Source organism: Pongo pygmaeus, chromosome 7 (assembly GCF_028885625.2).
Source record: "Pongo pygmaeus isolate AG05252 chromosome 7, NHGRI_mPonPyg2-v2.0_pri, whole genome shotgun sequence".
Lineage (NCBI taxonomy): Eukaryota > Metazoa > Chordata > Mammalia > Primates > Hominidae > Pongo > Pongo pygmaeus.
Genome location: NC_072380.2, coordinates 155,974,838 through 156,044,785, shown reverse-complemented (window position 1 = coordinate 156,044,785; position 69,948 = coordinate 155,974,838). Strand labels below are relative to the sequence as shown.

The 69,948-nt window shown below is 53.2% G+C and overlaps 2 protein-coding genes, 1 long non-coding RNA gene and 1 pseudogene across 4 annotated transcripts; 1 reads left to right on the top strand and 3 right to left on the bottom strand.

Moving 5' to 3' along the window:
• Window positions 1-3,198: 3,198 nt before the first annotated feature.
• LOC129042623 (uncharacterized) lies at window positions 3,199-7,151 on the bottom strand. The gene is made up of 4 exons (XR_008504163.2): window positions 6,593-7,151; window positions 5,316-5,453; window positions 3,822-3,911; window positions 3,199-3,389 (listed from the first exon to the last, which is right to left on the bottom strand). It is a non-coding gene; the product is annotated as an uncharacterized LOC129042623 (long non-coding RNA).
• Window positions 7,152-7,602: 451 nt separating this feature from the next.
• On the top strand, window positions 7,603-10,021 carry LOC129042144 (lymphocyte antigen 6S-like). Its single transcript, XM_063668488.1, has 4 exons — window positions 7,603-7,627; window positions 7,810-7,881; window positions 8,370-8,486; window positions 9,807-10,021. Exons 1-4 carry the CDS (start codon window positions 7,603-7,605, stop codon window positions 10,019-10,021), a joined length of 429 nt encoding a protein of 142 aa, XP_063524558.1.
• A 20,452-nt stretch (window positions 10,022-30,473) lies between these two features.
• On the bottom strand, window positions 30,474-34,480 carry LY6E (lymphocyte antigen 6 family member E). 2 transcript variants are annotated; one of them, XM_054498833.2, is made up of 4 exons: window positions 34,335-34,480; window positions 31,889-31,996; window positions 31,447-31,566; window positions 30,474-31,315 (listed from the first exon to the last, which is right to left on the bottom strand). In XM_054498833.2, exons 2-4 carry the CDS (start codon window positions 31,938-31,940, stop codon window positions 31,092-31,094), a joined length of 396 nt encoding a protein of 131 aa, XP_054354808.1. In that variant the 5' UTR covers window positions 31,941-31,996; window positions 34,335-34,480; the 3' UTR covers window positions 30,474-31,091. The 2 variants fall into 2 exon arrangements, with proteins under 2 accessions (XP_054354808.1, XP_054354809.1); XM_054498834.2 differs by having other exon boundaries at window positions 31,889-31,991; window positions 34,335-34,467.
• Window positions 34,481-57,578: 23,098 nt separating this feature from the next.
• Window positions 57,579-58,192, bottom strand: LOC129042616 (cell division control protein 42 homolog; annotated as a pseudogene).
• Window positions 58,193-69,948: the final 11,756 nt, after the last annotated feature.

The window sequence follows — 69,948 nt, the reverse complement described above, 5'->3', positions numbered from 1 at the left end:
TTGGTAAGGTCCCTTCCATTTAGAAAGAAGTTGATCCGCTGGGGAGCCTTCCTTCTAGGTTTTTAATAGGACCCAGTCTCCAGGCAGCATTTTGCGGTTGTGTTTTACTTGCCCAGGCGAGGGCAGCACTATGTTGCCATATTCCTGGGTGGCCAGCCGTACCTGGCCTAGATTTTGAATATATTTTATAATACACTGAGTTTCAGGTTTGATTAACAGGTCTAAGGTGAGGAAGGGTCTCCCATAAGTCATTTCAAAAAGACTAAGTTTCCTCTTCGCTTCGGGGACCGTTTGTATTCTCATGAACACGATAGACGACAGAGTATACCAAGATCCAGAAGTTTCCTGGCATAATTTTGCCAGTGTTTGCTTTAAAGTGTGACTGGTCCTTTCAACTTTGCTGGAAGATTGCAGCCTCCATGAGGAGTGGAGATGATACTTAATTCCGAAAGCTTGAGCTCCCTGCTGGGTTCTAGCTGCAAGGAGCGGGGGAGGCCAAAACATGCCTTGGCCACTTCTGTAGCATTCTCTGTTCTTGGGGGAGAGCTTCCACCCAACCGGTAAAGGTGTCTACAAAACCCAAAAGGTATTTAAAGCCTCGAAAGGAGGGCGTGTGGGTGCGGTCAACCTGCCAGTCCTCAACAGGAGGGGTTCCTGGGTTCCTCGCTGCTGGACTGGGGTTAGTGAGAGGCCTTTGTCTTTGTTTGCCCCCAGGGTTATTTTGGGAGCAAAGTTCACAGGCCTGAGTGACTCTATTGTGGTTGCCAGGCCCTTGCCCATAAAGAGATGGTCCACCCAGGTGGTCATGGTGTCCTGCCCCATATGGAGATAATCATGTAAATTTTTTTTTTTTTTTTGAGACGGAGTCTTGCTCTGTCCCCCAGGCTGGAGTGGAGTGGCGCAATCTTGGCTCACTGCAAGCTCCGCCTCCCGGGTTCACGCCATTCTGCTGCCTCAGCCTCCCAAGTAGCTGGAACTACAGGCACCCGCCAGCACGCCCGGCTAATTTTTTGTATTTTTAGTAGAGACGGGGTTTCACCGTGTTAACCAGGATGGTCTCCATCTCCTGATCTCGTGATCCGCCCGCCTCGGCCTCCCAAAGTGCTGGGATTACAGGCTTGAGCCACTGCGCCCGGCTTTTTTTTTTTTTTTTTTGAGACAGAGTCTCACTCTGTCACCCAGGCTGGAGTGCAGTGGCATGATCTCAGCTCACTGCAACCTCTGCCTCCTGGGTTCAAGTGATTCTCCTGCCTCAGCCTCCTGAGTAGGTGGGTGCCACCATGCCCGGCTAATTTTTGTATTTTTAGTAGAGATGGGGTTTCTCCATGTAGGCCAGGGTGGTCTAGAACTCCTGACCTCAAGTGATCCACGTGCTTCGGCCTCCCAAAGTGCCGGGATTACAGGTGTGAGCCACTGTGCCTAGCTGGGAATCATGTAAACTTTTAACTATTTTCTACTGGTCTGGCTGAGGAAGCAAGAGCTTTTGACCTATGAGTCACTAACCCTCAGGTATTAGAGTCCCCTGACTTTCTTTAGCTTATGCTTGTTTTGATGTTTTAATTATTATTATTTTTGAGTCAGAGTCTCCCTCTGTCGCCCAGGCTGGAGTGCAGTGGTGTGCTCTTGGGTCGCTGCAACCTCTGCTTCCCGGATTCAAGTGAATCTCCTGCCTCAGCCTCCTGAGTAGCTGGGATTACAGGTGCGTGCCATCACGCCCGGCTAATTTTTGTATTTTTAGTAGAGACAGGGTTTCACCACGTTGGCCTCGAACTCCTGACCATGTTGGTCTCGAACTCCTGACCTCAGGTGATCCGCTCGCCTTGGCCTCCTAAAGTGCTGGGATTACAGGTGTGAGCCACCACGCTCAGCTGCTAGTTCTTTTGTAGTTAAGATGGATTTACATCAAGAGAATGGGCACAGGGGAACAAGGCCAGCTGGGCCACTGCTCCCGGAGTTCCCTCTTAGCTTTCCTGTCAGCCCTTGCATTTCCCAATGTCACTGAGGAGTTTCCTCTTTGATGTCCCAGGCAGTGAAGGACTGCCACTTGCTCAGGCTCCTGCACAGCCTCTAAAAGCTGCAGTATTTCTTTTGCATATGTAACGGGGGATTTCCTTGCATTTAGAAGACCCGTTCTTTCCTAACAGTTGTGTGTGCACGAGGGACAAGGAAAGCGCCCTTGGAGTCGGCGCACCTGTGAAGCGCCTTTCCCTGACCCTGAGCCGGGCCCTGGTCAGGGGACTTGATCTGTTTTCTGCACTGAGGTATTAGGTGGCAGTGTGGGCATCTGTTGTTTGGTGTAGACTAACCACAGCATGTCCTGCCCCTCTTTTTTTATTTTCCATGCAACTACTTCCATCCGTGAGCCATTCAGCACCAGGATTCTAGAGGGTGCACCCCTGAGGTCTATTCTACTGCGGAAGGCCTGGCCCATGTTTCAACCCTGGAACGAGTTAGGTTCTCCCAGGAACAGGCTGGCATGAGAGAAGCTGGATTAAGGGTACCACAGGTTTTTATAGTAACCTTGAGGGAGTCCAGGAGGGCACCTGATCATGGCAAGTCTTCCTCCCAAGAGCCAACATGGCCCTTTATTTCTATAACTCCCTGCACCTGGTAGGGAGTGAGGACCTTGAAGGTGTGACTGAAAGTCAGGTTTTGGGGCCGGGCAAGGTGGCTTACTCCTGTAATCCCAGCACTTTAGGTGGCCGAGACGGGTGGATCACTTGAGGTCAGGGGTTCGTGACCAGCTTGGCCAACATGGTGAAACCCCGCGTCTACTAAAAATACAAAAATTAGCCAGACGTGGTGGTGCACGCCTGTAATTCCAGCTACTCGGGAGGCTGAGGCAGGAGAATCGCTTGAACCCGGGAGGCGAAGTTTGCAATGAGCCGAGATCACACCACTGCACTCCAGCCTGGCGACACAGCAAGACTCCGTCTCAAAAAAAAAGTCAGGTTTTGGGCTTCTTCTACTAGAATGGCGATGGCTGTGACTGCCCTAAGGCAGCCAGGCCACCTGCAGGGCGCAGAGTCCAGCTGCTTTGGAAAGGAGCCAACCAGACGAGACGTTTCTCCCACAACTGGACGAGGCGTTTCTCCCACAACTGGACGAGGTGTTTCTCCCACAACCAGACCGGGTGTTTCTCCCAGTTTCGGGAGGACTCCTAGGGCTACTCTCCATTTCTCTGCTACAGAAGGTGAGTTTTTGATTTTTGCTTCCATTGGATTAGATCATTTATTGATGTGAGTCTATAAATTAGATCATTTATGGGACATGTGCCATAATGGTCCCCTCTCCATTTGGGATCTCCCATAAGGGGAGCAGTTTCTCTGGCCCTGGGTGGTGTGAAGTCCCAGTGCGAGCAGCTCCAGCTGGGCGAGTCCCTATTGTACCTGCAAAGGAGGAGGAGCATAAGGAGGGGGTGAAACGGGATTAGATTCCACAGGAGACTCTGATAGTGCGGGGGATGCTGGGGAGTCGGAAGGAGGTGTGGAGGCCTGAGAACCCCTATCTGGACTTGGAGTTGGGCCATGGGGCCTGGAGTCCCTTCCCTTTAATAAAAGAGGGTCTTCGCATGGGTCTGGGGGGCTTTCTGGCTTACTGGATTTTAGCCTGCAGGTGCTGCATAAAGCCAGGTTCTGTTGTAAGGCCATAAATGCCTACTCATGGGTACTTCTGACCATTGTCCCTGATTCCTACGGAAAGACGGAGCTGCAGGATGGCGATAAGCTCACAGTTTCACTCTCTGGCCACTTTTCATTGTCAGCTAACTTGTACCCAGGCCAAACAGTGTAACAAAAGATGTCTTTTCCTTTTTAGCTCACCTAGCCAAAAGGTGTTCCAATTTTTAAAGATACATCCCAGGGGTGTTCAGTGAGAGTAGAGGAGGTGGTTCCCAAGGTGCCGAGAGAATCCTGCAATGACAAAAACAGACACCAAAGTCCAGGAGGTCACAGGTGTCCCCGAGCCAAGCTGGATCATGACAGGGTCTGGGACATCCCCTTGAACCCCCATGAAACCAGGGAGCTAGGAGGTCACGGGCATTTGGCATGCACCGTCCTGGGTCTCACGGGTGCTGGAAGTCTCCAGGCCCGACTGAGGTGGCCCCCCCTGCTGGCTGGGGGGCCCAACGTCTCGCCAGCAAGCCTTTCCCTGCCTCACTGGTTGGCCATTGGTGATGCCCGATTACAGTGCCTGGAATGCCCGATGCAGTCCCCACGGCCTGGCAGCTACATGACTGAGCATCTTTTGTTCAGCAAAGAACACCAGTTGAAGGACCATCTGAAGGAGCTGGAAAGTGCATGAGGTCTGGAGGGACAGGGCACTCTTAATGTGTCCCTCAAAACAGATTTTGGCCAGGCACGGTGGCTCACGCCTGTAATCCCAACACTTTGGGAGGCCAAGGTGGATGGATCACTGAGGTCAGCAGTTCGAGACCAGCCTGGCCAACATGGGGAAATCCCCATCTCTACTAAAAGTACAAAAAATTAGTCGGGCGTGGTGGCAGACCCCTGTAGTCCCAGCAACCCGGGAGGCTGAGGCGGGAGAATCGCTTGAACCAGGAGGCGGAGGTTGCAGTGAGCTGAAATGGTGTCATGGCACTCCAGCCTGGGCAAAAGAGACTCCATCTCAAACAAAAAAAAAAAAGAAAAAAAACAAGAAAATTTTGTAAAACAGAAAACTCGATCAGACAATAAATCACAATGGCCACAAGGTGGCGGCCAAGTGCTACCAGAGGGACAGCAAACGAGCTGCGTCTGAAACGAGGCCAGAAAGGTTTTGTGAAACGAAGCAGCCAAACAGCCCGAATACTGAATGTTGAGAGCAACCGGTGTGGTTGGATAATGATGACTGGTGCAGAGGCAGCAGCCAGAGGAGAGCAGCACATATATCCACAGAAACGGTCCAGGCAACTTAGAAACCTTCCCCGGAGCTTGACTGAAACAGCCCTGGGAAAACCAGCGACAGCCAACCACGCAGCCTGGCACTGCCACGGTACCCGCTGCGGGGAAGGGAAACTGGAGTCAATGATGCAGACAAACCTCCATCCGAGTCACGGCACCAGAAACATTGGCGGCTGCTGTGAGGCCTCCATTCTTGTCTTCTTAGTTTAAAAGAATTTAAACAAGAGACACACAGCCAAGGAGATGCAGCACAGAGCAATGTATTGCAAAGGAGAAAGAATATTTTGAAAGTTCGATGCAGAAGAGATAGGACCTCCTGAGAGAGAGGATTCAGGGCCGGCTGCTCGTAAGGGCGAGACAGCAGAGACCGGCACCAGGGAGGCTCCTCCATGGGAGTCTTCCATGATTACTCACAGCGGGTGGGCAGAGGCGTTGCTAGGAAGCATGTTGGGGGGGGGGGTCCTCTGGGTACACACACGCAGTAGCTGCACCTGCTTGCTCATACGTCGCATGTGTCATTAGCGTCTTAAATCTCCACCAGGGGTGTGTTTTCTATTATAATGAGCAAAGGGTCAGTCTGAGGACAGGGAAAATCAAATATGCCTGCTCTCTAGTTGGGGAGGGGTGATTTCTCTCCTTGAGCTAGCATTGCCTGGATGAGCTGGACCACGGCGCAAATGCAAAGGCTTACTGTGTTGACTGTACAGTGGCCACGGTGGCTGCGTCCCAAGGATATGGTCACTTCCTTGACTACCTCTCCTGGCTCATGAGCAGAAGTCAAGCCCCTGGGTCAGGCGCTGTGCCTCTCACGCCTGTAATCCCAGCACTTTGGGAGGCCGAGGCAGGCAGATCACCTGAGCTCAGGAGTTTGAGACTGGCCAACATGGTGAAACCCCGTCTCTACTAAATATACAAAAAAAAAAAAAGCCGGGCACGGTGGCAGGCGCCTGTAATCCCAGCTACTCCAGAGGCTGAGGCAGGAGAATCACTTGAACCCTGGAGGCAGAGGTTGCAGTGAGCTGAGATGGCACCATTGCACTCCAGCCTGGGTAACAAAGCAAGACTCCATCTCAAAAAAAAAAAAAAAAAAAAAAAAATCAAGCCCCTTTCCATAATGCTAACCTTGTGGTCTTTCATTAGTTTTACAAAGGTGGCTTTGGTCTCAAGGAGTGGAGTAGTTTTGGGAAAAGACTATTGTCATCCTTACTTTATTTTTTATTTGTATTCATTTATTTTTGTTTTGAGATGGAGTTTCGCTCTTGTCACCCAGGCTGGGGTACAATGGCACAATAACGGCTCACTGCAACCTCCGCATCTCGGGTTCAAGTGATTCTCCTGCCTCAGCGTCCTGAGTAGCTGGGATTACAGGTGCCCGCCACCACGCCAGCTAATTTTCATTTTTATTTTTTTAGCAGAGACAGGGTTTCATCATGTTGGCCAGGCTGGTCTCGAACTCCTGACCTCAGGTGATTCCACCTGCCTCGGTCTCCCAAAGGTATTAGAGGTGTGAGCCACCATGCCTTGCCCATCGTTACTCTAAACGATGAACTAAATTCCTCCCATAGTTAGCTTGGCCTATGCCACCTGAGCAAAGGCAGGTTAGCTTTTGAGATTAGAAGCAAGATGGAGTCAGTTATGTTAGATTCCTCTCACTTTTTTTTTTTTTTTTTTTTTTTGAGCTGGAGCCTCACTCTGTCACCCAAGCTGGAGTGTAGTGGCGCAATCTCATCTCACTGCAAGCTCCGCCTCCCGGGTTCACGCCATTCTCCTGCCTTAGCCTCCCAAGTAGCTGGGACTACAGGCACCCGCCACCATGCCCGGCTAATTTGTTTGTAGTTTTAGCAAAGACAGAGTCTCACTATGTTAGCCAGGATGGTCTCGATCTCCTGACCTTGTGATCTGCCCAGCTCGGCCTCCCAAAGTGCTGGGATTACAGGCATGAGCCACCACACCTGGCCTCCTCTCATTGTTATAATCTTGCAAAAGTGGTTTCACTCCTGGCCTCAAGCTATCTTCCTGCCTTGGCCTCCCAAAGTGATGAGATTACAGATGTGAGCCACCAGCCCCATCTACTGCCAATTCTAGTATAAAGAGTAAATTGGGCTGGGCATGGTGGCTCACACATGTAATCCTAGCACTTTGGGAGGCCATGGTGAGCGGATCACTTGAGGTCAGGAGTTCGAGACCAGCCTGGCCAACATGGTGAAACCCCATCTCTACTAATATACAAAAATTAGCTGGGCCTGGTGGTGGGCACCTGTAGTCCCAGCTACTCAGGAGGCTGAGGCAGGAGAATTGCTTGAACTTGGGAAGCAGAGGTTGCAGTGAGCCAAGACTGTGCCGCTGTACTCCAGCTTGGGTGACAGAGTGAGACTCCAGCTCAAAAGAAAAAAAAAAAAGAGTAAATTGGCCTGGAGTCACCTATTGCTCCAGTAGCAAGTTCCTGTGAAATGGAAATTCAGGCACCCATCCTTGTTCTGGGCCAATCAGGAAGAGCCTGACGGGAGGAGATGCTAAGGGCAGGGCCTCTCCCTGCCCCACCTTCTTTTCTCTGGCAAGCCTGCAGGGCAAGTGGCTGAGAATCAGCCAGAGGAAGGAAGGTGAGGAGGGTGGACCAGGCCTGGGAGGGTCCTGGGTGGGGGCGCTAAGGAGAGGCGGTGCGGTACAGCCTTGGGGCTCTGGGGGAGAATTGCAGGCAAGGATGGGAGGGAGGAATGGGGACTGGGGTGTGGGTGTGAGGCAGACAGTTCTCCTTTGGGTGACCTGCTGAGGACAGGGTGGGAGATGGAGAGCCGGATGTTCTGGCTTTGCTGCAGTGCAGGACTCATTGGAACCCCAGGAGGGTGAGGTGGCCGAGGGCTGCTCCGATTCGCAGAAGTTTGTGTGTGCACCAGCACCCTGGAATGAGCAATCTCCACGCCATGGGCCATGAAGACCTTGTCCCTGGTCCTGCTGGTGGCCCTGCTGAGCGTGGAGAGAGGTGAGAAGCAGAGGGGCCTTTAGGGGACTTCGTTCCAGCGCGCTCCTGCTGCCCCGCGTGCACTGGAACTAGTTGCGGGTGGGTGTGCTCGGAAGGCGTGCCTGCTGGGGGTGGCGGGCTTCGGTGTTCTGGTAGTGGAGGTGACTGGTGTGTTTGGTGCCTGCTCTGCGCTTGTTACCGCGCGTGCCGGCTGTGCTCACTTCCAAGGACTCACTGGGTCCTGGGCATGTGTATGCCTTTGGCACTGGGTAGCCGCTGCTGTTGCCTCTGGACAAGGAGGTCGTGTTGGAGGGTTGCAGGCCGCTGGTTGCAGGCTGCCAGTTGCAGGCAGGTGTGTGGGGCTATTGCACAGGCCACGGGTCCAGGTGGCAGGTGTGGGACAAGGGTGGTGGTGAGAGTGGGTGCCCTTGTGGGCATGGGACGCTCACCAGGGCATTGGTGTATGTCCTGGCATGTGCTGTGGTCACCCACCTTGCCCTTTCTCCCAGCTGAGGGTCTGCACTGCTACGGATGCTTGGCGGTCTCAGAAGAGGCCTCCTGCAGCATGGTCTCATGCCCCTTCCCAGATGGGGTCTGTGTCTCCCAGAAAGTGAGCATCTTTGGCAGTGAGTCCCTGGGGTGCCAGGGCAGAGGGCAGGCTCTGGGGAGGGAGGGGCACTTCTTAGATAGCTGCATGATGGACCAAGGTCCCCCTATAAGCCCTCAGCACTTTGGGGGCTGGTCTGTGGCCTCTGAGGTAGGGAGTGGGGGTGGGGTGGGCATAGGGGGCAGGGCCTGTGCAGGGAAGGGTGGAAGAGTGGTAGGGCTGAGGAGCCTGGGCCACCAAACTCAGCCTAAGGGTTGTGGGTCTGCAGGGACAGGGGATGCTCCGGATTCTAGAGCAGGGGGCGCTCACAGGATCCTCATCACTGTGGAAACCATCCCAGCCCCTCCCAGTGCCCAGCAGCAGGGCCCACACCAACTTCCCAGTAGCCTCCCATCGCCGGCTGCTGTAGCTACTCTGGGGACCCCCGTGGCCTCTGCCCCTTGTCCCCACTTAATACCATGGGTCTCACCAGCTCCATGCAGGAGAGGGGCAGGCTGTGAGCATTCAGTGAGTTACCTGCCCGGAAGAACTTGGAGACAGTTAGCTTCAAGCTAAAGGAATGACTCCGGAATGGTGGGATATCAGCCAGGCCATGGGAGGACTGAGAAGGGGCTGCCACCTGCCCAGGCCCACAGCACCCTCAGCACCCTTAGCTCTCGGAGCTGCATCTGTCCCCAGGCCACACCCTTCAGTGAGGTGAGGCAGGAAAAGGCCTGCCCTGGCTGGGCGTGGTGGCTCACAGCTGTGGTCCCAGCACTTTGGGAGGCCAAGACGGGGGGATCACCTGAGGTCGGGAGTTGGAGACCAGCCTGACCAACATGGAGAAACCCTGTCTCTACTAAAAATACAAAATTAGCCAGGCATGGTGGTGCATGCCTGTAATCCCAGCTATTGGGGAGGCTGAGGCAGGAGAATCGCTTGAACCCAGGAGGTGGAGGTTGTGGTGAGCAGAGATCGCCCCATTGCACTCCAGCCTGCACCACAAGAGCAAAACTCCATCTCATCAAGATTACAAAAAAAAAAAAAAAAAGCCAGCCTGGAGCCCACAGCTGTTTCCCAAAAGCAGCACCCAGCTCCCAGTTTGGGGGGCCCAATGCCGGGGCAAGGGTGAGGGCTGCCTGGGGAAAGAACTCAAACCCTGCTGCCCTTTCTGCCACAACCCTGGTTCCCTGGGTGGCCTCAGCGTCCCCTAAGTGAAAGGGCTCCAATGGCCTTGGTCCTCATGGCTTTGATGTTCAGGCTCCCAGCCAGCAGATGTTGGGGTACGGAGCCTCCCCGCAGAAAGCCCTTGAGGCCCCGGGGCAGGGCCCTGCTCATCCCCCACCCCGCTCTCTCGCGGGTAAAGTGAGAGGGGAGAACAAGCTCTGCCTCTCTTCCTGCCAGAAGGACTTCGGATTCCCCCTGCTGAAACTTACAAGTGCCATCGTGGACTCGCAGATCTGCTGCAAGGGAGACCTCTGCAATGCGGCGGTCCTGGCAGCCGGCAGCCCCTGGGCCCTGTGCGTGCAGCTCCTGCTCAGCCTGGGGTCAGTCTTCCTCTGGGCCCTGCTGTGAGGGCCTTTCCCGCCCCCTCCCCCGCAGCCCTCCCCTCTGTCCCTGTGCGTCACCAGCTGCTTCACTGAATTGCGGGAATTCTGGTGTGGCTTTTCAGCCATGAGATCAAAGGATGTGGCCAGGGCAGAGGTGGGGACTTCCTTGTCAGGGGACATATCCCTGCTTAAACTCATTGTCCTCCGGGCCCAGGCCCTCCAGCCCATGCTCCCTGCAACACCACTTTTTTCAGAGCTGGGCCTCAGAGACCAGGCCCCACCGCTGGCTGCTTGGGACCCAGGGTCATAGAGAAACTGTGGCCCAGGATGGGAGTCCCCAGCTCCATCCAGCTTGTCACTAACTTGCCGAGGAGCCAGGGCCAACCCCTCAGCTCTCTGGGCCATCTGAATCCAAGCAAGGAGGGAACGTGGGTCCCAGGGGGCCCTGCTGGCCTCCCGCACAGGGTGAGGGCATCCCTCTCAAGGACAATAAACAGACTTCTGCTGACCCACTCAGCGTCAGCACTCAGCTTCTTCCTCGCCGTTCCTGAGACCACCCACCTGCCACTCTGACCTCAGGCCTCTGCAACATCCTGCTGGCACCATGGCCTTGGGGAGGTGCTCCTGGGGCATGGGTGCCCCCCCAGGGACCGGAGCCTCTGCCTCGTCCCCAAGGGGATCACTCCGGCCCTTCCCCTCTCCAGTGATCCTCTCCACACCCCCTGGCTTCCCCCTCCCTCTGAGCACCCCGGATGCCAAAGGAAGAGGCGAGGGAGCCTTTGGAGAAATGTTGCCTGACGTCACTGGTCCCCCACGCTCGGGGGACCCACGCGGCCCGCCCTGCAGGCCGCCCCCTCCCCGCAGGCAGCCCCCTCCCCGCAGGCCGCCCCCTCCCCGCAGGCCGCCCCCTCCCCGCAGGCAGCCCCCTCCCCGCAGGCCGCCCCCTCCCCGCTGGCAGCTCCCTCCCCGCAGGCCGCCCCCTCCCCACCTCACCTCACAGCTGCAGGGGTCGGGGCTCGGAAGTGCTGGGGGCAGTTCAGGTTGAAGGCCGGGCAGCGTGCACTTCTCCTCCAGCCTCCTGGGGCCCGGGCATCACCGGAAGCGGAGTTTGTTCCCACTTTGTATCAGTCGCAAAGAAAGAGCACCCAGTTGGACAAAAAAGGCAAGCAGGCTGCGTTCCTGGCCCGGAGTGGGGAAGAGTGAGCCCCTGCCCTGTCGGGGAGGCTGAGGCCGGGGGTTGTGAGGAGTCCCGTGCGGGGAGGAGGCTGCAGGAGCGCCTCAATGCGCCTCTTGATACCACGCATGCTTAGCAAGCCCTGGGGACTGTCCTCTCGGGCGGGGACTTCCGCCTTGTAATGACATGTCGCTGATTTAAAGGGAACTGGGGGTCACCAGCTCTGGTTTGTGCCCGTCTGGTGGGTTCTTATCTCCCTGGTATTTGGCAGGGGATCCTAAACCTCTCCTGGTATGCTGAGACATCTGGAGCTCTTTAAGCCTCGGCGCCTGTAGATAAAGAGATTAAAGGAAAAAAGAAAAGAAATCCCGCCCTGGGGGAGTTGGGGCAGGATTAGCCTGGAGGCCACGCCTCTGCAGGGTCTCCCATAGGCTGGGCCAGCCTCTGCCCTCCCTGCTTCCAGAACCCCGGAGGCTGATGGCCTGTGGCGGCCACTCTCCGCGCACCCCGGAGCCCAGCCTAGCGGGGAGAAGGCCGCCGGCCCCGTTCGAATGTCCCTCTTCTTCCAGGATCAGCCTGCACGCCACTCACAGAGGCCCGGCGGGCGGTGGGGCGGGGACTCAGTTCATCCTCTGCCTGAGGAGGGGGTCTCGGGTGCGACTGAACCTTTCACCCTTTGAGAGGAGTCAGGGACATGCAGCATCTCCAGCAAGCTGGTGGCAGAAACTGATGGAGCGTCCTAATCACAAAATAGGAAGGGAGTTTACAAAATAGGAGCGGTTACCAAGAGCTTCCCTCCTTCCCTCCCTCCCTCCGTCTCTCTCTCTCTCTGTGTCTCTCAAGTAGAAGTGGGGTCTCTATGTTGCCCAGGCTGCTCTCGAACTCCGGGGCTCAAGTGATCCTCCTGCCTCAGCCTCCCAAAGTGCTGAGATCACAGGTGTGAGCTACTGGGCCCAGCCCCAGGCCGTCTTACAGGGGTGGGCTGCCCAGAAACATTCCAGTGCCCTATCCCGCTCCGGCTGCAGGGACAGGACCCCTGCCACCCCCAACCCAGGCCCAAAAGGAAGGGCCAGGAGGAGAGGGGCCACCAAGTCAGGTGAGCTGCTTAAGAGGAGCGAGGGCTGTGGACAGTCCTGTGTACTGCAGGAGGGGCCAGCAGGATCAATACCCAGCTTCTCTCTCCTGCTGGACTCCTGCTGGGGCTCCCTGTTGGTCACCCCAAAACCTACTGTCTCTCATCGCCGCCGGGGCTGGCCAGGCTCAGCTGCTGGTTCTGCCCTGGGGCACCTCCTAGGTGGAGTCAGGGCGGCTGAAGTCTTCTCCACTCATGCGTCCACTATCTGGACATCCTGCCCCTGCCCGACCTCCAGGAGTTGCAGTGTGCCAAGGCCACACCACAGCCCCTCCTCTGCTGCCTCCCTCATGTCTCCCCCAGAATGATGCTCTTAACCCCCTCATTAGAGGCCCCCATCCTTCCCGACTGTACCCCTTGACACCCTGCCCCTGCCCGACCTCCAGGAGTTGCAGTGTGCCAAGGCCACACCACAGCCCCTCCTCTGCTGCCTCCCTCATGTCTCCCCCAGAATGATGCTCTTAACCCCCTCATTAGAGGCCCCCATCCTTCCCGACTGTACCTCTTGACACCCTGAGTACAGTTCAAGAGACCCTGAAGAAACTCACAAAAGTGCCAATTGGAGGCTCTGGGAGAGAAGAGTGAAGTCACTTGCATTTATTTTTATTTACTTATTTTTTTTTTTTTTTCATAGTTTATAGTTTATTTATTTATTTATTTATTTATTTTTTAATTTCTGAAGTATTTATTGATCATTCTTGGGTGTTTCTCGGAGAGGGGGATATGGCAGGGTCATAGGATAATAGTGGAGAGAAGGTCAGGAGATAAACACATGAACAAAGGTCTCTGGTTTTCCTAGGCAGAGGACCCTGCGGCCTTCTGCAGTGTTTGTGCCCCTGAGTACTTGAGATTAGGGAGTGGTGATGACTCTTAAAGAGCACGCTGCCTTCAAGCATCTGTTTAACAAAGCACATCTTGCACCACCCTTAATCCATTTAACCCTGAGTTGACACAGCACATGTTTCAGAGAGCAGGGGGCTGGGGGAAAGGCCATAGATCAACAGCATCCCAAGGCAGAAGAATTTCTCCTAGTCAGAACAAAATGGAGTCTCCTATGCCCACCCCTTTCTACACAGACACAGCAACAATCTGATCTCTCCTTCCTTTCCCCACACTTCCTCCCCTTCTCTTCAACAAAACCGCCATCGTCCTCATGGCCCGCTCCCGATGGTCGCTGTCTCTTCGGAGCTGTTGGGTACACCTCCCAGACAGGGCAGCCGGGCAGAGGCGCTCCTCACCTCCCAGACAGGGCGGCTGGGCAGAGGCGCCCCTCGCTTCCCAGACGGGGCCGCCCGGGCAGAGGCGCTCCTCTCCTCCCAGACGGGGCGGCCGGGCAGAGGCGCTCCTCACTTCCCCGACGGGGCCGCCCGGGCAGAGGCGCTCCTCAGTTCCTCCCAGACCGGGTGGCAGCCGGGCAGAGGCGCTCCTCACCTCCCAGACGGGGCGGCCGGGCAGAGGCGCTCCTCACTTCCCCGACGGGGCGGCCGAGCAGAGGCGCTCCTCACTTCCCAGAGGGGGCGGCCGGGCAGAGGCGCTCCTCACTTCCCAGACGGGGCGGCCGGGCAGAGACGCTCCTCACTTCCTCCCAGATGGGGTGGCGGCCAGGCAGAGGCGCTCCTCACCTCCCAGACAGGGCGGCCGGGCAGAGGCGCTCCTCACTTCCCAGACTGGGCGGCCGGGCAGAGGCGCTCCTCACCTCCTAGACGGGGCGACCAGGCAGAGGCGCTCCTCACTTCCCAGACGGTGTGGCGGCCGGGCAGAGGTGCTCCTCCCTTCCCAGATGGGGCAGCCAGGCAGAGGCGCTCCTCACTTCCCAGACGGTGTGGCGGCCGGGCAGAGGTGCTCCTCCCTTCCCAGATGGGGCAGCCAGGCAGAGGCGCTCCTCACTTCCCAGACGGTGTGGCGGCCGGGCAGAGGTGCTCCTCCCTTCCCAGATGGGGCAGCCAGGCAGAGGCGCTCCTCACTTCCTCCCAGACGGGGTGGCGGCCAGGCAGAGGCGCTCCTCACTTCCCAGAGGGGGCGGCCGGGCAGAGGTGCTCCTCACTTCCTCCCAGACGGGGTGGCAGCCGGGCAGAGGCACTCCTCACCTCCCAGACGGGGCGGCTGGGCAGAGGTGCTCCTCATCTCCCAGACGGGGCGGCCGGGCAGAGGTGCTCCTCATCTCCCAGACGGGGCAGCCGGGCAGAGGTGCTCCTCACTTCCTCCCAGACGGGGTGACGGCCGGGCAGAGGCACTCCTCACCTCCAGACGGGGCGGCCGGGCAGAGGCGCTCCTCACCTCCCAGACGGAGTGGTCAGGCAGAGGCGCTCCTCACTTCCCATATGGGGTGGCGGCCGGGCAGAGGCGCTCCTCACTTCCCAGATGGGGCAGCTGGGCAGAGGTGCTCCTCACTTCCTCCCAGACGGGGTGGCAGCCGGGCAGAGGCGCTCCTCACCTCCCAGACGGGGTGGCCGGGCAGAGGCGCTCCTCCCTTCCCAGACGGAGTGGCCAGGCAGAGGCGCTCCTCACCTCCCAGAGTGGGCGGCCGGGCAGAGGTGCTCCTCACTTCCTCCCAGACGGGGTGGCGGCCAGGCAGAGGCGCTCCTCACCTCCCAGACGGGGCGGCCGGGCAGAGGCACTCCTCACCTCCCAGAGTGGGCGGCCGGGCAGAGGCGCTCCTCACTTCCCAGAGTGGGCGGCCGGGCAGAGGCGCTCCTCACTTCCCAGAGTGGGCGGCCGGGCAGAGGCGCTCCTCACTTCCCATAGGGGGTGGCAGCCGGGCAGAGGCGCTCCTCACTTCCCAGATGGGGCAGCCGGGCAGAGGTGCTCCTCACTTCCTCCCAGACGGGGTGGCGGCCAGGCAGAGGCGCTCCTCACCTCCCAGACGGGGCGGCCGGGCAGAAGCACTCCTCACCTCCCAGACGGGGCGGCTGGGCAGAGGCGCTCCTCACCTCCCAGAAGGGGCGGCTGGGCAGAGGCGCTCCTCACTTCCCATATGGGGTGGCAGCCGGGCAGAGGCGCTCCTCACTTCCCAGACGGGGTGGCGGCCAGGCAGAGGCGCTCCTCACTTCCCAGATAGGGCAACAGGGCAGAGGCGCTCCTCACTTCCTCCCAGACGGGGCGGCCGGGCAGAGGTGCTCCTCATCTCCCAGACGGGGCAGCCGGGCAGAGGCGCTCCTCACTTCCTCCCAGACGGGGGGGCAGCCGGGCAGAGGCGCTCCTCACTTCCTCCCAGACGGGGTGGCAGCCGGGCAGAGGCGCTCCTCACATCCCAGATGATGGGCGGCCGGGCAGAGGCGCTCCTCACTTCCCAGATAGGGCGGCCGGGCAGAGGGGCTCCTCACATCCCAGACGATGGGCGGCCAGGCAGAGACGCTCCTCACTTCCTAGACGGGGTGGCGGTGGGGCAGAGGCTGTAATCTTAGCACTTTAAGAGGCCAAGGCAGGAGGCTGGTAGGTGGAGGTTGCAGAGAGCCGAGATCACACCACTGCACTCCAGCCTGAGCACCATTGAGCATTGAGTTAGCGAGACTCCGTCTGCAATCCCAGCACCTCGGGAGGCCGAGGCAGGCAGATCACTCGAGGCCAGGAGCTGGAGACCAGCCCGGTCAACACGGCGAAACCCCGTCTCCACCAAAAATACAAAAACCATTCAGGCGTGGCGGCGCGCGCCTGCAATCCCAGGCACTCGGCAGGCCAAGGCAGGAGAGTCACAGGAGCCCGAGGCAGGGAGGTTGCAGCAAGCCGAGATCCCGGCAGTACAGTCCAGCTTCGGCAACAGAGGGAGACCGAAAAAAGAAGGAGAGGGAGACCGAAAAAAGAGGGGAGAGGGAGAGGGAGAGGGAGAGGGAGAGGGAGAGGGAGAGGGAGAGGGAGAGGGAGAGGGAGAGGGAGAGGGAGAGGGAGAGGGAGAGGGAGAGGGAGAGGGAGAGGGAGAGGGAGAGGGAGAGGGAGAGGGAGAGGGAGAGGGAGAGGGAGAGGGAGAGGGAGAGGGAGAGGGAGAGGGAGAGGGAGAGGGAGAGGGAGAGGGAGAGGGAGAGGGAGAGGGAGAGGGAGAGGGAGAGGGAGAGGGAGAGGGAGAGGGAGAGGGAGAGGGAGAGGGAGAGGGACTTATTTACTTATTTTTTTTTTAGAGATGAGGTCTTTCTTTGTTGGCCAGGCTGGCCTCTTGAACTCCTGGCCTCAAATGATCCTCCCACCTTGGTCCCCCAAAGTGTTGAGATGACAGGTGTGAGCCCTTCTCTCCACCTTACTCTGCGTTTTACAGGACGGGATGTGTTGATGAAAGAAAGCCAAACTCTAAAATATTTGAAGAGGTTTATTCTGAGCCAAATGTGAGGACCATGACCTGTGACAGAGACTCAGGAGGTCCGGGGAACATGTGCCCAAGGTGGCCGGGGTACAGCTCGATTTTATACCCTTTAGGGAGAAAGAAGTTACAGGCTGAGATGGTTTGGATTTGTGTCCCTGCCCAGATCTCATGGTGAATTGGCAGAGGGGCCTGGTGGGAGGTGACTGGATCGTGGGGTCAGATCTTCCTCTTGCTGTTCTGGTGATAGTGAGTGAGTTCTCCGGAGATCTGATGGTTTGAAAGTGTGACGCGTCCCCCTTTGCTCTTTCTCCCTTGGGCTCAAGGGATCCACCTGCCTCGGCTTCCCAAAGTCTTGGGAGTACAGGTGTGAGCCACTGCGCCCGGCTGAAGCCTCTGTTGATCCTGATTTTTTCCCCATTGCTATTATGGCTGTTTTTCTCCTCTTCTTTTCTTGACTGGTCTCTCACAAGTATTATCCACATTTTTAAGGCTGGGCACGGTGGCTCACACCTGTAATTCCAGCACTTTGGGAGGTTGAGGCAGGTGGATCATTTTAGGTCAGGAGTTTGAGACCAGCCTGGCCAACATGGTGAAACCTCATCTCTACAAAAAATAACAAATATTAGCCGGGCATGGTTGCACAAGCCCGTAATCCCAGCTACTTGGGAGGCTGAAACACAAGAATTGCTTGAACCTGGGAGGCGAAGGTTGCAGTCAGCTGAGATTGCACCACTGCACTCTAGCCCTGGCAACAGAGTGAGACCCTGTCTCAAAAAAAAAAAAAAAAAAAAAAAAGCAAGAGTTATCCAAGTTTTTAGTTTATCCAAAGAAATAACTAACTTGTGTATCCTATCTAATGTGTACATAATTTCTATATTATTAATTTCTGAAGTCACTTTTATTCGTTTCTTCTGTTTTTTTGGATTCCATTTGCTGTTCTTTCTGTAACTTCTTGTGATGAATGCTTCATTCATTAATGTTGAATCTTTTTTTTTTTGAGATGGAGTCTTACTCTGTCACCCAGGCTGGAGTGCAGTGGCGCGATCTCAGCTCACTGCAACCTCCGCCTCCCGGGTTCCAGCGATTCTCCTGTCTCAGCCTCCCAAGCAGCTGGGATTGCAGGTGTGTGCCACTAGGCCCGGCTAATTTTTGTATTTTTAGTAGAGACAGGGTTTCACCATGTTGGCCAGGCTGGTCTCCAACTCCTGACCTCTGGCCTTGGCCTCCCAAAGTGCTGGCATTACAGGCATGAGCCACTGTGCCTAGCCTGAATGTGTTTTTAATGTATGACGGTAAGGGCCAGTGGGAAATCTTCCCTTTTAATCCCTGACATTTCCATGAAAACTCGACTCAGAAAAGGCAGATTAACTGGAGAAAAGGCGCAGAGGTGTATTAATGTGTCCACAGGGGAAAACACAGAGCGATATCCCGCTCCCCGCAGCGGGGTTCAGATGCTTAGGGACCATCCTGGCCACACAGGCCATCGGAGGAGAAGAGGATTCTCAGGGCAATGGAGCAGGGAGTGGATATTAACTTGTAGATAGTTCTCTTTGGAATGTGAATGGGCCTGAGGGACAGACATCATTATCTTGTGAAAGGGTTTGTTCAGGTATGGTGACATTCTTTGTCTGGGGGTAGGGGGAAGAAAACACAATTGTTCTTGGTGAGTCCAGACTTTAGGCAGACAAAGGAACTTCAGAGAACTCCATCCTGACTTTGGGAGAGTCTGTGGGTTGTGGGGGAGGACAGAAAGTTCTTGAAGTTTCTTCAGCATGTCAAAGTGCTGTATTTTGGGGTATTGGTTTCTGAGACCTAACAGTGGATACAGTTCTCTCAAAGCATGCAGTTATGGCCGGGCGTGGTGGCTCATGCCTGCAATCCCAGCACTTTGGGAGGCTGAGGAGTGCGGATCACCTGAGGTCAGGAGTTCGAGACCAACCACGGCCAACATGGTGAAACCCCATCTCTACTAAAAATACAAAATTAGCCAGGTGTGGTAGTGCATGCCTGTTGTCCCAGCTACTCGGGAGGCTGAGACACGAGAATCGCTTGAACCTGGAGGTAGAGGTTGCAGAGCCGAGATCGTGCCACTGCACTCTAGCCTGGACAACAAGAGCAAAACTCCATCTCAAAAAAAAAAAAAAAAAATTAAAAACTAGCAAGATGTGGTGGTGCGTGCCTGTGGTCTCAGCTACTTAGCAGGTTGAGGCGGGAGGATCACTTGAGCCCAGGAGTTCAGGGCTGCAGTGAGCTTTGATTGTACCCACTGCATTCCTGTTGCATTCGGCAACAGAGCGAAATCCTATTTTCATTTTGATTTCTTCTGTGACACACGGGTTATTTATAAATATACTTGTTCATTTCCAAACAGAGGAGCATTTTCTTGTTTTGGGTAATAATTTCTAGTCTAACTTAACTGTAATTAGAGAAGCCACTCTGTATGATTTCAATTAATTTGTGGAAACTTTTTCATGGCTCATTATATGATCAATAGTTGTAAATGTTTGTGTGTACTTCAAAAGGATGTGTGTTCTGGAATTGCTGTGTCCAGTTTTCTATGTTGGTTACCTTTCTTTTTTTAATTTTAAAATTTGTTTTATTTTTTAAATTTTTAAATTGAATTTTTTTTTTTTTTTTTTTGGTTTTGAGACGGGGTCTTGCTCTGTTGCCCAGGCTGGAGTGCAGTGGTGCGATCTTGGCTCACTGCAGCCTCTGCCTCCCGGGTTCAAGCAATTCTCCCACCTCAGCCTCCCGAGTAGCTGGGATTACAGGTGCCTGCCACCACACCCAGCTAATTTTTGTATTTTTAGTAGAGATGGGGTTTCACCATGTCGGCCAGGCTGGTCTCAAACTCCTGACCTCACATGATCCATCCACGTTGGCCTCCCAAAGTGCTGGGATTACAGGGGTGAGCCACTGCGCCCAGCTTTAAAATTTGCTTTAAAGAGACAGGGTCGCTGGGCGCAGTGGCTCATGCCTTTAATCCCAGCACTTTGGGAGGCCGAGGTGGGTGGATCACGAGGTCAAGAGATTGAGACCAGCCTGGCCAATATGGTGAAATCCCCATCTCTACTAAAAATGTAAAAATTAGCTTGGCATGGTGGCGCGTGCCTATAATCCCAGCTACTCGGGAGGCTGAGGTAGAAGAATCCCTTAAACCTGCAAGGCGGAGGTTGCAGTGAGCCGAGATCATGCTACTGCACTCCAGCCTGGTGACAGAGCAAGACTCTGTCTCAAAAAAAAAAAAAAAAAAAAAAAAAAAAAAAAAAAAAAGCCTGGGCAACAGAGTGAGAAAGAGACCCTGTCTCCCAAATAAATAAATAAATAATATTTGGAGGTATCTTGACTATGTTGGCCAGGCTGGTCTCGAACTCCTGACCTCGAGTTATCTGCCCACCTCCGCCTCCCAAAGTGCTGGGATTACAGGTGTGAGCCACCATACCTGACTCCTATACCATTATTTTTAAAGCAAATCTTATTCTCCAACTTAGAATGCTTTTTGTTCTTAAAATGTTGGGACATTCCCGTAAGTTCTGCATCTGATTAATTAGCATTATTAACTCATTCCCTCAACCATAAGCATCTTTTGACCAACACTGCCCAACCCCTGGGAATGTCACCCAGCAGGTCTGGCTTTGTTCAGCTTTTATTCATGATGGGGTCACTCCAGTCTGGACGCCTCTTACAGTCTTCTACAGTTACTGAACCGAGCTGGGCTCCTCTCACCCAGGCAAGTAAAGTCAAACACTGATGTTGCAATTTGCAGCAGGGGAAAAATGATATTTATCGCATGGTATCAAGCAAGGAGAACGGACATGCTTAAGACCCAAACTCCCCAGTGGCTTACAAGCTGGGGCTTTTAGGGGTATGGGTACATTTCAGGAAAGCAGAAGTTGCAGGCAAAATCATTAACCAATACATGGGGTGTCATGAGCAGTGCAAAGTTAGAGATAATCACATCCAAGCATGCCTGTGTCTTTCACAATGTCAGAATTTTATTGAGGCTATTTCAGTCCCTAAAGCCACGAGCCACATGGTGTTCCCAAGGAGGCATGCTGCTTAGTGCTCCCTTTTCCCTCGGTAGTGAGAGCTGCAGTCACACGGGCTCAAGCCACTCCACACGTCAGCCAATATTGCACACGACAACGTAATAGTGTACTTAACCAGTATATACATGTTATAGGTTAACGTTCCGCAACAAAGAAAGTAGCATTTAACATCCAGAGGAAACAGAGATAGGAGAAAGGCTTCACGAACCAGTCCAGGGGAGTGAAGAAGACACAAGAAGAAGACAGAAACCTCCTGGTCTGGGCCAGTCTGTGGATCTTGCAAGGATGTCTTTGAGGTGGTGGAGCCTCGGGTGGCAGATGGTGAGTTCTGCCGGGGCCTTTCCTTCTACAATCACGGAGGCCTCCCATGAGAAGTGACATCGGAAGAGTGCGCTTGCTTGAGTCCTCATCTGTTTGGATGCAGGCTCTATTTTTAACTTGTTTATTAAGCAAAACATCTTACCCTTGTTGGCCAAGTGCCCTGTAAGACATACAATGGAGTCTCTTTCTAAGATGGAGTTAGTTATGCCTAGGGTGCTGTGTGCATGGGGGCACACATTAGTGGCCCACAGGTGTGACTCCCTCCAAGCCCCTCAAGAAGAAATTCAGGACAGAGAACATGGCCAGAGTTCAGTCCTCAGTTCCCCCTTATCTGGGTCTCTGTGATAGCAGTCAGCATTTTCCACTGGGTAGGGGTTTCTGAAAGACTTGAGGATGTATGTTATGCTTTAGTTTCTATAGGGAAGCAAACCACCTGTGGTTGTGGCCTGCTTGGGAGACCCGTGCTCCCATCGCCTTGCCTGGCAGGCTGCTCACTTACCTTTCAAGGCTGGCAAGGTGCCTGGAATTTCCCTTGAAGAGATTCAAGAGTGTTCCTTGATTTCCAAGCTTGGGAGAGCCTGGCAGGCACCTATGAGGGGTCCCTGCTCCATCTCACTATGTTACCCATGTGGGTCTTGAACTCCTGGGCTCCAGCTGTCCTCCTGCCTCAGCCTTCTGAGTAGCGGGGACTACAGCCATGGGCCACTGTGTAACCGCCCAGTGGGTTCGCCTCATTGTATTCACTCCTTTCCAGGTTTGTATTTATAGTATGAATTTTAATTTCACCACAAAAACTTACATCTCCCACAGGACAGAACTTTTTTTTTTTTTTTTTTTTTTTTTTTGAGACAGAGTCTTGCTCTGTCTCCCAGGCTGGAATGCAATGGCGTGAGAGGCCTTCTGGGTTCAAGTGATTCTCCCATCTCAGCCTCCCTAGTAGTTGGGATTACAGGCATGTGCCACCACACCTGGCTAATTTTTTTGTATTTTTAGTAGAGATGGAGTTTCACCATGTTGGTCAGGCTGGTCTTGAACTCCTGACCTCAGGTGATCCGCCCGCCTCAGCCTCCCAAAGTGCTGGGACTACAGGTGTGAGCCACCGCGCCCGGCCGCTATTTATCTTTTTAAGTAGAATTGATGTTCATTCAGATTTACCACATTTTTACGAATTTGTGCTTCATTACTTGTGGTATCTCTGATTCTGAATGGGACCATTTTCCTTCTGGCTAAAGATCACTGTTTTTTTTTTTTTTTTTGAGATGTAGTCTCGCTCTGTTGCCCAGGCTGGCGTGCAGTGGCGAGATCTTGGCTCGCTGCAACCTCTGCCTCCTGGGTTCAAGTGATTCTCCTGCCTCAGCCTCCCGAGTAGCTGGGATCACAGGTGCGCGCCACCATGCCCAGCTAATTTTTGTATTTTTGGCAAAGATGAGGTTTCACCATGTTGGCCAGGCTGGTCTTCAACTCCTGACCTCAAGTGATTCACCCACCTCGGCCACCCAAAGTGCTGGGATTACAGGTACGAGCCACTGTGCCCGGCCTAAAGATCACTTTTTTTTTTTTTTGAGATGGAGTTTCGCTCTTGTTGCCCAGGCTGGAGTGCAATGGCACAATCTTGGCTCACCGCAACCTCTGCCTCCTGGGTTCAAGCGATTCTCCTGCCTCAGTGTCCTGAGTAGCTGGGGCTACCGGCATGCACCACCACGCCCGGCTAATTTTTTTGTATTTTTAGTAGAGACGGGTTTCTCCATGTTGGCCAGGCTGGTCTCGAACTCCTGGGCTCAAGCGATCCTCCTGCCTAGGCCTCCCAAAGTGCCAGGATTACAGGTGAGAGCCACCGTGTCCAGCCTAAAGATCACTTTTCTTTTCTTTTTTTTTGAGACAGAGTCTCTCTCTGTCGCCAGGCTGGAGTGCAGTGGCGTGATCTTGGCTCACTGCAACTTCTGCATCCCGGGTTCAAGCAGTTCCCTACCTCAGCCTCCCGAATAGCTGGGATTACAGGCGCCCACCACCACACTCAGCTAATTTTAGTAGAGACGGGGTTTCACCATCTTGGCAAGGCTGGTCTTGAACTCCTGACCTTGTGATCCACCCGCCTCGGCCTCCCAAAGTGCTGGAATTACAGGCATGAGCCACGGTGCCCGGCAAGCTCACTTTTTGAAAGACGTTCTTGGCCGGTGCTGTGGCTCACACCTGTAGTCCCAGCATTCCTTGAGCAAGGGAGTTCGAGACTAGCTGGGGCAACATGGCGAAACCCCGCCTCTACGAAAATACAAAAATTAGCTGGGCGTGGTGGTGCACACCTGTCATCCCAGCTACTTCGGGGACAGAGGTGGGAGGATCGCTTGAGCCTGGGTCAAGGCTACAATAAGCTGTGTTCCCACCACTGCACTCCAAAGTGACATCCTGTCTAAAAAATAAAAATAATAAAAAAAAGATTTTCTTTTAGTGCAAGTATATTGGCGACAACCTTTCTGACAGTCTTTCTTCCATTGCCTGTGGAACTCGGGGCTGTCATCTCTCCCGGCTTCCACAGTTGTCCTTCTCACTACCGACCCCTGGTGGCTGATCTTTTTCTCTGGCTGTTGACAGGACTTTTTTCTTTGGTCTTCTGCATTTTCACGGGTGCATGTGGGGCTATTTATTTGTTGACGCTGCCTGGAATTTTCTGGGCTGCTTGATCTGTGGCTGGATGCACTTTATCAGTTCTGGAAATGTCTCAGCTATTAGGTCTTCAATATTGCCTCTGTGCTATTCGCTCAGCTATTTGGGGAACCGTCTCAGTGTATCTGCTATCTTTGTATATTTCTTACTTTTTCTACTATTGAGTATGGATCAGGCACTGAGGGGAAGCCCGTCAGAAGGATTTTTCACAGATCCCTCTCCTCCCCAGGTAGGAAGGCAGATCCCAAGCTTTCCTCCATGGAGGAGGCTGGTTCTCCCAAAGGGATCTGGGTGCTTTCTAGAGGGGGAATGGTGGCTGTGTGTTTTTAAATTGCAGACCAGGCCGGGTGCAGAGGCTCACGCTTACAATTCCAGCGTTTTGGGAGGCTGAGGCAGGGGGATCACTTGAGCCCAAGAGTTCAAGATCAGCCTGGGCAACATAGTGAGATCCCATCTCTATAAAATTAAAAAAAAAAAAAAAAGCTGGGGGTAGTGGCGGGTGCCTGTGGTCCCAGCTACTTGGAAGATGAGGCAGGAGGATCACTTGAGCCTGGAAAGACTGCAGACTCAGCGCAGCTCGTTCTCTTCTGCTTGTCTCCTGGTTGTCTCTGTGTCCCCACTGGCTTCAAGGTTCCCTGAAGGGGGCGGTCCTGGGGCGGGTTCAAGGGGGTCAGGTGGGGCTTCCTGTGCCAGACACCCTCCTCTTTCGCCCACAGGGCAGAAGTTCAGCTACACTAGCAAGGGCTGTGGCCCTCCCTGTGTGTCCAGATTATAAACCTCACCCATCCTGTGGTCCCTGGAGGGTCTTACCCCATAGAAACTGAAGATGGACTGATAGATTTGAAGACTGAGAAGCTGGACATGACCTGCTGTGAAAAGAGCCTCTGTAACAAGGGCGTCAAGGGGGCAGAGGCTGTGGATGGGGGAGGCGGCACAGGGTCCTGCCTGGGCCTTACCTCCTGAGGTCCCAACAGGGGCTGAGTGGTGGGGGACAGGTGAGGGGCAGTGCTAGGACCTGCTGCCCATCCTCCGGAGGCTCATCCGCGGGCAGATGCTGGGAAGTGGGGGCTGGATGGGGCTGCAGAGAGGAGGGCGCCCAGTTCCGGGCCAGTGTGGAGACTGGGAAATCCCTGGTGGGAGGCTCATGTTCAGAGCCCTGAGATGAGCCTCCCTTCCTCTCCTTCCCCTCCCCTGCGGGTTGAGGTTGGGAGGGAGGTTGAGGCTGCAATGTGCTGTGATTGTACCACTGCACTCTAGCCTGGATGACAGAGGGAGACCCTCCCTCAAAAACAATATAAGCCGGGTGTGGTGGCTCATACCTGTAATCCCAGCACTTTGGGAAGCTGAGGCAGGCAAATCACTTGAGGTCAGGAGTTCAAGACCAGCCTAACGTGATGAAACCCCATCTCTACTAAAAATACAAAAACGAGCTGGGCATGGTGGCGGGCGTCTGTAGTCCCAGCTACTCGGGAGGCTGAGGCAGGAGAATCGCTGGAACCCGGGAGGTGGAGGTTGCAGTGAGCCGAGATCGCGCCACTGCACCCCAGCCTGGGCGACAGAGCAAGACTCCGTCTCAAAAACAAAAACAAAACACAGAATAACCCCCGGGACTATGTACATAGGGGTGTAAAATCAATCGAGTGGGACACAATCAATACTCTTTCAAATAAAGTAGAAGATATCAGAGTTGATCACATGAGGTGAGGATAACTTGCTGTGTGAAAGCCGTGCTTTCATTATCCGTAGATACACAGAGTGCACACCTCTCGGGGATGCTCGTGCTCTGACTGGCATGTAACATGCACTGCTTATGGACGGTCAGATTAAAACATATATTTTAAGATTCAAAAATACAAGTCAGTATCCCTAGCAATATTCTAACTTCTCCATTGCTTGGTGTTACGATGTCTGGCTCAGCCATTATCAGGCCCTGGGACCTGAGCAGTGTGGCTGCAGGGCCGGCAGAGTGACCCGTGGACCATGGGCCCTGCTGGCGCTGCCCCTTCAGGTCTGACCTGTGCTCTGGTGCGCTGCTAGGCGGGGCAGTCAGGTGTCTTGGGCCCAAGCCTTGCCCACACCTGCCCTGAGTCACTGGGGGGTCTTCTGTGCCTGACGCCTCCAGCTCCGCCCTTGTCCTCCCTGCTCTCAGGAGCCGCCCCCACCTCACCTGGCCCATCCTCTCAGATGCTATGGAGTTTCCAAGCAGAGACCCCTGAGGGCACAGAGTGGATTCTGCTTTTCGGAGGGGACCACCCACCGGAGAGGCGACCCATCCTTATGCAGGTCTGCTGCCTTTATCTGTCTTCATCAAGGGCTCTGTCCCCGCAGCCCAGGCAGCCCTCTCTTCCTTCTGCCCAGCACCTGGTTGGGGAGAGGAGGTGGAGTCTACAGTCACCCCTGGCCCATTTCCTGTGTCTTCTGATTCTCCCTGAAGAACAAATTCGGGTGTGGGTGTGATGGGGGTGGGCAGGGGGCACTGACAGGGAGAGACAGGGGTGGTTCCAGGAGTGGCCAGGACAGAGTTCTGGACCCCCCCCTCCCCGAGGGAGCCCCCACATCGTCCCACCCCATTACAGGGGCCTCTGCTCCCTGCACAGAAAACAAGGGGTGCCTGGCCTGGGGTCTCAGTGTCAGAGCTTCTTGCCCTGCTGGCCCCTCCCAGGCTCTGTCTGCACGGGGTCCCGCCAGTGGTGGGCTCAGCCAGAGATCCTCATCCTGAGCAGGAAGGGCCTGGCCCTGGGCGTGACCTGAGTCTCACGGCTGCTTTTCTCTCCTGCTTCCGGACACAAACACCGTGATGCACCAGGAAACTGAAACTGAAACTCAGGGCCCTAGTCCAGGACCCTCCTCTCGAGTCAGAACTTCTTCTTCTAGGGCGTCCTCCCACCCCAGGGGACAACCTCTCCCTCCTCTCCTCGCCGCAGCCCCTCCTCTCCTCACCGCAGCCCCTCCTCCTTCCGCGTGTGTTCTGCTCACACCCTGAGCTCTGGGAGGCCCCAGGCAGAGAAGGGGTGGGGTGAGGGGGGGTTTTGCTCAAGGTCATGTCTGCCTTCCAGAGCAGCCAGGTCAGGAAGGGTTTTTACACCTCAGTTCCCATACTGTGAGATGATGGGATGAGGTCATCAGCTGTGTGCATACTACACAAGCAATCCGGGTTCCTCATCACAAACCAGAAGTGGGGCTGAGGTTCCCAGGCTCGGGGGTGCAAGGCCTCCCCTAGCTCTTTCCAGGCTCGGAGCCTCTGTGCCACACGTGCCCTCAATGCCCCCATACCCAAGACCATGAAGGTCACTGGCCCCATGCTGCTGCTGGCTGAGGGTGGAGGAAGGAAAGGAGGCCTGAAGGTGGGAGTAAGACCCTCTCGATGCTGGGGGCTCCAGATGCCAGCAGGACCCTGCCCACAATTCTCAGTAGCCAAGAGCACCTGAGCCTACCTGTGTGCTGCCCAGGCCTGCTGCCTGTGCTGGTGAGAGGGACTGGAACCCACCCTTCAGCCTGTGACCCTGACCTGCACCCTCCCCGCTCCATCCCAGGCCAGGGCCTTGAGTGCTTCCAGTGCTACGGTGTCCTGGAGCCCAGCCTGTGCCACCCCGTCTCCTATCCCATGCAAGCTCAAAGCTGCCCCTCCTCTGTGGTCACTGGCACTGTCGATGGTGAGCCCTGGGTGGGACCCAGCGCCTGTAGGCAGGCGAGGGGTGGGCAGGGTGCTCTACGGCAGCATCCCAGGGGCTCTGCCTTGAGCCCCCTGGCCTGGTGGAAGCTTAGATCTGGGGACAGAGCTCAGGGACCTCCATCTAATGGACCGCAAACTTGGTGTGGGGCCTGGGGCCGCCGCCCGTTCTCTTCTGCTTGTCTCCGTGTCCCCACCGGTTTCAAGGTTCCCTGAAGGGGGCGGTCCTGGGGCGGGTCCGAGGGGGTCGGGTGGGGCCTCCTGTGCCAGACACCCTCCTCTCTTGCCCACAGGGCAGAAGTTCAGCTACACTAGCAAGGGCTGTGGCCCCACTCTGTGCCCAGATTATGAAGCTCACCCATCCTGTGGTCCCTGGAGGGTCTTACCCCATAGAAACTGAGGATGGACTGATTGACTTGAAGATTGAGAAGCCGGACATAACCTGCTGTGAAAATAGCCTCTGTAACAAGGCGGCCACAGCGCGGCGTGGCTCTGGGGCCAGGCTGTCGGGAAGCTCCTGCTCAGCCTGGGCCCCTTCCTCTGGGCCCTGCTGTGAGCCCAGCCCACCCTGGCACTGCCCCTGGTGGGTAAACAGGAGCTCAGGGTAGTTGCCCAGTGCAGCCCTCAGCTCCTGCCCTGATGCCCCCGCCTGGCCGCCCAGCAGCCCAGAGACCCCCTCACCCAGCAGCCTAGCTGCCTGCTGGCTCAGCTAGTAAATGCACGTGTTCGCCCAAGGACTTTGTTCCCTTATTAACCCCTGGGGTCTGGCCTGTGGCCTTCAAGGGGTCCCAGCAAATTCCCCAGGGTGGGGCTCAGAGACCAGAGGACCTTCCCCCAGGCGGCCCGGCCCTGTGCTCATTTCCAGCCAGGATCGGGCTCAGCCCCAGCCCCAGGTCCAGAAGCAGCCTGGAGGGTCTCGCACTCAGTGCTGGGGCCCCCCAGGAAGACTTGCTGGGGGCTGACGGAGGGGTGGAGGCACCGCGGGCACAGGCCTGCTGTGGCTGCTGGGTTTCCACAACCGTGGACAGTGTGTGAAACGGTCCCCGGCCCACAGGCTGACGACTCCTGCAAGGCACCGCAGAGGGCGGGGGTGTCAAGGGGGCAGAGGCTGTGGATGGGGGAGGCGGCGCAGCGTACTGCCTGGGCCTCCCTGCAGGAAGTCCCCACAGGGGCTGAGCGGTGGGGGGCGGGTGAGGGGCAGCGCCGGGATGAGCCGCCCATCCTCCAGAGGCTCATCCGCGGGCAGATGCTGGGAAGTGGGGAAGTGGGGCTGGATGGGCTGCGGAGAGGAGGGGGCCCAGTTCCAGGCCGGTGTGGAGACTGGGAAATCCCAGCTCCTAGCAGGGTGTGGTGGGCCCTGGGTAGGAGGCTCAGGTCCACAGCCCTGAGATGAGGCTCCCTTCCTCTCCCTCCCCCAGGCTTCAGGAAATTGAAACTCAGGCGCTGGGCTCCTCCCCTCTCTGCTCCAGGCCTAGGACACAACAACGGCTCCCTCCCTCTGCTCCCGGAAACCACCTGTTCTTGGGGGGGGCCTCCCGCCTCCCGAGGGCGGGGCAGCAGGAACCCGGCGGGACCACTCTACCCACCACCAGCAGGAGGTCAGGGCTGCCTCTGACCTCAGCTCTAAACCCAGAGCAGAGGGAGAGCTGGGCTCCGAGTCCCAGATCCTAGGGGGGCAAGCGGCTTGCACTCTGAGCCTGTCTCCCCTGGGGAAACGAGGGGATGACTGCGCCCCCACCTCAGTGTGGCTGCGAGGCTCAGTAACCAGTCAGCTCACCTGGGAAGTGGAGGAGATGCCAGAGATGGAAGCACAAGTTAGCTTTAGCAGAAACAAAGCATTTGTTAGAAATTCTATCATCGCCCAGCGCCCACCATGCTTCTGTGTCCCTGCACTCAGATCCAGGTTCCTGGCCATGGCTTTTGGGTGCAGCTTCCTCTCACCAGCTCCACTATGATCAACCGTCTGTCCCTCCAGCAAAGCCACCTGCGATTCCGAGTGAACAATGCCGTGAATGCACTACACACTGGGGCCCAAACACCGGGATCTCTGACCTCCTGGCTACAGTGCCCAGGCTCCTGGACCATCTGGTTTCCACCCTCTGTTCTCTGCTTGCATTTCTCAATGCTAGAGCGACCCACTCAGCGAATCCAAACTCCCCACAGAATCTCAAGCTCAGTCTCTGCAGGCTGCTCTGATGGGCTCCAGGTCCTTGCACAGGGAGAGCTGATTGGCGGCAGGCCCCTCCTCCCGCTGACCTCTTCCAGGCTCTCTCGCTCGGTTACAGTGGGCCCCTCATGGGTGGCAGTAATGATTCATGTGTTTCAGACAGGAATCACTACCTCAGGGACCCAGAAGGAGGACACAGATCCTTGACCTGCCTTGACGTCAGGGACCTGGGAGGACCCGGCTATTCACATCAGCTTCCGGGGGTGGGAATCTTGACCACCAGCCCCTCCTGCTGGACGGTGCCCCTGGGATCCTGACACACACACCACAGTTTCTGGCCAGCCGGGGAAATTCAGGGTCGGGCGCTGAGTGGCTGAGACCCTGGCCGGCTCCCTCCCACTGTCCCAGAGAAATGAACAAACACACCTCCACTGGGTGTCTGTTTTTGTTTTCTCTCTCCAGCCCAAAGAGCCCTCAGGGCAGCGCACCGCACCCAACTGCAGACGGTGGCCTGGGCCAGCTTCCTCTGTCAGAAGGCTGCCACCTGTTCCCCAGGGGGAAGCAGGCAGCGCTGCAGTCCCAGGCACGGATGGGTCAGGGCTGCTGCCCAGAGCTTCTGCGTGGGAGCCCCCTGCCCCCCCCACTGGCCACTCACTAAACTCTGGCCCGTCTGTCCTGCCCCAGCCCAGCTTTTGTGCCCTCTGCACCAGCAGGTCCAGACAGACACCCTCCATTCCCAAGTCCTACAGCCCTGGGTGCTGCCCCAGCCCCACCTCCTTCCGCTGTGGGAGGTGGAACTCACTTGACCTGCTGAGCCTGGGGCAGGAGAAAGGGCAGAGCGCTGGGGAGGGGATCCCTCTGAGGTCAGGCAAGCAGCTGGCTGTGGCTCAGGGGACGACTCCTCCTCCCCTACCACCTCCCTGGGCCACACCACAGAAGACCCCAGGATCCTCCAAACCTGGGGTGCTCTGCCTCTCCCCCCCAAGGGGCAGCCACACTCAGAACAGGAAGCTGGGGGACATCTGTATTTATTTGAGGCACCAAAGCAGCAGGAGAGCTCCAGTGTGGGGGTGGGCTGGGGCAGGACTGGCTGGATTTGGGGCAGGGCCTAGACCTGGAAGCGGCAGAAACCCCAACCCCCAAAGGCTGCCCTTGAAGTGCATGCAGCTGTGCCAGGGCAGGGGGCTACAGGGACTGAGGCTCTCCAGGCTGCTGGCACATCTCCCTCCCCAAACACGGCCCCCAGAAGCCGCCACGTGCTCTCACGTGCACTGCACACCCACGTACACAGCCAGGCACACATCCCTACTGACAGTCTCCCTGGGGACCCTGTCAGCGTGTCCATGGGACTTAGTCCTGGCGCTGGACCATAAGACTCCAGGGAACCCTCGTCCCTTCCGCAGTCCCCCAAGGAAGGTCACATCATCCACCCCAGAAGTGAGGGCAGCTGGCCCCACTTGGGGCAGAGGCAGGGGCTGGGGCAGGTGGAGGTGCAGGGGGTGGGCCTGACCTGGGACCAAGGGCACAGATCAGGCACGTGACGAGTCAGGGGCTCCCATACACTGTGGGATCCAGAAAGGGCTGGGCTTTCCTTCCTGAGCTGGGGGATCGAGGGACAGGGTCTGGGCGGTCAGGGGCCGAACCGCAGCAGGGCCGGCAGCAGGCTCAGCAGCAGCCCGGCGCCCAGCAGGGTGGCACTTGCCCGCAGCCCGCCGTCGGCCGCGCTGAAATTGCACAGAAAGCTCTGGCAGCAGCTGATGCCCATGGAAGCCACACCAACATTGACGCCTTCTGGGATGGGGCAGGCCGGGGAACAGGTCTTGCTCAGGCTGTGGCCAAATGTCACGAGATTCCCTGCATGGGAAATGAGGCTGTCAGGGGACAGACGGACGGCTGCAGGCAGACAGCAATGGCCTCTGCTGAGCCCCGGCCCGGGCTAGGAAGATGGCCGGGGAGGAAGGCACGGTCTGAGGCCTGGCACTCACCAATGCCGGCACTAGCAGACACGGTCACACAGTAGTTGTCCTGGTCGGAGCAGATGGTCGGCTTCAGGCAGTACAGATTGCTCTTCTGGTTCAGGCAGGAGAAGCACATCAGCGAGCTGGCTGCGGAAGGAGAACACACCTGTCTCAAGGAAGCCTCCAGTGTCCCTCCCAGGCCTGACCCCAGTGGACATTTACTGAGAAATTACTGTATACCAGGCCCTGGGCTGGAGGCAGAGCAAAGACACTGACACCCCACCCTGGCCGTCGAGCAGCTCAAGTGACACTCAAACACACAGTGAGACAGTGTGGCCAGGCCAGGTGAGCCCTCTGCTGGGAGCCGCCTGGAAGGACCCCTGGGGCGTCTGCTCAGGGGAGAGGGGTGGAGAGGGAGTTGAGCAGGGCACAGCTGGACAAAGGTCTGGGGTCCCCGAGGGCACCTCACCTCGCTCCACACCCAGAAGGGCAGCCAGCAGCACTGGCAAGAAGATCTTCATTCTGGAGAGGATGGCCGTCTGTCTGGAGGTCACAAACCAAAGCAGCCTGTCCTGCTCTGGAGAGACACACTGGTTAGGGGGCCGGGTGGTGCCTCACTCTTCCCCAAGATCATGCACCCCCACTTTGCAGATGAGGACACAGACAGCAAAGAGGGGCAGGGACCTGCCAGCACACAAGGACTTCCCTGCTTCTCTCCTGACCCACGCCTCACTCAGTGCAGACATGCTCTAGGCTATCCCCCTCCTGAAACCTGGCAGGAGGGGGCTGCACAGGCAAGAGGAGGAAACAGCAGCCTTCTCAGAACCACAGAAAAGGAGGCAGAGTGAGTGGCCTCTGCCAGTGGTCCTGGGGTGGGGGAACGGGGAATGGTGATCAGTCATAATATTAGCTAGTCTGGGACTGGGTACAGTGGCTCACGCCTGTAATCTCCATGCTACGTGAGGCCAAGGCAGGAGGATCACGAGGCCAGGGGTTTGAGACCAGCCTGGGCAACACAGTGAGACCTCCCGTTTGTACAAAAAATACAAAAATTAGCTGGGCGTGGTACGTGCCTGTGGTCAGCTACTTGGGAGGCTGAGGTGGGGGGATCTCTTGAGCCAGGGAGTTCAAGACTGCAGTGAACTATGATCATGCCACTGCACTGCAGCCTGGGCAACGGAGTGAGACCCTGTCTCAAAAAAGAGATCTATATACACATCTATATGTGTATCTGTTAGTGTGTATTAGCTAATCTGTATCTAGAATTTTCCTTGGGGCGGCTCAGTGTCTTGAGCCCAGGCAGCTCCCCTGACATGGAGACCTGGGGCCGGGTGGGGCATGGCCGAGGAGGAAAGCACTCCCCATTCCTGATGTTACTCAGTTCCGAGGACAGCAGCCCACTCAGTATCTGCTACTCCCCGTTCTGCGGCTGGGAAATGGACTCCGAGAGACAAGGCTGCGTGCCACCGGTCCCACCAGAAGGAAGGGGCCAGATGGGTCGGTGTACTGCTCCTCGGCCTCCGCACAGGACCCTCCCCTGGGCAGGGGCCACTGCACAGGACCCTCTGCACTGTTGGAGAAAGAATCTGGAACACACCCAGCTGGGGTCGTGATTCTCTGTTTTGTGAGTGCATGGTGTTGGAGGGGGAGATGGTGTTGGAGGGGGAGATGGTGTTGGAGGGGGAGATGGTGTTGGAGGGGGAGATGGTGTTGGAGGGGGAGATGGTGTTGGAGGGGGAGGCTGCTGCTTTCTGCCAGGGACAGCCGTGGGCAGAGGAGGGGGAGGGACATCCCGAGCCTGGGGAGCTAGTGCTGGGCACTGGGGGTAAGTAGGATACCTCAGAGAACAGATCTGGAGAGGGGCCCGCAGAGGCCCTAAGGGGAGAGCAGCAGGCCAGGACCGTGAGATCTGGGCTGACATCCTGGGATTGGGAGTGGGAGCCCCAGATGGCCAAAAACAGTGCCAAGTCCGGCTGGGGCCTGTCCCCGCCTCCAGGGAGGAGCCCGAGGAGGAAGGATCTCCAATTCCTTTTCGCCCCACCCCCCTAAAGTGAGGTTCTGGTGTGGGGGGTCCCTGAGCTGTCTCTGAGGAAGTCCTGGCATACAGGGCCACAAACAGGTCCAGCTGGTGCCACCACCTGCCCACTGGGTGGCACCCAACCCGCTGAGCCACCAGGCTGAGCTAAGGCACCGGTGGGAGCCGAAGGCAATTAGGAAGGCCGGGTGGGCCACGGAGCCCGGAGGGAGCCAGGTGGCAGGCCGTGGGGGGCGCCCCTGGGGCCCAGGCTGCAGGCTCATGGCTCATCCCCAGGCTCAGGGAAGCTGGCCCCTGGGAGCCAGGTATCTAGGGGCTGCCCAGCCAGCAAGAGGTGGTATGGTAGCCTCTCCAGTGTCCCGGAATGGGGAGGGGCCCGGCGGTCCACTCAGGGAGGATGGGGTGATATGCAGGGGGCGGTCAATCCTCCCTTTCCGGCCAGGAGCTCTGCAAGGTCCCGTGCCCCCTCCCCTAGTCAGCAAGGCTGTCCCTCCCGGCCCACGTAGAGGAGCCAGGAGCGTCTGGAGTTGGGTGATGGGCTTCAGTGGCTGCGCAGCCCTGGGCCGGCCGGGAGGCTCCTGGCGGCAGTCTCCGCCCGCTCCCGCCCCAGATCTTTGGAAACATTCGGGGAGGCCTGGGGGGGATGGGAGGAGAAGCTCAGCTCTCTGGGGACCAACCCACCGGCAGCCCCAGCCCCTCTCCTGCGCCTCCCCGTGCGCCCCTCTTGCTCTCTCCCACCGTCTCCCGCCCCGGCCCCCGCAGGGCGCCTTCCGCCGCGCGTGGCTGAGCCGGGGCCGCGTGCACCGCAGCCGAGGCCGCCGGGTCTGAGCGCGTGCGCGCAGGTGGCGGGGGCGTCCCGGCCGGGGGCCTGCGGACTCACCCCCGGGCCGACGCAGGTACCAGCAGCCTGGCCGAGCTCCCCGAACCTCGCGCGCTCTGGACCGCTGCTGGCCCGGAGCCTCCCAGGCAGCCGCGCGGCCCCGGGGCGGGGGCAGGGGCGGGACGCGGGAGGGGCCTCTGGGGGGCGGAGTCGGCGAGCCCGCGCCGCCCAGGCCTACCCCGGCTCCCTGGGACAGATGGGGAGGCTGAGGCCCAGAAGGGGGCTGAGACCACCTCCCAATTTCCCCAGCGAGGTGGCGCCTGAGCCGCGGCCAGGCCCGGCCTCTTTCCACCCGGCCCTGCTGTGCGCGCGGCAGGTGCTGACCTGGCGAGGCCGGACAGGGGACCAGGTCGGGGTGACCGTCACTGACACCTGGACAGTCCTCGTTGCGTTCGGGGTGGGAGGCCCACGGGTGAGCAGACGTGTTTGGGTGTGAGCACGGAGGAGGGGTGCCTCGGAGAGTGTAGGGGAGCAGTGTTGGGGGTCTCGCCTGCGGAGTGGAGCAGGGGAGGGGAGGACGCAGGCACCCCCGCAGCCTGGGATTCCTGAGGTCATCTTGTCCCTGCTCCCCGCTCCAGGCTGGGGTGTTCCTTGGCCATCCCCCAGGCGGGGGGGTGGGGAGACCGGCAAGGGTTGGGAGGTGGGAGGTTGTGGGTGCTGGCTTCTGCCAGGGCACTGGGGCTCTGCCATCGGTGGGTGCCTCTCCTCCCGCCAGGCCCTCTCCGAGGGGTTGTGGTTGTGGGCGCTGGGGCTCTGGCACCGGCCTGTTCTCTAGTTGACAGTGCGTTTCCTTTCTGGGTGACAGGGCGAGCGCCAGGGAGGGGTCTTCTGAACCCCACACGGGAGTAGGGGGAGGGTGTGGGGAAATTCGTGGGTGGGCAGGTGGCCGTGTGGCCAGGAAGGGGCTGGGGCTGAGGGACGCCTGTAACACCCCTGTCTCAAATCTAGGGGTGCAGTCATGCTGTGTGTGTGTTTTGCATGAGTGAGTGTGTGTGGTGCATGTGTGTGTGTATGGAGGCTGAGGCTGGGGCTCTGTGTGTCACGAGATGTCCTGGCCGTGGTATGATGGCATCGTGGGTGGGGATTCCACAGCTTTGGGGGCGATGGCCCAGCTGTCTCTGGGAACAGGAGGCTTCAGTAGGCTGTGGCCCGGAGGAGTCCGCGTCTTCCCCTCTAGAATATTGGCGGTGAGGGCAGGGGGTTCTGTCTGTGCAGCCGGCATCTGTGCAGCCACAGCAGGGGCTCAGTAAGAACTGTGGGGTGAGAGCATGGGTGGGTTTGCCCCCTTCAAGACAGGACCCTCTGACTCAGAAACAAGCTGCATTAGGAGGAGGGCTGTTTGGAAAAAACTCTCAAACCATTTATCCTCTCTCTCACTCAACACAGAAGACATCAACACAGGAGACTCCCAAGACTGCTAGGGCCAAATGTGGGGGGTGGACGTCTCCCCGCCACCCAGCAAGCCGTCAGCTCTGCAGCGGACACCAGCCGGGTGTCCTCCAACACCATTCCGGTACCTGCAGATAGCGTCAGATCCCACAGGGTGAGCACTTAGCCCCAAGACACCTACACACACACACACACACACACACACACCAGCTGTGACGGCCAGCCTCTGGAACTTCTCACCGACTGGCCCGACGCTGAGGTTCCCACTGTTAGAGGAACCCCTGCTCACCAGGCCTCTGGTTTAATGAAACATGACCAGAGTGACTCCATCTTGAAGTGAGTGGGAGGCACTCACAAGGCACCTATAAGGTTAATGCTTATGGTTTAAAAATAGCCACGTCCCAAGCTGGACACCAATTATAATTACAGAATATTTGTGGCCATATGGGGCATCTCCCAGCAAGCCTGCAGACTGTCCAGATAACCCAAGAGTGCAGGCCACTTTACTCAGAGATAATTCAATGAGCAGCCTGAGGTTGGAGGATGAACGGTCACTGATGGCACCCACAGCCCCTATCCTTAGTGAGCGCATCTGCACATTCCAGGTGTAGTTGCAGCTCCTTACAGTTTCTTGTAAGCAGAGGCACTAACAGAGGACAGGCCCTCCTCCTCCTGCTTTCTGAGCACGCCCCACTCTGGAACGGAGCCATTTCAAATAAACCTGCTTCTTTTCACTGTGCTCTGTGGCTCACCCCAAATTCTTTCCTGCGCAACATTCAAGAACCCGCTCTTGGGGTCTGGATCAGGACCCTCTTTCCCAGCAATACTGCAGCCCCTACCCGTTTTGCGTTCAGTTGATTTGCAAGAGTGGCTCGGGGAACTCAGGGAAACACATTTGCAGTTCATTATAAAGGGATACACATGACAGGCACAGGGCACGGTTTCCGGGAAGGGGTGGGGAGCTTCCGTGCTGCCCACGTGGCCCCTCCAGGAAACCTCTATGTGCTCCGCATTCCTGCCCCCAGGGCATGGGACTGAGCCTCTCTGAATGAGCCTCTTTCGGCCCATGATCAGAAAGGAGGGGGAGGACTGGAGACCTGCCTTGGGGCAGGTGAAAGAGGAGCAGGAGACTTCACAGAGATCCCCTTTCTACCCATAACTGTAACAAGGGACATGGAGTCCTGAGTCAGGAACCTGGCCGAATGCCAGCTCTCCCCCCCACACATCTACCTCCTTCTCACACAGCGCTCCCTCCTCCTCACACAGCGCTCCCTCCTCCTCACACGGGACTCCCTCCTCCTCACACAGCGCTCCCTCCTCCTCACACAGCGCTCCCTCCTCCTCACACAGCGCTCCCTCCTCCTCACACAGCGCTCCCTCCTCCTCACACAGGACTCCCTCCTCCTCACACAGCACTCCCTCCTCCTCACACGGGACTCCCTCCTCCTCACACAGCACTCCCTCCTCCTCACACGGGACTCCCTCCTCCTCACACAGCACTCCCTCCTCCTCACACAGCGCTCCCTCCTCCTCACACAGCGCTCCCTCCTCCTCACACAGCGCTCCCTCCTCCTCACACAGCGCTCCCTCCTCCTCACACAGCGCTCCCTCCTCCTCACACAGCGTTCCCTCCTCCTCACACAGCGCTCCCTCCTCCTCACACAGCGCTCCCTCCTCCTCACACAGCGCTCCCTCCTCCTCACACAGCGCTCCCTCCTCCTCACACAGCGCTCCCTCCTCCTCACACAGGACTGCCTCCTCCTCACACAGCGCTCCCTCCTCCTCACACAGCGCTCCCTCCTCCTCACACAGCGCTCCCTCCTCCTCACACAGCGCTCCCTCCTCCTCACACAGCACTCCCTCCTCCTCACACAGCGCTCCCTCCTCCTCACACAGCGCTCCCTCCTCCTCACACAGGACTGCCTCCTCCTCACACAGCGCTCCCTCCTCCTCACACAGCGCTCCCTCCTCCTCACACAGCGCTCCCTCCTCCTCACACAGCGCTCCCTCCTCCTCACACAGCGCTCCCTCCTCCTCACACAGCGCTCCCTCCTCCTCACACAGCGCTCCCTCCTCCTCACACAGCGCTCCCTCCTCCTCACACAGCGCTCCCTCCTCCTCACACAGCGCTCCCTCCTCCTCACACAGCGCTCCCTCCTCCTCACACAGCGCTCCCTCCTCCTCACACAGCGCTCCCTCCTCCTCACACAGGACTGCCTCCTCCTCACACAGGACTGCCTCCTCCTCACACAGCGCTCCCTCCTCCTCACACAGCGCTCCCTCCTCCTCACACAGCGCTCCCTCCTCCTCACACAGCGCTCCCTCCTCCTCACACAGCGCTCCCTCCTCCTCACACAGGACTCCCTCCTCCTCACACAGCGCTCCCTCCTCCTCACACGGGACTCCCTCCTCCTCACACAGCGTTCCCTCCTCCTCACACAGCACTCCCTCCTCCTCACACAGCGCTCCCTCCTCCTCACACAGGACTGCCTCCTCCTCACACAGCGCTCCCTCCTCCTCACACAGCGCTCCCTCCTCCTCACACAGCGCTCCCTCCTCCTCACACAGCGCTCCCTCCTCCTCACACAGCACTCCCTCCTCCTCACACAGCGCTCCCTCCTCCTCACACAGGACTCCCTCCTCCTCACACAGGACTCCCTCCTCCTCACACGGGACTCCCTCCTCCTCACACAGCGCTCCCTCCTCCTCACACAGGACTGCCTCCTCCTCACACAGCGCTCCCTCCTCCTCACACAGCGCTCCCTCCTCCTCACACAGCGCTCCCTCCTCCTCACACAGCGCTCCCTCCTCCTCACACAGCGCTCCCTCCTCCTCACACAGCGCTCCCTCCTCCTCACACAGCGCTCCCTCCTCCTCACACAGCGCTCCCTCCTCCTCACACAGCGCTCCCTCCTCCTCACACAGGACTGCCTCCTCCTCACACAGCGCTCCCTCCTCCTCACACAGCGCTCCCTCCTCCTCACACAGCGCTCCCTCCTCCTCACACAGCGCTCCCTCCTCCTCACACAGCGCTCCCTCCTCCTCACACAGCGCTCCCTCCTCCTCACACAGCGCTCCCTCCTCCTCACACAGGACTCCCTCCTCCTCACACAGCGCTCCCTCCTCCTCACACGGGACTCCCTCCTCCTCACACAGCGTTCCCTCCTCCTCACACAGCACTCCCTCCTCCTCACACAGCGCTCCCTCCTCCTCACACAGCGCTCCCTCCTCCTCACACAGCGCTCCCTCCTCCTCACACAGCGCTCCCTCCTCCTCACACAGCGCTCCCTCCTCCTCACACAGCGCTCCCTCCTCCTCACACGGGACTCCCTCCTCCTCACACGGGACTCCCTCCTCCTCACACAGCGCTCCCTCCTCCTCACACAGCGCTCCCTCCTCCTCACACAGCGCTCCCTCCTCCTCACACAGGACTGCCTCCTCCTCACACAGCGCTCCCTCCTCCTCACACAGCGCTCCCTCCTCCTCACACAGCGCTCCCTCCTCCTCACACAGCGCTCCCTCCTCCTCACACGGGACTCCCTCCTCCTCACACGGGACTCCCTCCTCCTCACACAGCGCTCCCTCCTCCTCACACAGCGCTCCCTCCTCCTCACACAGCGCTCCCTCCTCCTCACACAGGACTGCCTCCTCCTCACACAGCGCTCCCTCCTCCTCACACAGCGCTCCCTCCTCCTCACACGGGACTCCCTCCTCCTCACACGGCACTCCCTCCTCCTCCTCACACGGGACTCCCTCCTCCTCACACGCCAGAGCAGAGATATCATAAGACTGGTATGGGCCTGCTCTCATGCAGAGGCTTTTGTTTTTTTAATTTTTAAAATTTTAAATCAGGCAACCTCCGAACCAGAATAGATTCAGGGAGACTTCCATGACTAAGAGGCCTTTGGCCCTAGTTGTGGAAGACTTGTCCTGGTAGCATCTCAGATGACGGGAGGAGGCTGGTGGGGCCCGTGGGGAGAAGTCCCGTGGGTCAGAGTGAGCGGTGGGCCTCCAGCGAGAGGGCGGAGCCTTGACGCTGCCCTTTCCTCCCACACACTCAAGAGAACTTTCCCCTTGCAGGACTGGGTTAGGTGCACGTGGAGTTTGGGGCACGCTTGCTGCAGGCTGCCTCCCGGCTCTGTCTCGGGTCTGGACTCAGGCGTGCCTGCTGTCAGGAGGGACCTGGTTGAAGGCCTGGCCCAGCAGATGGCATCTGGAGCCAGAAAGCCAGATGCTGCTGCCCCATGAAGAATGAGCCGGCGGCGTCACAGAGCCCCCCGCTTACTGGGGCTGGCAGATGAGGCCACAGATAAGCTCTGCCCTGTTTTCTGGGTTCAAGAGGGAAGGAGCCACACCTGCCCTGTGTGCTCCTAGGACGGGTCAGCCACCTGAGATCTGCCCGTGGCCATGGGCCTCATCCTGCCCTAACCTTTCTCTGGCCATGATTCAGGGGTCCTGTGGGGGAGCGCCCCTGATTCTTGGCCTCCCCCATCCAGCCCCTGCTGCCGCTGCCTGTGTCTCTTGGAAGACAGGGACTGTGGAGCTGGCCAGGAGGCCTGACAGGGAGTGCAGATGGCAGGACAGGGCAGGCTGGGGCGGGACAGGGCAGGCTGGGCTGGGACCTGCCTGCTGGCTCTGGCGGGAGGTAGGCTGTTTCCCAGCCTTGGTGTGGGGAGAGCAGGCTGACTCTCTGGCTGGGCTACCATGAGTTCGCTGCCTGACCTCCCTATGTCCAGGCTTCACGTTCCAACGTGCAGCTGCCAGTACTCTGCTCTCAGGCCTGGTTCCCGCCTCTCCAAAGTGCTCCTGGGGGTTTCAGCATCTGCTCCCACCACTGGGGCCTTAGGCTCTTCCTCTGACTTCCACCGCCAGCTTGACCCTGGTTCAACCCTGAAACCGAAGTTGGCTCCAGGCTTCCCTGAGTTGCTGCTTGGCCTCTCCTCTTGGGAGATCTTCCCCAACCCCAGGGGAGGCCCCTCCCGCGGAGTGACTGAGACAGGTCTCAACCAGTTCAGAGGTTTACTTTGCCAAGGTTGAAGCCATGCCCGGGAAAAAGAGGCAGAAACCACAGTAGGGTGTGCAGCCCACTCCTTTTCCAAAGAGGGTTTTGGGGCTTCAATATTTAAAGAAGTGGCCGGACGGGAAGGAGGAAAGGAAAAAAGGGAGGGTCATATTCTTGTGAGGCTGTGATCAGTGTCCACTGCTCTCCAGGTTGCAGGTGAAAGCGGGGGCCAGAGGAACAGCTGATTTGTGTTTTTTTTTTTTTTTTTTGAGATGGAGTCTCACTCTGTTGTCTAGGCTGGAGTGCAGTGGCGCAATCTCAACTCACCGCAACCTCTGCCTCTCGGGTTCAAGCGATTCTCCTGCCTCAGCCTCCTGAGTAGCTGGGATTACAGGCATGCACTACCACCACGCCTGGCTAATTTCTGTATTTTTGTAGAGATGGGGGTTTCGCCATGTTGGCCAGGCTGGTCTCGAATTCCTGACCTCAGGTGATCCACCCGCCTCGGCCTCCCAAAGTGCTGGGATTACAGGCGTGAGCCACGAGCCACCGTGCCTGGCTGATTTGTTGTTCGTTTACATTTTCAGGTGAGGGAGGCCACCTGGGGAGACACATGGCCTTCTAGCTTGTAGCTGTCCATTTGAGAACAAAAGGAAAGGCAGGGTTTTTTTTTGTTTTTGTTTTTGTTTTTTGCCTGACTCAGTTTCCAAGCTTAACTTTTTCCTTTGGCATAGTGAGTTTGGGGACCCAAGATCTTATTTTCCTTTCTATCACCCCCACTTGGTTTTGGGCTCCATGACAGCTGGACCCGGCTTCTGCGTGGTGAGTGCCTCTGAATGGAAACACTTGTGGTGGTGTCGTGTGTGTGTTTGAACACGTGGATGGGATCTCTGAAGCAGTCGCTGACGGAAGTTCAGCTAACCTCACTCAGAGAAGCCTCCTTATTTGTGTGGTCCCATTTGGTGAGCCCTGAAGGAATTGTTAGTGGAAGCTCAACAGGCCTGACGGGGGTGACCGTCCGCTCGTCCATCCGGCCCAAAGACCACCCATTGAATTCCCGGTCAGAGGTCATCCCTCCCCACCTTGAGTGCATCAAAGACACCAGGGACCACAGGGGGCAAGTCTGAGCCTTGTGAGGTCAATGTTGGCTGCTGAGCGAGGTGACCTGTGTCTGTTTCGTTGTATTTTGCAACAGCTGAGATGGAAAATGTTAATTTTACCGGTTCCCCATGCAGCTCACTGGGCAGCATCTTGCAAAATCGAGAGGTTTTTCCCCTCTGTGATTCCATGAAGTGGAAAAAGGTGATTTTCCTTTGTGACGTGGCTTCGCCCCCATAGCTGCGGTTGGTGCTGGAGCAGGGTCACCAGGGCAGCCCAGGGAAAGGGGACCCAAAAAACCTGGCATGCCAGCAACAGGGTAAGAATGTCTTACTGGGCTGGGTGCGGTGGCTCATGTCTGTAATCCCAGCACTTTGGGAAGCCAAGGCGGGCGGATCACCTGAGGTCAGGAGTTTGAGACCAGCCTGGCCAACATGGTCTCTACTAAAAATACAAAAAAAAAAAAAAAAAAAATTAGCCAGGTGTGGTGGTGGGCGGCTGTAATCCCAGCTACTTGGGAGATTGAGGCAGGAGAATCGCTGGAACCCGGGAGGCAGAGGTTGCAGTGAGCTGAGATCACACCATTGCACCCCAGCCTGGGCAACAAGAGTGAAACTCCACCTCAAAAAAAAAATAATAATAATAATAATGCCTTACCAGCCAGGCTTCTGGGCCCTCTCTCTCTGTGCATACTGGTTGAGTGAATGGTAAAAACCACTGTTTATTAATGAGAAAAAGGATTTGTGAGGCTAGTCTGAGGCTGTAGCAAATCTGGAGTACCTTGTGCTATGAATTCGTTTTTCTCTATTGCTCTGTCATAAAGAGGGGTACCACAGGATAAACATGAGCTTAGGACCCCTGGAAGCCCACCGCTCAACCTGGTCCCACAGGCTGGTCAGTGACAAACTTTGCTGCGGGTTCCTGGAGCAAAAACTGGAGGAAGTTTCCCTCTTGTCTTGGTTTATGTCCTTGAAAGCATGACTTTGTGACCATGTGCAGGAATTCCCTCCTGGTTTCCACCATCCGGAGGGCAGGAATTTTCAAGTTCACGTCAGGCGGCTGGTCCAAGAGGACCAGGAGTCAGAAATGAGTTGCCTTGCTCTTCCCCTGAGTGTGTTGAGCCCTCTCAAGAGTTTTGTCTTAAAAGGTCTCATCCCTACAGGGCTTTTACTGTCTATCGCTTTCTTCTTTTTCTTTTTTTTTTTTTTGAGAAGGAGTCTCACTCTGTCGCCCAGGCTGGAGTGCAGTGGTGCGATCTCGGCTCACTGCAGGCTCTGCCTCCAGGGTTCACGCCATTCTCCTGCCTCAGCCTCCCAAGTAGCTGGGACTACAGGTGCCCACCACCACGCCCAGCTAATTTTGTTTTTGTATTTTTAGTAGAGATGGGGTTTCACCGTGTTAGTCAGGATGGTCTCGATCTCCTGACCTCGTGATCCGCCTGCCTCGGCCTCCCAAAGTGCTGGGATTACAGGTGTGAGCCACCGCGCCCCGCTGTCTATCACTTTCTTAAGCCCATTTCTGAGAGTGAATTCTTGGGGATCACGGAGATGCCTGCTTTACTCCCTTTCTGGAAATACCTTTTGCTAATATGGTAAAAACCTGGAAAATTGCCTCTGGACTTTAGCAGGCTTTTTGGATTGAGTCGCTGTTGGAACTGACTCCTGGGAAAGACACCAACAGCCGCCTTGTGCTAGAGGTCAGCTAGCTAAGGCTCTGGTGGTTCTTCGCAATAGCAGCCTGGGTTCAGTTCCTGGCTTTGGGAGTGAGTCCTTCGTGGTCTAATACTTGCTGGACTTTTGCCGCTTATTGATTATTTTCCCCTCTATGGACAGCTTCTGATTTTCTGTCTTGAAGTACCTTTGGGGAGATTCTAGACCTTGTAAAGATCACTTATTATCTCTTTGGAGATACTTTGCATGTCTGTGGTTAAGTCATTCTCTTAGTTAAGGCTCACTGATTTACCTTTAGTAAAGCCAGAAATATTGGCCCTTTGTCCTGGCTGAAATCTGGTAATAAAAGACTTATTATTATTATTTTTTTTATTTTTGAGATGGAGTTTCACTCCTGTTGCCCAGGCTGGAGTGAAATGGTGTGAGCTTGCCTCATTGCAACCTCTGCCTCCCGGGTTCAAGCAATTCTCCTGCCTCAGCCTCCCAAGTAGCTGGGATTACAGGTGCCCGCCACCATGCCTGGCTAATTTTATATTTTTAGTAAAGATGGAGTTTCACCATGTTGGCGAGGTTGGTCTCGAACTCCTGACCTCAGGTGATCCACCCACCTCGGCCTCCCAAAGTGCTAGGATTACAGGCGTGAGCCTCCATGCCCAGCCAGATTTTAAAAGGACTTTTGAGAGCTCTATAGTTAGAAATCGCCTTCATTAAAGCTGATATTTGGGCTATATTTGTGCAGATATTGTTTTAAAGCCCCTGCTCCCCCTTTAAACACTTCTTAGTCAATGGAATTCTGTCTTGATTCTTCATTTCTGTCTGTCTGTGTATTTAGTGTGTCACTTGTGATCTTTCTATAAAAGAGCTCTAATTGCTGGGCGCGGTGGCTCACGCCTGTAATCCCAGCACTTTGAGAGGCTGAGGTGGGTGGATCACCTGAGGTCGGGAGTTCAAGACCAGCCTGACCAACATGGAGAAACCTTGTCTCTACTAAAGATACAAAATTAGCCGGGCGTGGTGGTGCATGCCTGTAATCCTAGCTACTCAGGAGACTGAGGCAGGGGAATCGCTTGAACCTGGTAGGCTGAGGTTGCGGTGAGCCAAGATCGTGCCATTGCACTCCAGCATGGGCAACAAGAGTGAAACTCCATCTCAAAAAAAAAAAAAAAAAAAAAAAAAAAAAGAGCTCTAATTAACTGAATTAAAGAAAAATAGGCTAAAAGTTGGAAGACAGCTGACAACGTAGCCAGGTGAAACAGCTGCCACCGAGGGGTGGAGAAAACTGGCATGTTTCCAACAGATCTTCAGAGGGAGGGCACCAGCAGTGGACTGCGGGACACCCGGAGCGGACTGCAGGAGGACACAGAAGCTAGGCTGAAGCGGGAGGAAGCTGGGAACCCTGTGCGGGGCCACTGCGCACCGGGACTCGTTACTGGTCCCCAAGACTCTGGGAGAATGGGTGAGTTGAACTGGCAAGGAGGAGCCCGCTGTCACTACAGGCCTCTGGAATCCCAGCAGGAGGAGATTAACCACCATGGACACTCGAGGTGGCAGAGAGAGCTGCCTCGAGAAGGTGTGGGGGCAGCAGCCAGCTGAGGCGGAGCTCGGAGGGTTTTGTGCAGGAGCGTCTGTAGTGGAGGGCCATCCCCCAGGCTCGAATTCCTCCCATAGGAGATTTTAGCCCTAGGGGAGCTGTTGTATATGATCTTTGCGGGGCAGTCTTGCCCATCAGATGGGGCCAGTCTGACCCGAGCATGCCTTGGTCTGCTGGCCTCTCCCAGGGCCCCAGCCTGGCCACGCCTGCTTGCAGGACACTCTGGGTGCCCTGGGGGCCTGCAGCATAGCTTCTGCACTGGTGGACCATGCCTGATTGGTGGAGAGCTCCAGTAGGGTGGACCCCACATCCTTGTGCCAGCCTGCCCGCTGCCTCCCACACTGCAGCTTCTCCAGGGCCCACCGTCTCCCACCATGTTGCTTTTGCCGATGCATATCTGTGCAGGTGGGTTTTGCTTTCCTTGCCCGCCAGTGTACCTGTGTGTTTGCACCCTGCCCTGCCATTGCTGTGGCAGGAGTACGGTTTGCCCCATGCCCCCTGCTGACTGCCATTGCAGTTGGAGCTTTGGCAGACACAGAGCCAGCCAGCCCCACCTCCCTTGCACCTCACTCTTGCACCAACACTGTTGCGGGAGTGAAACTAGGCACAGGGAAAAGGGACCACCCCTCCTGTGGGGCACAAAGAATGCCACAGGCCTGGGCCTGCCGGTGCCCCACCTCCATCCCAACACCACCACCAGCATGGCTGTTGCCAGCAGGGGGCCCTTCCCCCCAGGTGCTTTCTTCTGCCACTGTGGTGAACACCTGCACGGAGGCAGGCACCCCAGCACCTGCTAGCACCCTGCCACAGCCGATGAACATGCACCCTGTGCTGCTGCCACCGCGGCTGCTGGCACCTGCAAACAAGAATGGATCCCGCTGCCACTGCACTGCAAAATGCATTGGCTGGCACCACCTATCAGAGTGTAGTGACTGGTAGTCCAGGAGCACCTCGATCCCTCAGTGCAGTTGATTCCTAACCTCCAGGAGCCAGAGAACAAAGTTGTTGCCTGATACAAGTCCCCCAGAGTTAGAGCACACAGTCCAGGAGTTGGGAACCAAGACTTGGCCCCCTAAAATCTTCTGATTTCAACTGAATTCAACTTATACTACAATCAAATCCTCAAGGTCATCAAATAGGATAAAAGAAAAAAAATCATCCAAAGGTTAGCAACTTCAAAGTACAGGAACATCAGCCCAAAAGATAAGAAAGAACCAGTTCAAGAACCCAGACAACACAAGCCAGAGTGCCTTCTTTCCTACAAACGACTGCGCCACCTCTCCAGCAAGGGTTCTGAACCAGGCTGAGATGGCTGAAATGACAGAAATAGAATTCAGAATATGGATAGGAACCAAGATCGTTGAGGTGTAGGGGTACGTGGAAACCCAATCCGAGGATGATAGGAGTCACAATAAAATGATGCAGGAGCTGACAGACAAAATAGCCAGTATAGAAAAGAACATAACTGACCTGATAGAACCAAAAACTACACTGTAAGAATTTCATAATCCAATCAGAAGTATTAATAGCAGAATATACTAAGTGGAGGAAAGAATCTCAGTGCTTGAAGACTAGCTTTCTGAAATAAGACAGTCAGACAAGAATGGAGACAAAAGAACTTTGAAAAGGAATGAACAAAACCTCCAGGAAATATGGGATTCTGTAATCCAAATCTATGACTCATTGGTGTCCCTGAAAGAGATGGGGAGAGTGTAAGCAACTTGGAAGACAGATTTCAGGATATCATTCATGAAAACTTCTCCAACCTAGCTAGAGAGGCTGCCATCCAAACCCAGGAAACACAGAGTAAGATACTCCACGAGAAGATCATCCCCAAGACACATAATCATGAAATTCTTCAAGGTCAAAATGAAAGGAAAAATGTTAAAGGCAGCCAGAGAGAAAGGCCAGGTCACCTACAAAGGAACACCTATCAGACTAACAGCAGACCTCTCAGTATAAGCCCTACAAGCCAGAAGAGATTGGGGGCCAATATTCAACATTCCTAAAGAAATTCCAACCCAGAATTTCATATCTGGCCAAACGAAGCTTCATAAGTGAAGGAGAAATAAGATCCTTTTCAGACAAGTAAATGCTGAGGGAATTTGTCACCACCAGACCTGCCTCACAAGAACTCCTGAAGGCAGCACTAAATATGGAAAAGAAAGACTGTTACCAGCCACTACAAAAACATACCAAAGTACACAGACCAGTTACACTGTAAAGCAACCACACAAACAAATCTGCATAATAATCAGCTAACATGATGACAGGAGCAAATCCACATATATCAATACTAACCTCGAATGTAAATGGGCTAAATGCCCCAATTAAAGGCACAGAGTTGCATTCTGGATAAAGAACCAAGATGCATTAGTATGTTGTCTTTAAGAGATCCATTTCACATGCAATGACATCCACAGGCTCAAAATAAAAGGACGGAGAAAAATCTACCAAGCAAATGGAAAACAACAAATCAGGGGTTGCAATCTTAACTTCAGACCAAACAGACATTAAGCCAACAAAGATCAAAAAGGGCAAAGATGGGCATTACATAATGGTAAAGGGTTCAATTCAACAGGAAGACCTAACTATCCTAAATATATATGCACCCAACATAGGAGCACCCACATTTATAAAGCAAGTTCTTGAAGACCTTCAAAGAGACTTAGACTTGCACACAATAATAGTGGGAGACTTTAACACCCCACTGACAGTATTAGACAGATCATCAAGGCAGAAAATTAACAAAAAAAATTCAGGAGCTGAACTCAGCACTGGAACAAATGGACCTGATAGACACCTACAGAACTCTCCACCCCAAAACAACAGAATATGCATTCTTCTCATTGCCACATGACATATACTCTAAAATAGATCACACGATTGAACAAAAAACACTCCTCAGCAAATACAAAAGAACTGAAATCATAACAACCAATTTCTCAGACCACAGCACAACCAAATTAGAAATCAAGACTAAGAAATTCACTCAAAACCATGCAATTACATGGAAATTGAATAACCTGCTCCTGATTGACTTTTGCGTAGATAATGAAATTAAGTCAGAAATCAAGAACAAGAAGTTCTTTCAAACTAATAAGAACAAAGATACAACATACCAGAATCTCTGGGACACAGCTAAGTCAGTGTTAAGGGGAAATTTATAGCGCTAAAGGCCCACATAAAAAAGTTAGAAAGATCTCAATTTAACAACCGAACATCACAACTAAAAGAACTGGAGAGTGAAGAGAAAACCAACCCCAAAGCTAGCAGAAGACAAGAAGTAGCCAAAATCAGAGCGGAACCAAAGGAGACAGACATGAAAACCATTCAAAAGATCAACAAATCCAGGAGTTGGTTTTTTGAAAAAGTTAATACAATAGATAGACCACTAGCTAGACTAATACAGAAGAAAAGTGAATATCCAAATAAACACGATCAGAGATGACAAAGGAGATATTACCAGTGGCCCCACAGAAATATAAATAACCACCAGAGAATATTATGAACACCTCTATGCACATAAACTAGAAAATCCAGAAAAAATGGGTAAATTCCTGGACATATACACCCTCGCAAGACTGAGCCAGGGCCAGGCATGGTGGCTCATGCCTGTAATCCCAGCACTTTAGGAGGCCAAGGTGGGTAGATCACTTGAGATCAGGAGTTTGAGACCAGCCTGACCAACATGGTGAAACCCCATCTCCACTAAAATATAAAAATTAGCTGGGCGTGGTGGTGCATGCCTGTAATCCCAGCTACTCAAGAGGCTGAGGCAGGAGAATTGCTTGAACCTGGGAGGCAGAGGTTGCAGTGAGCCAAGATTGCACCACTGCACTCCAGCCTGGGAGACAGAGCAAGACTCTGTCTCAAAAACAAACAAACAAAAAACAGCCAGGAAGAAATTGAATCCCTGAACAGACCAATAATGAGCTCTGAAATTGAATCAGTAATAGATAGCCTACCCATCAAAAAAAGCCCAGGACCAGATGGATTCTCAGCTGAAGTATATCAGATGTAAAAGGAGAACTGGTACCATTGTTGCTGAAATGATTCCAAAAAATTGAGGAGGAGAGACTCCTCTCTAACACATCCTATGAAGCCAGCATCGTCCTGATACCAAAACCAGGCAGAGACACAGCAACAACAACAAAAACTTCAGGCCAATATCCTTGATGAACATCGATACAAAAACCCTCAACAAAATACTGGCAAACGGAATCCAGCAGCACATCATCAAGCTTATCCACTATGATCAAGTAGGCTTTATCCCTGGGATGCAAGGTTGGTTCAACATACACCAGTCAACACATGTGATTCATCACATAAACAGAACTAAAGAAGAAAACCATACGATTATCTCAATAGAGTCGGAAAAAGCTTTTTATAAAATTCAATACCCCTTAATGTTAAAAACTCTCAATAAACTAGATATTGGAGGAACATACCTCAAAATAATAAGAGGCATCTCTGACAAACGCACAGCCAACATCATACTGAATGGCCAAAAGCTGGAAGCATTCCCCTTGAAAACCTGCATGAGATAGGAGTTCTCTCTCTCACCATTCCTGTTCAACGTAGTATTGGAAGTCCCAGCCACAGCAATCGGGCAAGAGAAATAAATAAAAGGCATCTTGTCCAGGCATGGTGGCTCACTCCTATAATCCCAGCACTTTGGGAGGCTGAGGCATGTGGATCGCTCTGGGCTCAGGAGTTTGAGATCAGCCTGGGTAACACAGTGAGACCTCGTCTCTACAAAAAAAAAAAACAAAAAACAAAAAAGCAAAAGATTAGCTGGGCATGATGGCTTGCATCTGTAGTCCCAGCTCCTCAGGAGGCTGAACCAGGAGGATCACTTGAGCCCAGGAAGTGGAGGTTGCAGTGAGCTGAGATTGCATCACTGCACTCCAGCCTGGGTGACAGAGTGTCTCAAAAAAGAAAAAAATTAAAAAGGCATCCAAATAGGAAGAGAGGAAGCCAAACTATCCCTGTTTGCAGACAAATGATCCTATATCTAGAAAACTCTATAGTCTTGGCCTAAAACTCCTTAAGCTGATAAACAACTTCAGCAAAGTCTCAGGATACAAAATAAGTTTGCAAAAATCCCTAGCATTCCTATACACCAACAAGAGTCAGGCAGAGAGGTAAATCAGGAATGCAATCCCATTCACAATTGCCACAAAAGGAATAAAATACCTAGGACTTTAGCTAATCAGCGAGGTGAAAGATCTCTACAAGGAGAATTACAAAACACTGCTCAAAGAAATCAGAGATGACACAAATGGAACAACGTTCCATGCTCATGGATAGGAGGAATCAATATTGTTAAAATGGCTGTATCATCCGAAGCAATTTATAGATTCAGTGCTATTCCTATTAAACTACTAATAACATTTTTCACAGAACTAGAAAAAACTACTTTAAAATTCATATGGAACTGAAAATGAGCCCGAATAGCCAAGGCAATCCTAAGCAAAAGAACAAAGCTGGAGGAATCATCCTACCCAGCTTCAAACTATACTACAGGGCTACAGTAACCAAAACAGCATGGTATTGGTACAAAAACAGACATATTATGGTCTATATAGACCAAAGGAACAGAATAGAGAGCCCAAAAATAAGGCCATGCACCTACAACCATCTGATCTTCAACAAAGTCGATAATAACAAACAATGGGGAAAGAACTACCTATTCAATCAATGGCGCTGGGATAACTTGCTAGCCATATGCAGAAGGATGAAATTGGTCCCTATGTTTTACCATATACAAAAATTAACTCAAGATGGATTGAAGACTTAAATGTAAAACCCCAAACTATAAAAAGCCTGGAAGACAACCTAGGCAATACCATCCTGGACATAGGAAATGACAAAGATTTCATGATGAAGACACCAAAAGCAATAGCAACAAAAGCAAAAATTGACAAATGTGACCTAATTAAACTAAAGAGCTTCTGCACAGCAAAAAAAACTATCATCAGAGTAAACAGACAACTTACAGAATGGGAGAAAATTTTTGCAAACTATGCATTTAACAGAGGTCTAATATCCAGCAGCTATAAGGAACTTAAACGACTTTACAAGAAAAAAACAACCCCATGAAAAAGTAGGCAAAGGACATGAACAGACACTTTTCAAAATAAGGCATACATGCGGCCAAGAAGCATATTAAAATAAGCTCAACATCACTGATTGTTAGAGTAATGCAAATCAAAACCACAATTAAATGCCATCTCACACTAGTCAGAATGGCCATTATTAAAAAGTAAAAAAATGGCTGGGTGCGGTGGCTCACGCCTGTAATCCTAGCACTTTGGGAGGCCAAGGTGGGTGGATCATGAGGTCAGAAGTTCAAGACCGGCCTGGGCAGCATGGAGAAACCCTGTTTCTACTAAAAATACAAAAATTAATTGGGCATGGTGGTGCGTGCCTGTAGTCCCAGCTACTCAAGAGGCTGAGGCAAGAGAATCGCTTTAACCCAGGAGGCGGAGTTTGCAGTGAGCCGAGATCATGCCACTGCATTCCAGCCTGGGCCACAAGAGTGAAACTCTCTCAAACAGAAACAAAAACAAAAACAAAAAAACCCAAAAAGTCAAAAAATATCAGATGCTGACAAGACAAGGTAGCAGAGAAAAAGGAATGCTTAAACACTGTTGGTGGGAATGTAAATTAGTTCAACCACTGTAGAAAACAGTTTGGCGATTCCTGAAAGACTTAAAAACAGAAATAGTATTTGACCCAGCAATCCCATTACCAAGTATATACCTAAAGGAATGTAAATTATTCTGTCATAAAAGTACATAAATGTGTATGTTCACTGCAGCACTATTCACAATAGCAAAGACATAGAATCAACCCTAATGCCCATCAATGGTAGACTAGATAAAGAAAATACGGTACATATACACCGTGGAATATTATGCAGCCATAAAAAAGAATGAGATAATATCCTTTGCAGGAACATGGATGGAGCTAGAGGCCATCATCCTTAGCAAACTTTGGCAGGAACAGACACCAAATACCGCATGTTCTCACTTATAAGTGGGAGCTAAATGATGAGAACACGTGGACACAGAGGGGAACAACACACACTGGGGCCTATTGGAGGTTGGAGGGTGGGAGGAGGGAGAGGATCAGGAAAAGTAAGTAATGGGTGAAGGGGTGGCCTGCCCCTCCACACCTGTGCGTATTTTTTGTCAGGAGGATGAGGGACTGAGAAAAGAAGACACAGGGACAAAGTATAGAGAAGCAATAGTGGGCCCAGGAGACCGGCACTCAGCATACCAAGGACCTGCACTGTCACCAGTCTCTGAGTTCCCTCAATTTTTATTGATTATTATTTTCACTATCTCAGCAAAAGGAATGCAGTAGGAGAGCAGGGTAATAATAGGAAGAAGGTCAGCAAAAAAACATGGGAGCAGAAGAATCTATGTCATAATTAAGTTCAAGGGGAGGTACTATGCCTGGATGTGCACGTAGGCCAGATTTATGTTTCTCTCCACCCGAACATCTCAGCGGAGTAAAGAATAACAAGGCAGCATTGCTGCCAACATGTCTCGCCTCCCGCCATAGGGTGGTTTTTCTCCTATCTCAGAATTGAACAAATGTACAATTGGGTTTTATACCGAGATATTCAGTTCCCAGGGGCAGGCAGGAGACAGTGGCCTTCCTCTATCTCAACTGCAAGAGGCTTTCCTCTTTTACGAATCCACCTCAGCACAGACCCTTTACGGGTGTCGGGCTGGGGGATGGTCAGGTCTTTCTCATCCCGTGAGGCCGTATTTCAGACTATTACATGGGGAGAAACCTTGGACAATACCTGGCTTTCCAAGGCAGAGGTCCCTGCGGCTTTTCACAGTGCATTGTGCCCTTGGTTTATTGAGACTAGAGAATGGCGATGACTTTTACCAAGCATACTGCTTGTAAACATTTTGTTAACAAGGCACATCCTGCACAGCCCTAAATCCCTTAAACCTTGATTCCATACAACACATGTTTTTGTGAGCTCAAAGTTGGGGCAAAGTGGCTGGGGCAAAGTTACAAATTAACAGCATCTCAGCAAAGCAATTGTTCAAGGTACAGGTCAAAATGGAATTTCTTATGTCTTCCCTTTCTACATAGACACAGTAACAGTCTGATCTCTCTTTCTTTTCCCTACAAATGGGTGGTGGGGCTTAGTACCTGAGTGATGAGATGATCTGTACAATGAACCCCCATGACACAAGTTTACCTAGATAATAAACCTACACATGTACCCCTGAACTTAAAAGTTAAATGATAAAAGAAAAGCAAGTGCCTGAATCAAACACTGTCAGAAAAATATGCCTTTTAGGTCATGTGACTGATAATCTTTGAAAAATAAAGACAGTTAAAAGATTATTGCTAAGAAGTTTACATATTTGGTCTAAATTACGAATGCTTAGTACTGTTTGCTTTAAGGCCGTAAGCTGCTTCTATGACTTTTAATAAGTGTTTGCCTTGTCTGTTTTATAGCCATTAGATTCTAGGGAAGGCCTGGGGACACATGGAATTAGCTAGGTCCCCTGTTGAGGCTGGAAAGAGTCACACTTTATCTGCAGCAATCTCTTTGCCTGGGCTCTCCAATCTTATACATGGTGAAAACTGCTTGCTTACCAGGTTTTTCAGAAAATAAAAGTTGCTAAGAGTTAACAGTGTAACACATACTTGAGACTACTGGAGAAACAGATTTACATGCAAGATGTAACGGGGAAGTAGAATGTGTTCTTTGTAAAAGGTTATAAGAAGGCTTGGAAATATATGGTTTTTTTTGTTTTTGTTTTTTTGTAAAACAGAATGTAATTTTGTCTACTGCAGAGATTTTTAAGGGTTGCCTTAACCTAACAGAGTAATGGGACGAAACTGAAGGTTTCAGCAAGTCGTGAAGGGTTTGTGAAGGGTTGATCTTGTTCAGGATGTTCTGTGGATGTGAGCAAGTTGGCTAGGATTTAAAGGGGATGATTTACTTTACCATAGGTTGAACATTGAAATAAAAGCACACTGATGCAGGGCCAGAATCCGAGCCCGGGTGTTTGAATAACAGGGCTTTCTTAGCGAGCTGATCTGCTGTTTAATAGAAAATTATAAAACATTTATGGAAATTTTGTCTTATGTTCAAAGTAAGATTGGATAGACTTGTTTGTAAGGTTTTATTAAGAATCAGATTTGGCCTGGCATGGTGGCTCACGCCTGTAATCCCAGCAATTTGGGAGGCCGAGGTGGGTGGATCACCTGAGGTCGGGAGTTCTAGACCAGCCTGGCCAACATGGTGAAACCCCATCTCTACTAAAAATATAAAAATTAGCCGGGGGTGGTGGTGGACGCCTGTAATCCCAGCCACTTGGGGGGCTCAGGCAGAAGAATTGCTTGAATCCGGGAGGCAGAGTTTGCGGTGAGCCAAGATCATGCCATTGCATTCCCGCCTGGGGGACAAGAGTGAGACTTCATCTCAAAAAAAAAAAACAAAACAGATTTAACATTAATAGTACATTAATGGAAAGGTGAAATTTGGGTTTCCTTTTTGAACAAGATTTTGATGTAATATTAAAAGAGAATGAAAGATTTTTGTTTGCCTTTTGAATAACAGCAGGAAAAAAGGGAGAGAAAGAGGGGACATTTAGTTGGCCTCATGCCATCTTTTTTGGGTCCTGTTTGGAAATTGGAGTCTCCCCTCTGTCAATGAGTAAAGATTTTCCCCTTTACTTATAGTGACCTGGACTTTCATGTTGTAATATCAAATGTTTGATTAAACCTTTGATATCTGACAAACTTTCCAAAGTCAAATTCCAAAGTTAGCCTTTTTTTTTTTTTTTTTTTTTTTTTGAGACAGAGTCTCACTCTGTCGCCCAGGCTGGAGTGCAGTGGTGCCATCCCAGCTCACTGCAAGCTCTGCCTCCCGGGTTCACGCCATTCTCCTGCCTCAGCCTCCCAAGTAGCTGGGACTACAGGCGCCCGCTGCCACGCCTGACTAATTTTTTGTATTTTTAGTAGAGATGGGGTTTCACTGTGTTAGCCAGGATGGTCTCGACCTCCTGACCTTATGATCCGCCCGCCTTGGCATCCCAAAGTGCTGGGATTACAGGCATGAGCCACCGCACCCGGCCTAAAGTTTGCCTTTTTAAAAATCTGATAAAAGTCCAAAAGAGGCATATTTGGTTTATTTGGTAAAATCATACAGGAAGCATTGTCAAGTATGAAATGGTATTTGGCTTTATTTGGGCTGTATTTGTATGACTATGTTATTAGTATATGTTCCAAAATTGTATAAAATTCCTGTAATTCTGATATATCTCAGTATATGTTAACAGTAATAATTAGGATTGTTATGTGAAATTATTGTGTACCACAGAGATGACCAGACTTTAACTGTGGCTGTTCTGAGATTTCCTCATCCACAATTGTTTTACTTTATGTTCAAGGTGGTTTTATAATCAGCTATAGGACTCTGACAGGTGCTCTTGAAGGCAAGTTTCTGAGAACTTTGGCAATTGTGACATTAGAACAGAGGAAAAACTTCCAAGACTCCCACAGAGAGCTAATGTGTTCATGAATATTGAACAGAATAGAAGTAAATTACATAGACTGAACTAATGGAAGACTGGAGTAATCTTTTCATTGCTTTTTTGTTTGAAATGTTGCTAATTCTTTTGTTTTTCAGAGTCTAGAAAACCTTTTTTTTTCTTTTGAGCTGTTTATAGCTTTTTTTTTTTTTTGGCTTGTGAAGGGTTTTTGTTTGTTTAATACATCTGAAAAGAATGCATATACAAAGAATTGAGATATGAGAAGGCATTGGTTCAACATTAACGAATCTACAAGAATTAGGGTTGGGAAGACGGAAAAGATTACCTCAACATTTTAAAACATTGGAAACTGCAACCAAAATAAGCTGATAAAATCCCTATTAACACTTATGAAGAGTCTTCATAAGACTCTTTCCAGTAGGGTGCGGTGGTTCACGTCTGTAATCCCAGCACTTTGGGAGGCCGAGGCAGGTGGATCATGAGGTGAGGAGATTGAGACCATCCTGGCTAACGTAGTGAAACCCCGTCTCTACTAAAAATACAAAAAATTTAGCTGGGCGTGGTGGTGGGCGCCTGTAGTCCCAGCTGCTTGGGAGGCTGAGGCAGGAGAATGGTGTGAACCTGGGAGGTGGAGGTTGCAATGAGCCGAGATCGTGCCACTGCACTCCAGCCTGGGCGACAGAGCGAGACTCCATCTCAAAAAAAAAAAAAAAAAAAAAAAGACTCTTTCCATGACTTTTATTAAACTAGAGAGCCTCACCTGGCTGCTCTAGGGTTCCTCATGTGCAAAACAGAAATAAGAGGATTCCCCTGACTGGTTCCCATGTTGTTATGTGTTCTCCCCACCCCCACCCGACCCCCAGCTTCTTAATGAAGCAGGCCTCCATCCTCCTAATGAGAGGATGTGAATCATTCCACAGATGTCTATCTTCTAGCACCACCCCTGGTATTTCCTCTACATACCAGGTCTTCAGCTGCTTTCTAGGAACACCATATACTACTGAGCTGCAAATCTATGCTAAGCATATAAGACAATGACTGACAGGGAAAAAAATTTTTAATTACAAACTCAATTCATTTGGTGCATTTCAAAGGTTCAATACTTTTCTTCATTTATTAGTGAAAGAAGTTAGAAATTAACTTCCCCCCCAAAATCAGCAAATGGCAAACAAATGTCTTTGAAAGTCACAGTCACATATAGTGTGTCCTAGAAAAGAGGAGGGGCAAGACAGGCTCCACCCACTTTCATGAGTTTCATCAAATATTGGATCTACTCAAAGGTGGAGGGAAAAGGTAACTTTCAAAAAGGAGTCTGTTATTAAATGAGGCATTTACTATACTCCTTCCTGAGAGCCCCAGGTGGGGAACATGTTTTCTAAACCATATCTAGGAAGCGGAATGTGGAATCAATCTGTCCTGTCCCCTTAAGGGCTATCCACTGGTTAATGAATTAAAAAAAAAAAGACTAAAAAATAAACCCCACACACACTCCTCCCAAGAAAAGAGGAGAGAAACACACACACACACACACACACACACACACACACACACACAAAGATCTCCCAGATTACTCTCCAGAGTGGAACCAGGGAGCAGCTTCAACAATTCCAATTAGTCTGTTACAGAGTCATCCACAAGCATGCCTTGCTTTTAAACAACAAAAAAATTTTGAAACAACAAAACAAAACCTTGTACTAATCACTTTTTTGACAATACGCAATTACTCAAAATTAACTAGTACTGCGGGGGAAGGGGGGCCATACCTATGGGCCTTGTCTCACACGAGTGCATGTGGGTAGGTGCAGGACATTTGTCAGTGTTGCAAAAACGAATTTTATTTTTTAATCTTTAGTTTGAGTTAAACATTGCTTTTAGTATGATGCTGACACCAGTTGTGCAGAAAGGCTTCTGGAGAGATGTTCATAGCAGCACACACCTGTGGGTCTTTTTCAGTTATGGAGGCTCCAGGGCAGCCAATATTGCTTCATCAAATACATTCCTTAGGCCTTTCTGTGTGAGTGCAGAACACACCACATACCTGACAGCCTTCAGGTCAGGGATCAGCTTTTCAGTAGTCCCTGGAGTGATGGGCTTCTGTTTGTTCTTGGCAAGTTTCTCAATAGTAGAGGGGTCGTCTCTGAGATGAATTTGGGTCCCAACAAGCAAGAAATGAGTCTTTGGACAGTGGTGAGTTATCTCAGACGCCCACTTTCCTTTCACATTTTCAAATGAAGATGGAGAGACCACTGAAAAACAGACTGGAAATACATCTGTGTGTAGATAACTCAGCAGTTATAATCTGTCATCATCGTTGTTCCCTGCAGTATCAAAAAGTCCAAGAGTATATGGTTCTCCACCAATCATAACTGTGACTGCATAGTTGTTAAAAACAGTTGGTACATATTTCGATGGAAATTTGTTTGTTGTGTAGGATATCAGGAGACATGTTTTACCAACAGCACCATTGCCCACAACAACACACTTAATTGTCTGCATTGCTGAAATGATTTTGTATCCACTTTAAATATTTCAAATCTGATGTTGACCTCAGCTTCTTCACTGGGGCATTGGCAGCACTCTACAGCTTTTCACAATTGGGTTAAGTACACTCCTGTGAGTAAACTCTGAAGTACATTTCTGTCTACCTGATTTCCGTAGAAATTTGAAAACTATTTGCAAGTATACTTAATTTACGGCAGTACAGTTATTTGCATAAGTTCAATAAGAATGTATTTTCTTTTGTAACAGGACATAATTGGAGACACTGGTTATTTTACCAAAGCTTTGACTGGAATGATGTACTTTTGGATGCAAACAGACTGCTTTAAGGAGTCAAAGCTGACTTATGAAGTTGGCCTCATCCCTTGTCTACACAGTCACTGTACAGAGTTCCTTGCCTGTAGTATGTAAAGAGTGTCACTTTCTGACAGGCTCAGGAGCCCCAAATTATCTTGGGACCTTAAGAAGAGGACATTGCCCAATTTATATAGGTATTTTCAGGCACCAATAAATCATGGCTGGGCTCAAGGCTTTAAAAAAAGTCAAATCTGGGTTTCCTTATAGAATAAAGCTCCAGCAAAGCCAATTTTAAGACAGGCTTATATGGCAAATAATTATTCTTGCTGACATTATGCAAACACTCAGGCCAAGTATAAGACGAACAATTATTTTAAATAAATTTGTCCTACTATGATTTGTCTTCAGTAAAAACAGGTACTGGGCTGGGCATGGTGGCTCACAGCTGTAATCCCAGCACACTGGGAGGCCAAGGCAGGCAGAGCGCTTGAGGTCAGGAGTTTGAGACCAGCCTGGCCAACATGGTGAAACACCATCTCTACCAAAAAATACAAAAATTCGCCAGGTGTGGTGGCATGTGTTTGTAATCCCAGCTACGCAGGAGGCTGAGGCATGAGAATTGCTTGAACCCGGGAGGTGGAGCTTGCCTGAGTCCTGGTAAGGCACAGACAGAAAGGGTTGTCAGCCATTTTTTTCTGAGGTTATAAGATCTACAACTTCCCCAGTTATTCCTGCAGATAACACCACTATTGTAGATTGGCTTTTTGAGAAATCTTTTCCAGTGTTTGTGCATGTCTGACCGTGGCTCCACCTGGACCCACCTGGATCTGCCAATCCTGCTCGTGTGACCCCACCCAGAAGTGACTCAGTCCTTAGGACTCAGCATTGACCCCCTGTGATTTCATCTCTGCTCTAAGCAATCAGCAGCAAGCACCTATTACCTGGCCTTCCCCACTCCTTCCCCTAAAACTGCCTTTGAACAACCCCTAACCTGTGAGTTTTGCACAAGGTTGAGTGCTAACTCCATCTCTGTAGCGTGGCCGGCCTTTTGTCTATTAAACTCTTTCCTTACTGCAATGCCGTGGTCTTTCTTTATGCAGCAGGCAGGAAGAGCCCCTTCAGTGGTTACAAAGTCTTACCTGCACAGAGAGGTCCCAGAGAGGCTGGCTGGGCACTGGGGATCTGGGGCTACCATTGTTGATGGCCAATGAGACACGGAGTGGGAAGCCTCCCACCCTGACATACCTGAAGAAGACACCACCTCCTATTTGGCAAAAGGTCCTTTCTTCCCACCAGCCTCACACGCCTGGTCCTGATGGCCACCTCCTACCGTGCTAGGGTCCCACACCCTGGGCTTCCTCCACACCAGTCAGTGGTTGGTGTTGGTGGGGAATCTTAGAGCCACCCTCTCAGACTCCCACTGAGGGGGACTGGTCTCCCTGTCCCTGGGGCTAGCCTGGAGCTGGGCCTGCCAGTGGTCACCTGTCTGAGCATGGGTTAGGAGGCTGGGAGGGCTGCCCACCACTCCAGGGCCTGCCTCCAGCTGCCTCCTCCCTCAGGCACTCTTGGCTCCATGGTGCTCGCACAGGGCAGGGCAGGCTGGCTGGCTGAGGGCAGGGGGTTCCACGTCAGCGTTCTGAGGACTAAACTCTGGCCCTTTTTTCTTCTTTTGCCCAAATTCCTACCTAAGAGGCCTGGGGAGTGTGCCCTACAAACTGTAGAGTCTCTCAAATAGGTTTTATTTAACCCTATATAACACCGCTGCCTTTCCAACCTGACTGTGCTGTAGCATCGCATGACAGACAAGGAAGGAAATGAGATATTTTAACTGCATATATGTTTATTTGCCATACCTTGAAGTAGCCGTGCAAAGTTGTCTCTCATGTAGAAACATCTACATTCTGTAGAAAATCCCCTTCTTCTTCTGAGGCGTTTTTCCTGACCCAGGAGAGTATCAGCTAAGAGACTGACACCCTTTTATGTCTGATAAGAAACATTTACATTCCATTCTCCCTGAAGCCTGCTATCTGGAGGCTTTACCTGGATGATAAGAATCTTGGTGTTGCAATCCCTTATCTTAACCCAGACATTCCTTTCTATGGATTCCAAGTCTTTTTTTTTTAAGACAAGTCTTGCTCTGTTGCCCAGGCTGGAGGGCAGTGGCGCGAACTTGGCTCACTGCAACCTCCGCCTCCTGGGTTCAAGCGATTCTCCCATCTCAGCCTCCTGAGTAGCTGGGATTACAGGCGTGTGCCACCACACCCAGCTAATTTTTGTATTTTTGTAGAGATTTCTACAAAAACGTCAGCATGGGGTTTCACCATGTTAGCCAGGCTGGTCTTGAACTCCTGACCTCAGGTGATCTGCCTGCCTTGGCCTCCCAAAGTGCTAGGATCACAGGCGTGAGCCACTGAGCCCAACTACAAATGATTTTTTTTTTTTTTTTTTTTTTTTGAGACAGAGTCTTGTTTAGTCACCCAGGCTGGAGTGCAGTGGTGTGATCTTGGCTCACTGCAACCTCCACCTCCTGGGTTCAAGCGATTCTCCTACCTCAGCCTCCCAAGTAGCTGGGATTACAGGCACCTGCCACCATGCCTGGCTAATTTTTGTACTTTTAGTAGAGATGGGGTTTCACCATGTTGGCCAGGCTGGTTTCGAACTCCTGACCTCAGGTGATCTGCACGCCTTGGCCTCTCAAAGTGCTGGGATTACAGGCGTGAGCCATGGCGCCCAGCCATACAAGTGAATTTTTAAAGGCAAAAAGGGGGCAGGGTGTGGCTGATATAAAGTTGTTTGTCAGGAATTCTGATTGGCTCACCGAAGTGACATTGCTGGGTGATTGGCTGGACATGGGGAAGCTCCAGGGCGTGGGTTTTCGTGTCCAGTGCGGCATTATCAGGTGAATTCATAGCTGCTAGCAATGGCAACCACCAGAGATGAGTCTATAGCTCAATGTAGTAGAAGGATGCACCTGCTGTCTCATGTCAGTATCTCTCTGGGCCTGATAATAGAAAAAGACTCACATTTCTCAGATAATAGTTCTTTTCTTTTCTTACTCCCAGCAGGGTGAGTGTCAGCCTGCTTCCCGGACACCATTGGGCACACAGCCAATTGGAGGGGGAGAGGACCCTGCGTTTGAGGCAGGAGCTGGCCTCTGTTGACGCAGGTTCAGCACAGCCCCAGCCCCTTCCTTCCTGCTTGCCGGGACACAGAATCCCTGCAGTTCCCTTTTCCCTGCCCCCACCCACACCAGCTGGGCTCTGCTATGGCTCGGGATGGTTCCTCCGGGTCCACTCTGCGGCCTTGGAAAGACCCTGCAGGCTTCCCGTGGCTGCCCCGCCCCACAGTGCTGACCCCAGCACCTGATGAGGATGGTTTACTTGGCCAATCTGTAATCAAGCTTCTGAACCTTCCCCCAGGCCCATCTGTGCCTTTCCTCTACAATTCAGTGTTAGCAAGAATCCTGCTAAGTCAGTTTAGCCCAAAACCTGCAGCCTCGATGTCTGATCCCTCTCACGTCTGATGGGGTTTCTCATCCTTTACCCAGGGCCAACCTGGGAGACTGAAGCAGGGGTCTCCATCAGCTGAAGTTTGTTGAGCCACAGCTTGAGGGCATGGTCGGGAAAAATGCGGGCCCAGAAGCTTCCGTGGCCCGTGTCCTCTGAGGAGGTCTGTGGGGGGCTCAGTGTAAACACGTTTCTTTAACCGGGAGAAGGAGCGCAGGAAGAGGGGGCAGGCGTTTAGGCAAATTGGTTTCATTAACGAGTGCCCAACAGTAATCCGTGGGCAAACATTGCCCGGGATGAGGGGAGGCAAAGGAAGAGTTAGTCCTGCTGACTTCTGGTCTCAGGTAGGCAGAGGAATGGTTGATCTCACCTGACCTTTGTTCTGCACCTGGGAAGGTCCGCTTGGAATCCAGCTTGTCGGTGTGCATTCTAACAGACTAGCTTTGGGGACCAGGTGTTGCAGACTAAAGTTGCAGTTGAGGTGTTCTTTTCTTGTTTATGGAAAGATAAACATCTTGGAAGGTAGGGCCAGCAAAGAGTGCTATGAATGTGGAGGCTATGGTCAGCCTGGGGCCCTGCCCCTCTCCTCAGCTCCTGGAGGCTGTCAGGACACCCGGTGCTCAGGGAGAGCCCAGGGCCACTGCTTTGTTCTTGGAAGCCTTAGCTGCTCCCTGCCTTGGGCCTCCTCAGGGGCCCCAGGCCTGCCCAGCAAGTCTCCCCAACTGGAGTCTTGGGGTTCCTCTCCTCTAGAAGGCAAATCTGCTCTTTGGAGTTTCCTAGGGTTGGGAAGAATGCCCGCCTGTGCTCACCTGCTGCTGTGGGTGGAGGCTGTCTGTGGAGGCTAGGGAGGCTGTGGGTGGTGGGTGGAGGCTGTGGGTGGAGACTGGGTGGTGGGTGGAGGCTGTGGGTGGTGGGTGGAGGCTGTGGGTGGTGGGTAGAGGCTGTGGGTGATGGGTAGAGGCTGTGCATGGTGGGTGGAGGCGGTGGGTGGAGGCTGTGGGTGGTGGGTGGAGGCGGTGGGTGGAGGCTGTGGGTGGTGGTTGGAGGCTGTGGGTGGAGGCTGTGGGTGGTGGGTGGAAGCTGTGAGTGGTGGGGTGGATGCTGGGGAGGCTTTCCTGGACAGAAAAAGCACTGAGTAGCACCCCTGAGGCTCAGCGGGAGAAACCTCTCTCTGTGCGGCAGCCAGGGGCAGGGCAATGTGGGGTTGCCCATGTTGGTTATGAGACTGGAACCACATATTCCAAACACGGGTTTCACCAGGCCAGGCTCAGTGCACGGTGAAGCCATCCTTATACACACACACACACACACACACACCACAAATGCACACCTACCAAACGCATAGACACACAACACAAATGCACACCTACCAAACACACACACACACGCACACCTGCCAAACCCAAACACACACACACCACACACACACACACACTCCTACCACAGACACACACCACAAATGCACACCTATCAAATGCATAGACACACACCACAAATGCCCACCTACTACACACATGCACACCTACCAAACCCAAACACACACACCACACACACCTCTACCAAACACAGACACACACTGCAAATGCACACTTTCCAAACACACATGCATGCACACCTACCAAATCCAAACACACACACCACACACACCCCTACCAAACACACTCACACACTGCAAATGCACACCTACCAAACACACATGCACACCTACCACACACATGCACACCTACCACACACATATCCAAACACACACCACACATGCACACTTACACACCCACACACATCACACACATGCACACCTACCACACACCCACACCACACACATGCACACTTACACCTCACACTGCCACACATACATACACATCTACATACCCACAGACTCTCACCACACACATGCACACCTACCACACACCCCACACACATATGCACACCTACCACACACCCACACACTCACACCACCCACATGCACACCTACCACACACCCACACACTCACACCACACACATGCACACCTACCACACACCCACACACCCACACCACACACATGCACACCTACCACACCCTGACACACATGCACAGCTACCACACACCCACGCACCCACGCCACACACATGCACACCTACCACACACCACACATGCACACCTACCACACACCCACACACCACACACATGCATACCTACCATGCACCTACACACACCACACACGCACACCTACCACGCACCCACACACCCACACCACATACATGCACACCTACCACACACCCACACACCCACACCACACACATGCACACCTACCACACTGCACACATACCACACACCTACACACACCACACACTCACACCTACCACACACCCACACACACCACACACATGCATGCCTACCACACACCCACACACCCACACCATACACACATGCACACCTACCACACACCCACACACCCACACCATACACACATGCACACCTACCACACACCCACACACTCACCACACACATGCATACCTACCACACACCCACACACCCACACCACACAATGCACACCTACCACACCCCACACACACATGCACACCTACGACACACCCACACACCACACACATGCACACCTATGACACACCCACACACACCACACACATGCACACCTACCACGCACCCACACACTCACACCACACACATGCACACCTGCCACACATCCACACACCCACACCACACACATGCACACCTACCACACACCCACACACCCACAGCACACACATGCACACCTACCACACCCCTCACACATACACACCTACCACACACCCACACACTCACACCACACACATGCACAACTACCACACACCCACACAGTCCCCACACATGCACACCTACCACACACCCACACACTCCACACACATACACCCCTACCACACACCCCCACACATATGCACACCTATCACACCCACACCACACAGATGCACACCTACCACACACCCCACACACAGATGCACACCTACCACACACTCACACACACCACACACATGCACACCTACCACACACCCACACACCACACACATGCACACCTACCACACACCCACACACACCACACACGTGCACACTGACCTCACACCCACACACTCACACCACACACATGCACACCTACCACACACCCACAGACACCACACACATATGCACACCTACCACACCTACCACACCTACCACACACCCACACACCATACATAAACGTGCACGCCCATCATACCCACACACTGACATACACATTTGTGCACAGGCACACCACACACTCACACCACAGCACATCACATGCATGCATGTGTACACACGCTCCCCCCATGCATGGATGTGCTGTGAGCCTGGGAGCCAGGCTCTTGGTGCACTGTGTCAAGAGTGTGTAAAATGAAAATTTTTTGAATTAGACACACAGGTGGCCATTCTAGAGCCCTCCTGTGCACATGTCATGTCGTGTTCAGTCACTTAGCGCTGTGGAAATCCCAGCTCAGAGACAGCAAGGAGCCCTGCATGGGTTTGCCCGCAACGGCGTGCTGGCTTTGTTGAGACTCAGAGGCTGGCTTGGTTGAGACTCAGAGGCTGGGATGTCCAGAGGCGGCTCCACCACATCCATTCTGCCCTCTGTGGGCACACCTTGCTCCCCCACAGAGACTAGAAAGCCAAACACGTTTCCCAAACTCCTTGCAGCAGAGTGTCTGGCAGTGGCTTCGGTGCTGTCGAGCGATGCTAGGTTTGTGGTTTGGAAGGAGGGCGCTCCTGTCTCTGTTGGCGTGCAACACATCCCCAACTTACAGCTCAAAACAGACATCTTACTTTGGTCATATTTTAGGGTGAAGAATTCGGGGAGGGGTCTTTGAGGCAATTCTCTTCTGAGTCTGTCATATGAGTGTGTTCAGAAGTCACTGGGCTGTGAGTCCAAGATGGGACACCCATGAGGCTGGAGCTCTGGCGGGGCTGTTGCCTGAACGCCACACATGGTGTCTCCAGAGTGGTGCTCACAGGGTGCTGGACTTTTCCACATGGGGCTGGTATCCTCTCGTGGAGCCTCCAAAGATGTCAGGTGGGAGCTGCAGGGCGTTTCTGACGTGGCCGCAGGAGCCCTGTGCCTCCACTCCCTTCTCAGACCCCACCTCTCCGTGGGACAGCCCCACAGAACTTGCAGAGCTGTTAAAGGCTGTTGCAGAGGGAGGTGGCACCCTGGGGGCCGCAGCAGCCCGGGGAGTGTGGCTCCCCTGCAGGCGTGGAGACTGGGCTCTAGGTGTTTCTGGGGCAACTCAAGCGGAGATTCTGGAGCCGCTCACATCTGCTGGAATGCAGGCTTTTCGTTCATAGAAACAGCAAGCGGCCAAGAGTGTGATTAACTGGGAATTGGCGGTGAGTAGAGGGTTTCACGGTCTCCTAAACCAACCTGAGGAAACAGGTGGTCATTGTTGGCATTTAACTGTGACTATTTCCAAAGCCTGCCGTAGACTGAAACTCACTGCCGTAGCTGTGCAGGGTGTGGACATTGTGGGGATGGGGGTTGGTCTCAGTAGGGAGGCAGGGACCCCGTTTTTACTAACACCAGATTTACAGGATCAGCTCGACAGACTGCTTTTTTTCTGGCTGGCTGAAAATAAATGGGAGAGAGAAAATAAAACAATACTGGTGTATTAGTTATCTATTGTCACATTAAAAGAATTGCTCTGAAACTTAGAGGTTTACAATGTCAAAAAGCATTTATGATTGCAGTTTCTGTGGGTTGTTCAGAAAAGCCTGCTGGGTGGCGCTCTGTGGCGAGCACGTCTATGCCACTTACCTACAAAGGCTGAGGGAGCTGAGAGGCTGAAGAAACAGGCCGACAAATCCTGTTTCTCAGAAAGAAACTTTCAAAAGTGCGTTGGGAGCAGAAGCCACGGTGCGGGCTGCCGTGAGATCCATGCATTGCTACCCGCGGACCCGGGGCTTAGGTAGCAGAGGGAAAGGGAGCGGGAGCTTCAGAAGGATGTGTAAGACGACTGGCCTACCCCTCAGGAAGAGGCAAGAATGCCACCTGCTGGTCCACCCTCAGGAGAAGGCAAGAATGCCACCTGCACCGCAGCGTGTAACTCCCTTAAGGACAGGATTTTGTGTTTACAATAACATTAAGGTTGTTTCGACCTAAGGACCCAGAACTAGGGTTCATCGGAAGTCCACATGGCGGCTGAGCATCCAAGATGGAGTCATTTTAGCCTTCGCCACAGGTGGTTCCGGCTGTGTGAGCCTAGATGTTGTCTGGGGTGAAGTGGTCCAAAGGCTCGGCTAGGGCTGGAGGACCCATCTCCTAGATGGTGCACTGTGTTGCCAGCAGGCAGATGCTGCCCTTTGGCGGGAGGCCTTGGGTTCTTGGCACGTGGTCATCTCTGCACGTCTTCGCTGAGTGTCCTCATGGGTGGCCTCTTCCTCCACGCAGGGATCCCAGAGAGCACAGCAGAGGCTGCAGTGTTCTTTGCAACCTCATGTCTGAAGTCACACAGTGTCACTCTGACACATTCCATATGTGGAGTGTGAGCCTCTAAGGCTGATTCTGCCTTTAGAAAGGAGGGGTATCAAAGACGTTGGAACATATTTTAACAAAGATGTGACTATAAAAAATAAGATGATTAAGTGAATTATATAATATGTATAATTTTATGGCAAGAAATTTGAAAATTGAGAGGAAATACATTACCAGAATAAGTGGAAAACTTGGGTAAATCAATAAAAAAGGAAGAAATTGGCAAGTCCATTTAACATTTGTTAGTGCAAAACCTGCCAACACCAAATGGTTTTAAAGCTGACTTCTTCCTCATTGGTAAGGAACAAGTTCTTCTAGTATTTTAAAAAATATTCCAGAAAATAGAAAAAGGTGAAAAATTTTCCAATTCATATTATATAGCTAATGTAACTTCGTATCAAAATTTGATATGGTATGAGAAAAATATTCCAACTTATTTTGTAAAATGGGCGCAAAAATCCAAATAAAATACCATAAATTTATACACTGTCATTTATTAAGGAACAGCACACCAGAGTCGAGCTTTTATTGCATACATGTAACAGTGACTTAATAGTAGGAAGCATAATATAATACATTACATCAATACACTAAAGTACACAAATCATGTAATTATGTTGTAATTAGTGAAAAAAGTACTTGACAAAATTTAGCAGTCATTTCTCATAAAATCTTCTATTTAAAATAAAAGGGGGCCAGGTGTGGTGGCTCACGCCTGTAATCCCAGACTTTGAGAGGCCAAGGTGGGCAGATCACTTGAAGTCAGGATTTCAAGACCAGCCTGGCCAACGTGATGAAACCCATCACTACTAAAAATACAAAAATACAAAAATTAGCCGGGCGTGGTAGCACATGCCTTCAGTCCAGCTACTCGGGAGGCTGAGGCAGGACAATCACTTGAACCTGGGAGGTGGAGGTTCCAGTGAGCCGAGATCACGCCACGGCACTCCAGCCTGGGCGACAGAGTGAGATTCTGTCTCAAAAAAATAAAGTAAAATAAAATATGGAATTTAAATAATGCACCTAAAAATCACACCTACTTTTTCAAAAAGAACAGATAACATATTAATTGATGAAATATTAGTGATCAGCATTAAAGTTGGGAAAAAGTCAGGGATGCCTGTCTCACTGCTACCCCTCAACCTGCATTTGGGGATCCTCATGTCAGACGAAGGCAGGCAGGTGCAGTAGAGATTGTGCACATTCGGCCAGAAGTGCTGACATTCTCCCCTCCCTGCAGAAGACAGGGATGCCCATCGAGAAGATCCAAAACTTCATTCATCTAATAACCTACAGAACCAATAAGATGCTTTGGGTAAGTGACTGAACATATAAAATTGCTTTTATGTACTGGCAACAACCAGTTATCATATAAATTGAAATAATAACAATGAATTCTACATGTAACAGAGTCAAATGCAATAAAATAATGCCTAAGAATATGTTTAATAGATGGCAAGATGATGAACCAGCACTGGCCACTGGCCCCTCTTCCCAGATCAACCCTGGGCAATGGCAGAAGGACACCCTGCCTAGCCCTCCTGGGGCTGGGGCTGGAGGCTGTGCTGGACACCCATTACACAGGATCTGAAAGTTCTTCTGATGTAGGGCACGGCATGCTGACACTCCAGAGATGAAAAGCAGAGCGCTCTGTCACTTACAGCTCCAAACAAGGAAGGCGTCCAGGCAGGGCTGCACGAGGCACCCGGGGACAGGGTAGCAGACAGCTGGGGCGGCCAGGCGGCTGGTGTGTGGACAGCAGGTGGAGTGGCTGGGTTTCTGGGGCTCCCTGTGGATTTTGCTAATTTGGGTGATTTTGAGCTCTGGGTCACAGGGCTGTCCCTGGTCGTCTGGCCCTTGGCCCTGGGGCAGATTTGGGCAGATGTGCAGTGGCCTGGATTGTGAGGGGCCAATGAGGAGGTGGTTGGGTGTGGACTTAACTGGCTGTTCAAGGAGGGAACTGACCGGCCTCTAGGGCTTCAAAACTGGGTCAAGACAGCACATCAGTAATAATAAAACCCAAGCTGTATCACCCCACCAAGGCCAGGAGGGCAGGGTGTGTCCAGGAGTGGAGGTGACTGCCCCCTGCACAGATGCACCTGCTGCCTGTGGGGTCAGGGTGTCTGCAGGCACTCCCCGATGTCCACCACCTGGATCTCTGGGTCTCACCTCCAGGGACCCAGCCTTGGTGCACAGACCTGCCTTGGCTGAGCATTAGAGCTTCCTGGGCTCACACTCTGCTGTGTCCTGACTGCCCCACAGCTTTGCCCATCCTCTGCAGGGCCCATGACTTCACACTTGTCCTGACGCTTATGCACCTCCTGGTGTTCTCATTATCCCCTGTAGGGTTAGTGTGACTTGGTGACAGCTAGCGCATGGCTGTCCCTGTAGGTATTTGCCCCCAAGACCCTCCAGGCCGCTTAAGCAGCCCATGGGCTAAGGCGTAGTCCTCCCCGGGATGCTTGCTCAGGCCACCGCCAGTGAACCCTCCGTGACCAGCCCCTGCCTTG

Bases quoted from the DNA above. Each gene is read 5' to 3' on its own strand.
- LOC129042144 (XM_063668488.1), top strand. From the start codon at position 7,603: ATGGGAGGGAGGAATGGGGACTGGG. The intron at 7,628-7,809 runs GTGTGGGTGTGA...CCCTGGAATGAG, and splicing joins AGGGAGGAATGGGGACTGGG to CAATCTCCACGCCATGGGCC. The intron at 7,882-8,369 runs GTGAGAAGCAGA...CCTTTCTCCCAG, and splicing joins CCTGCTGAGCGTGGAGAGAG to CTGAGGGTCTGCACTGCTAC.
- LY6E (XM_054498833.2), bottom strand. From the start codon at position 31,940: ATGAAGATCTTCTTGCCAGTGCTGCTGGCTGCCCTTCTGGGTGTGGAG. The intron at 31,567-31,888 runs GTGAGGTGCCCT...CTCCTTCCGCAG, and splicing joins CCTTCTGGGTGTGGAGCGAG to CCAGCTCGCTGATGTGCTTC. The intron at 31,316-31,446 runs GTGAGTGCCAGG...TTTCCCATGCAG, and splicing joins GTCTGCTAGTGCCGGCATTG to GGAATCTCGTGACATTTGGC.